The 70,000-nt window shown below is 46.3% G+C and overlaps 4 protein-coding genes across 7 annotated transcripts in view; all 4 read right to left on the reverse strand.

Moving 5' to 3' along the window:
• The window catches only part of prune (prune exopolyphosphatase), a 26,535-nt gene extending 11,854 nt beyond the window's left edge, over positions 1 to 14,681 (reverse strand). Inside the window, exon 1 of the mRNA XM_030072825.1 lies at positions 14,634 to 14,681. The gene's annotated coding sequence lies outside the window, so the exon portion shown is untranslated. The remainder of the gene's footprint in view (positions 1 to 14,633) is intronic.
• Positions 1 to 26,112, reverse strand: part of myo1eb (myosin IEb) — a 27,951-nt gene extending 1,839 nt beyond the window's left edge. For both annotated transcript variants that reach the window (XR_003929590.1, XM_030072815.1), the window contains exons 1-23: positions 25,818 to 26,112; positions 22,419 to 22,556; positions 21,758 to 21,847; positions 21,576 to 21,670; positions 21,187 to 21,274; positions 18,005 to 18,094; positions 17,423 to 17,554; positions 17,011 to 17,145; positions 15,902 to 16,034; positions 14,871 to 15,067; positions 14,091 to 14,171; positions 13,341 to 13,427; positions 12,972 to 13,058; positions 11,855 to 12,022; positions 11,685 to 11,770; positions 11,491 to 11,572; positions 10,927 to 11,132; positions 9,935 to 10,079; positions 9,602 to 9,716; positions 1,297 to 1,466; positions 908 to 1,053; positions 568 to 714; positions 16 to 173 (exon numbers count right to left, since the gene is read on the reverse strand). Coding sequence is in view for 1 of the 2 variants with exons in the window: in XM_030072815.1 (XP_029928675.1) it covers positions 16 to 173; positions 568 to 714; positions 908 to 1,053; positions 1,297 to 1,466; positions 9,602 to 9,716; positions 9,935 to 10,079; positions 10,927 to 11,132; positions 11,491 to 11,572; positions 11,685 to 11,770; positions 11,855 to 12,022; positions 12,972 to 13,058; positions 13,341 to 13,427; positions 14,091 to 14,171; positions 14,871 to 15,067; positions 15,902 to 16,034; positions 17,011 to 17,145; positions 17,423 to 17,554; positions 18,005 to 18,094; positions 21,187 to 21,274; positions 21,576 to 21,670; positions 21,758 to 21,847; positions 22,419 to 22,556; positions 25,818 to 25,820 (2,779 nt within the window). In the remaining variant the exon portion in view is untranslated. The remainder of the gene's footprint in view (positions 1 to 15; positions 174 to 567; positions 715 to 907; positions 1,054 to 1,296; positions 1,467 to 9,601; positions 9,717 to 9,934; positions 10,080 to 10,926; positions 11,133 to 11,490; positions 11,573 to 11,684; positions 11,771 to 11,854; positions 12,023 to 12,971; positions 13,059 to 13,340; positions 13,428 to 14,090; positions 14,172 to 14,870; positions 15,068 to 15,901; positions 16,035 to 17,010; positions 17,146 to 17,422; positions 17,555 to 18,004; positions 18,095 to 21,186; positions 21,275 to 21,575; positions 21,671 to 21,757; positions 21,848 to 22,418; positions 22,557 to 25,817) is intronic.
• Positions 26,113 to 27,551: 1,439 nt separating this feature from the next.
• Positions 27,552 to 41,503, reverse strand: pi4kb (phosphatidylinositol 4-kinase, catalytic, beta). 3 transcript variants are annotated; one of them, XM_030072819.1, is made up of 13 exons: positions 41,305 to 41,503; positions 38,132 to 38,862; positions 37,586 to 37,924; positions 36,659 to 36,703; positions 34,863 to 35,090; positions 33,849 to 34,076; positions 32,249 to 32,358; positions 31,953 to 32,057; positions 31,614 to 31,737; positions 31,203 to 31,468; positions 30,578 to 30,710; positions 29,937 to 30,057; positions 27,552 to 29,393 (listed from the first exon to the last, which is right to left on the reverse strand). In XM_030072819.1, exons 2-13 carry the CDS (start codon positions 38,849 to 38,851, stop codon positions 29,212 to 29,214), a joined length of 2,601 nt encoding a protein of 866 aa, XP_029928679.1. In that variant the 5' UTR covers positions 38,852 to 38,862; positions 41,305 to 41,503; the 3' UTR covers positions 27,552 to 29,211. The 3 variants fall into 3 exon arrangements, with proteins under 3 accessions (XP_029928679.1, XP_029928678.1, XP_029928677.1); XM_030072818.1 differs by lacking the exon at positions 36,659 to 36,703 and having other exon boundaries at positions 33,855 to 34,076; positions 41,305 to 41,502; XM_030072817.1 differs by lacking the exon at positions 36,659 to 36,703 and having other exon boundaries at positions 41,305 to 41,498.
• Positions 41,504 to 42,959: 1,456 nt separating this feature from the next.
• On the reverse strand, positions 42,960 to 55,730 carry selenbp1 (selenium binding protein 1). Its single transcript, XM_030072826.1, has 12 exons — positions 55,577 to 55,730; positions 50,859 to 50,912; positions 50,285 to 50,397; positions 49,255 to 49,440; positions 48,027 to 48,147; positions 46,753 to 46,935; positions 46,107 to 46,288; positions 45,816 to 45,894; positions 45,210 to 45,331; positions 44,841 to 44,933; positions 44,486 to 44,604; positions 42,960 to 43,462 (listed from the first exon to the last, which is right to left on the reverse strand). The coding sequence occupies exons 1-12, from the start codon at positions 55,578 to 55,580 to the stop codon at positions 43,300 to 43,302; spliced, it is 1,419 nt and encodes a 472-aa protein (XP_029928686.1). The 5' UTR covers positions 55,581 to 55,730; the 3' UTR covers positions 42,960 to 43,299.
• Positions 55,731 to 70,000: the final 14,270 nt, after the last annotated feature.

Here is a 70,000-nt window from a genome sequence, read left to right on the forward strand (position 1 = left end):
GATGGAGGCTCGTACGGGAGTTTTTGGGCAGGCCCGGTCCGATGCTGACCAGCAGGACTTTGCTGCTGGGCTTCAGGACGGCTTCGTCTCCCTGACCGGCCTGGAACTGGATCTGCCTGGAGCCGGCGGAGCTGAAGGGACCCCAGCCGCCCTTCTTCACCTTGAACTCCAGTCTGCACAGAGGGAAATTAGTATCTCACTATTCCTGGGTCAGGAGTAACAGTGTAAATACTGAGCGGTCCAACAGGAAAGTCACGGAAACTCCTCCTTATGATCCCAGAAGACTTTTGAATGAATGTTTTTTTTTTTTTTTTCATTTTACGTACTTCTAGTAAATCTGTAAACACTGATTTTACTGCCATGCATTCTGTATGAATTCCTATCAGCACAAACAGAACAGACATGATAATGATAAAGTCTTGGTGTTTCTGAGGAAAGAGACAGATGGTGACCGGATGAAGATGAGAGGATGATGAGAACAGGAATGATGCTGAGAGAAAACAGGTGAGGAGAAGATGCCGGACAGACAGAGAAAGAAAGCTGTCGATTCGGTGTTACGGTACTGACAGGTTGTTGAATTTCAGCGGCAGCTTCCTCTGAGTTTTCTCCTGGTAGCGTTTGACCAGCAGGCTGAGGAACTCTGTTTTGAACATGCTCTGCAGAACGCTGTCGTACTCTTCCTCGTGGATGATGAAGATGTCGTCCTGCAGAGTGCTGAGAGAGAGAGAAAGTAAAGATACAGATGAATTAATCTAAAACACAAAGTCAGTCTAATTTCTAAAGTGAAAATAACGCAAAGGTAGAGTGACAGCTCTCCAGGTGGGGGGCTACTCAAGCAAAACTGATGGGTCCTTTAGATAAAACCTGTCCAGCAGTTCAGGTTCAGGTTCAGGTTCAGGTTCGGTACCTCAGAGAAACAGACTGGATCTTGTCGAGCTCGATCTTCCTCTTCAGAACCTCCTGAATCTGACCTTTCTCTGGACCCTGCTTCACCTTCTCTCGACCAATCAGGTACAAGAACTTAGAGGTCAGGATGAGGTCACGCTTCACCGTCTGGTGGAGAGAGAGAGAGAGACAGAGAGAAAGACATAACCTCCATATTCACTCTGGACCTCACGCCTCTGGGGTCCTGGTACCTCCAGGGGGCCTCGAATAGACCCAAGTGGAAACCAAGCAAAGAAAGGATCCCAGGTCAAGAACCAATGCCATCTACCAATTTCCAGACAGACTTTCCCCACAGGGCGTGCAAATGGTTCTATAGGTCAACATACAGCTCAAGAAAATAAAATCACCCACCCTGAACCTGCGGTCAAATTTCACCACGACGTCGGCGAAGTCGATCCTCTCCCGGCGGCCGACGAACTGCCGGATCTCAGGATGGTTGTCTGTTCCGATGTAGTCGCCCACAAAGTTCCTGTTGAGGCTGTTCCTCCTGCGCTCCTTCTTGTTGAGCAGGATGTCCGAGGCTGGAGACACAAACAGAGCAGACGCAAGGTGCATTTGATCAGAGGATCCATCGTGTAAAGCCAGACTGTGTCCGCTGGATCCCACAAGGTCCCCCTGATCTTCGGACCGCCCAGATCTTTGGTTTTCTAACAGCCCCAAGGTCTCGGATGGTAACAGGGTGACGTATTGTTCCACCTGCACGTTTTGATTTGTTGACTCACTTTTGATTCAGACAGCTCTATTGTCGGTGGTCTGTTTTTCATCCAATATTTTTGTAAAAACTTGCTTGCTATTGGCTGGGTTGCACACTGAGCTTCTACATTGGCATATCAGTCAAAATATGAGGACCAGAGGAGAGCCTTTCAATACTTATTCTCTTCTTTAATAAAGTTGATTGTTGTACAGATGGTCGTGATGATGATTCAACAGCTACAAACAAATTAGAGCAATAATAAATCACCAACAATATAGGAATGAATCTATTGAAATACTTGTTTTTCAGCATATAAATAACCAGCATGAACTCACTCATATAATGCATCGAGATGAACAATCAACAGGAAATTTGCAGCTCCACAACCAGGCAGCATGCTTCAACAACAGTGGAAAGAGGCAGAGCAATGCCTGATTGAAGCTTTTAACACCTCAGGTGAGGTCTGTTTGGCTGATGTGTGTGGGTCCCGCCCACCAATACCTGGGCAGGTGGGAGGATTTTCTACAGCCGCCCCTCAAATATGGTGACATATTTGATAATTACCTTAGTCTTTACCAGACTGAGTGGGTTCAGGATCCGTTATTGGGGGGAGGGGTATTAATCTTGCAACAGGCCTAATGTACAGTTTCCCTTTGATGTTCACTTCCACAGTACGGATACGCCCGTCCTCACTGGGAATAAGGCGAGTTACCTTCCCAATAGGCCAGAGTCCTCTGGGCAGCTGTGGGTCTACCATCATTACTACATCCGACACCATTAGGCTGATCTTGTCCCTTTGCCATTTCTGGCGGGTTTGAAGGCTGGGTAAATAGTCTTTTATAAAGCGATTCCAGAAGTGGTCTGCGAGGACCTGGCTGTGTCTCCATCTTCTCCTACCAACAAGATCTGAGTCACCATACACTGCTTGGGGGAGGGAGGCATCCCGCCGCCCCATAAGGAGCAAATTTGGGATCACAGGGTCAGGATCAGCCAGGTCCGATGACACATACCCCAGAGGTTTCGAGTTGAGAATGCCTTCTATTTCTATCAGAACAGTGTTTAGTACCTCCTCTGTAACGGTTTGTGCCCCCAGTGTCACTCGTAATGCTGTTTTAATAGATCTCACCTCTCTCTCCCATGAGCCTCCAAAGTGGGGAGCATTTGGAGGGTTGAACCTGAAGTGGATCTTCCTTTTACCCAGCTGCTCCTTCAATACTGGATTCAATGCCTCAAAAGCATCACTGAGTTCCTTCGCTCCTCCTTTGAAGTTTGTCCCACAATCTGATAAAAGTTCGAAGGGCTGACCTCGGCGTGCTGTAAAACGTCGCAGGGCCATAAGAAAACTATCTGTGTCAAGGCTTGTTAAGATTTCTATATGGAGGCAGTGGGTTGTAAGACATTTGAACAGAAGCCCCCATCTTTTATCTGTTTTGCGACCCAGCTTTATGAGCAATGGACCAAAACAGTCCATCCCCGTAGACCAGAATGGAGGCTGGGTCAAACGGACCCGGGGAGGGGGCAGGTCTGCCATTTTGGGAATAATGGGTTTAGCTCGCCATTTCCTGCATTCTGTACAAGTCCATTGATGCTGCTTAATAGCTTGTCGGCCTCGAAGAATCCAATATGAACGTCTGATCTCTGCAAAAACTCTCTCGGGACCGGGATGGAGAAGGCGGATATCATAGTCCTTGATTATCAGACGGGTTATTGGATGTTTAGGATCCAGGACAATAGGGTACATTGTTCCTGGTTCAAGTTGTTCTGCCATTCGCAGTCTGCCTCCTACTTGGATAAGATTTAACTTGTGCACAAACTGTGGAGAGAGGGAAGAGAGGCGACTATTTACAGGAAGTTCTCTACCTGACTTTAGGGCATGGAAATCCTCTGGGAAGCTTTCTGATTGAGCTTTTGAAACAAGAAGTATTTCAACTTCAGCCTGGGTGTAAGAAGGGATTCCAGCAGGGCTGTGTTTGGCAGTATCCTGAAGGCTTTGGTGGGTTGCCTCAACAAGGTCTTGCCAAGTAGTGAACCGACTCGGGTCTGGTAGATCTGAGGGCGTGTTGATATGTGTGAGGCCACAAAACATGGACTTCCTTAGATCCGGTACTGGAACCTGAGTGTGTGGTGGAACAGGCCATTGATTAGGAGGTTTAACAAGGAATGCTGGGCCTCTGTTCCATCTGCATAGTTCTGTCAACTCCATTAGTCTCTTGCCTCTGGTGATATCGTCAGCAGGATTGTGACATGTGTCGACATAACGCCACTGGTCAGGGGAGGTTAGATCAAGGATTTCTGTGATGCGGTTAGCAACAAACACTTTATACCTACAAGACTCTGACTGTAGCCAAGTCAGGACTACAGTGGAATCTGACCAGAGCACAGTTTTGTCAATAGGGATTGTTAACTCACTCTTCAACAGCTGTGCCAGTTGTGCTCCTGTCAGGGCAGCCGACAGCTCAAGGCGAGGGATTGTTAGCTGTTTTTTGGGAGCTACCCGAGATCTAGCCATAACAAATGTAACATGAGTCCCCCCTTGCTCATCCTCCATTCTCAAATAGGCTACAGAGCCATATGCTCTTTCAGAGGCATCACAAAATATATGCAACTGTCTTTTCTTTACAGAACAAGGTACACTGGATTCATACCATCTGGGATACTGGATGCTGGCCAAGTGGGGGAGCTCATTTTCCCACTCCTTCCATGCTTGCTGAAGTTCACCTGGGGGTATGGGTTCATCCCACTCCCTTCTTTTCATCCAGAGCTGTTGGAGGAGGACTTTAGCTCTGGTGGTGTAAGGGATTATATATCCAATGGGATCATACTGAGTGGCAAGTACTTTGTATACATTCCTCATGGTTAAAACATTATACACTACTGGCCTATGCTTGTACCCCAGAGCATCAGATGGAAAGTGCCAACTTAACCCTAAAGTGCCCTCTGTTGGTTCGATCCTGTCATGGCTCAGCCAACGTTCTGTGCTGTCAGACTGGGCCTCAGAGGGTAAATGGTCTACAACAGACTGGATGTTACTGGCCCACTGCCTGATGTCGAAGCCCCCAGTGGATAACACATCCCTCAACTTGGTAACCAGTTCCTTTGCCTCGTGAGGGCATGGAAGGGAATGCAGACAGTTGTCAACATAGAAAGACTGGTTAACTATGGCTGTGACCTCGGGGTTGTGCTCTTGATATTCCTGTGCATGTCTTTGTACAGCATAAATCGCACAGCAGGGGCTACAGGTGGTGCCAAATGGCAGTACTTGCCACTCATACACATCAGGAGGGTCCTGCCTTTTTAGGTCACGCCACAGGAATCTTAGCAGTGGTCTGTCTTCTGGGAGGAGTCTTATTTGGTGAAACATGGATTTAATGTCCCCACTGATTGCCACTCGATGTTGTCGAAAGCGGAGCAACACACCTAGCAGTGATGGGCCTAATATTGGTCCTGGGAGGAGTTGACTATTCAAAACTTGGCCTTGGTAGGAGAATGAACAATTAAAAACAATGCGGGACTTCCCATTGTGTTGCACTAGGTGATGGGGAATGTACCAGGACTCTAATGATTTGGATATTTTCTCAGTAGTCAGTTTGGATACATAACCTGCCTGCACCAACTTGTCTATCTCTTTGGTGTAGGTTTGGCCTAGCTCTGGGTTTTTGACTAAGTGGCGTTCAGTCTGGCGCAGCAGGGGCATAACTGAATCCTTGGGAGCTTGGAGACTGGGGGCATTGTGTATACGAAGTAGTGGTGTTGCATAGCGTTCAGTACCATCCATTTCAATCCTAACTGTTTTGGCCTCCAACAGTTTCATAGCCTCCTTGTCTTGTTTGGATCTTGTGATTAACTTTTCATTTTTAAAGGGGAGAACGTCTATTTGCCATAATTTCTCCACATTACGGCTGAGGTCTGCATAAGTGGTGCCGGTTGAGGTGAAGAGAGTTTGGGTGGCATCTGATTGGTCATGCAGGAAGGTTGGACCCTGCAGTGTCCAACCAAGCTTGGTATGGAGAGCCGCTGGTGCCCCCGGGGGACCTGAGCAAACTTTCTTTGTTGGGGTTATGAGATGACAGTTATCTGCTCCTATCAAAAGAAGAGGCTGCACTTTGGAGAAGGACTGAAGGGGAAGGCCCTGTAGATGGCGGTAGTGCTTCTGGAGCTTATCCACTGGATAACTCTGGTCCACCAGTGACAGCTTATCAGACGTAAAAGCATCTTTAATCATGAATGTTTTCTGTGGGTTCAAAGCAGGGGAAATCTCAAAGCTGACTGCAGCACCATCCAAGCTTTCGGTTCTTTGTCTGATGGTGCGTACAACAAGATGTTCCCTGGGCCCTTCAAGCCCTAGTTGTTTACAGGCGGCTGGGAGGAGCATTGTACGCTGGGAGCCATCATCCAAGATGGCATAGGTGTCTAATGTGCGGTGTTTATTCCGTAGGATCACTTTAACCACCTTTAGAAGGACTTTAGGGGAGCCAGACTGAGGGTTCAGATATAGGACTTTGGAGTCTGTTTCTCTTTGGTTCACTCGGTGGAGAATGCCCAGGTGTTTCCTATTGCAAAGGGGACATGACTTTTTCAGATTACAATTCATCGCCATATGTGGGCCTGCGCACCTCCAACATCTCTTTTCCCGCTTAATCCAGGCTTTTATGTCCTCTGTCTTCTGGTCCTTCAGTTCTTTACATTTGATTATTGAGTGATCAGTCGTGTTGCAGTATTGGCATGTTAGTGTTCTCATTCCCGGTTCCATTAAAGGAGATCGGGGTTGGGGGTTGGTATTGGTGCCATGTAATATGGTGGCAGTTGTAGGAGCAGATCTTGGCATAGACCTCCTGATTTGCATGGAGCTCTCAGGGGTTAGATGTCTTACTTGGGCTGCTACAGACTGACACTCTGCTTCACCCTGGAGCCATGTAGCAAAATCTACTAAAGTATAGTGGGTGCCTGGCCGGACCGAACGGTTATAGCGGATGAAGTTGGCAACTGAATCAGCCGGCAGCTTACTGAGGAGGTGTTGCACATGCGACGAACAGGCTAACTCAGCTGCTCCCTCATTCTGCCCCATAGCTTGCAACATTCCGACCAGGGACTGGACTCTGACTGCAAAGTTATGAAATGCTTTAGCATCACCAGGTTGGACTTTGGGAAGATTTATTATTGTGGTTATTTCCTTCAGTGCTAAATGGTGGGGCTGCCCATACTGCTGGTCTAGAGCAGCTAAAGACTTAGTATAAGGCTGGGGATCATGGGCATAGGCCAATGCAATATGCCGGGCTGAGGGTAGCTTAAGGTGGTCTAGCAAGACATGATACTTATAAATTTCTGTCTCCCACGGAGGTAAGAGGTTTCTAAGGGCCATCTTAAGCATTGTATACTCATGAGGATCATCTTTATTAAAACTAGGAAAAGTAGGTCCCTCAACACGTGACTTGTACCCGGGTGGGGGGACTGAGTACAGTGGCATTGGGCCTGTGGGACATAATGAGTAGGGAGAGTTACTAGAGTATTGATATGCTTGGTTAATATGCTGGGGCTGCATATCAGGGGCTGGCCCACCTGAGGGAGCAAGAGGCACCTGAGAGAGGTGGGGTGCTATGGTGTCTTGAGATACTGGAAGCACCTGCTGAGCTGAAGGTGCTAGGGGCCATTGAAATGGGGGAAACGCAGTGGGCCACTGGAGATAAGGAGGCATAAAGGGCCACTGATGATGAGGAGGCATTTGCTGGGGGGGAGGTGCTAGAGGCACCTGGAATGGAGGAGGCACTTGCTGTGGGGGAGGTGCTGGAGGCACCTGGAATAGAGGAGGCACTTGCTGTGGGGGAGGTGCTGGAGGCACCTGGAATAGAGGAGGCACTTGCTGTGGGGGAGGTGCTGGGGGCACCTGGAGTAGAGGGGGCGCTTGCTGTGGGGGAGGTGCTGGGGGCACCTGGAATGGAGGAGGCGCTTGATGTGGGGGAGGTGCTGGGGGCACCTGGAGTGGAGGAGGCACTTGCTGGGGAGGAGGTGCTGGGGGCACCTGGAGTGGAGGAGGCACTTGCTGGGGGGGGGGTGCTGAGGGCACCTGGAGCGGAGGAGGCACTTGCTGGGGGGGGGGTGCTGAGGGCACCTGGAGTGGAGGAGGCACTTGCTGGGGAGGAGGTGCTGGGGGCACCTGGAATGGAGGAGGCACTTGCTGGAGGGGAGGTGCTGGGGGCACCTGGAGTGGAGGAGGCACTTGGTGGGGAGGAGGTGCTGGGGGCACCTGGAATGGAGGAGGCACTTGCTGGGGAGGAGGTGCTGGGGGCACCTGGAGTGGAGGAGGCACTTGCTGGGGGGGAGGTGCTGGGGGCACCTGGAGTGGAGGAGGCACTTGGTGGGGAGGAGGTGCTGGGGGCACCTGGAATGGAGGATGCACTTGCTGGGGGGGAGGTGCTGGGGGCACCTGGAGTGAAGGATGCACTTGCTGGGGGGGAGGTGCTGGGGGCACCTGGAATGAAGGATGCACTTGCTGGGGGGGAGGTGCTGGGGGCACCTGGAATGGTGGAGGCACTTGGAGTGCAGACTCTGAGCATGCTTTGGTAGGGAGATTGGGCATGTGATCATCATGTTGGTGTAACAGACATGCACTACGCGCACGTGGTTGAATGTGCTTACACTGTGGTGGGTTGGGCTCACATTCTTCACAGTCTGTCTCTGAATCTCCACCATCATAACGTGTGGAATAAGAATCATTCTGCCCCTCCATTGCATCCTGCCTACTGAGAAGCTGCATAACCATATCTCTTATTTGCTCAACTTGTTCATTTATAGGGGGTGGGCCAGACTGTCTCTCATTCGTAGGTTCAGCAACATGAGGATGTGCTTGGTTCGATGAGGGAGGGAGAGAAACTTGATAATGTTCATAATCTTGGAGATATGAAGGTGCTGTCCTCTGTCGCTCTCCTCTCCTAATTCTGTCCTCACCATGCTGCTCTCTCTGATCCATATCCAATGCCTAAGCAATCCGGCTCGAAGGACCATGTAAAAACTTGCTTGCTATTGGCTGGGTTGCACACTGAGCTTCTACATTGGCATATCAGTCAAAATATGAGGACCAGAGGAGAGCCTTTCAATACTTATTCTCTTCTTTAATAAAGTTGATTGTTGTACAGATGGTCGTGATGATGATTCAACAGCTACAAACAAATTAGAGCAATAATAAATCACCAACAATATAGGAATGAATCTATTGAAATACTTGTTTTTCAGCATATAAATAACCAGCATGAACTCACTCATATAATGCATCGAGATGAACAATCAACAGGAAATTTGCAGCTCCACAACCAGGCAGCATGCTTCAACAACAGTGAAAGAGGCAGAGCAATGCCTGATTGAAGCTTTTAACACCTCAGGTGAGGTCTGTTTGGCTGATGTGTGTGGGTCCCGCCCACCAATACCTGGGCAGGTGGGAGGATTTTCTACAATTTTATTACCTTTTAATTTTTAATTTTTCATTTTTTATACTGTAAATGTGTGCATATATAAATTGTCCTGTCGGTCTGTCAACAGTTACGTCCAGAGCAGAATATCTCCAAATCTGTTTGGTGGATCGCCATGAAATCCAGTCTAGAGGATGAACCCTGGAAATTTTGGTGACCCTAGAACCTTTCCTCTAGCGCCACCAGTAGGCCAAACTGTCCCATAATTAAAGAACCATAACAGCTGGAGACATGGAGCCAAGTCCTGTGGGGGGTTTCCAGCGGCGCTGAGTCGAGTTAAAGTGAAGTGAAATCAGTAAGACCTGGGCGAGTCCCTGAACCATAGTTTGGGCCCTGTGCTAAGTGCTACAACAGTTGTGTAGCCCAATGGTGAGAGCTAGAATAAATAATAAACATCTCCATATGGATGGTCTTTGGAGGTGCTGATTTGATTTGAAGTGGCAGGAATTCCCCAAAACAGTCGTTTGTAGTCTTTTTAGAGTGACGGTGAAGATGATCTTACCTTCCTCCCTCATCTTGACGTACTTGCGGACGGCGATGTGTTTCCTCCAGGCTTTCTGGATGACTCGAGCGTAGCCGTTATACTTCCTCTCCCTCATCTCCTCCAGCAGGAAGAGCTACAACCCGGACACAACACGGAGAAAACATGTAAGTAACATGCAGACAACAAGATAAAGTGGGGAAAAAAAACATGAAAATTGCACAGAAACATCAAGAAAACATGGAGGCAATTTAGAGAAAACAGGAACAACATGGTGACACGTCCTGTAAAGTTGTATGATATTGTTTTGTACTGTCCCTCTTGTGGTGTAAATAAAGTTGTGGGGTGTCGTACCGACTCCGGCGCCTTGACGAACACTTTGGTCCTTCCCAGCTGGAACTGATCCTGATCCATGTGGACGGAGTTCAGGAGGTGCAGGACTCCCTGACGCTCCTCGCCCCGCCACCGAGGCCACGTCTCCTTGGTCAGGATGGCATACCTGGACCACACACACACACACACACACACACACATCTTATCTTCCTTGTGAGCACCAAGTCACGGCCCATTCAGTTTGATGCAATATTAAACTCACAAACGCTAAATGAAATACCCCTATTTTCTTTCAAACATTTAAAAATTGTTGCTCTGGCCTATGAGGATGCAACTCTTGAATAAACAATGAACAGATACATTCAAATGCTGCATAAATTGAATCTTTTAATGCCTGATTTCGTAGAATAAAGTGGTGATTGTGCTGTCTTATATCATTTTACATTCATTCATTTTCAATTTTTTTGTACATTTAAAAATTTTGTAATTAAAAAAAATTCTTTTAAATTTATTATATTCCTTACTGAGACATTTCCTTACTATTGTACTTTTAAAAAGGTAAATAAATAGATTTGAGATTTTTGTGAAGAATTCTGTTATTTTGGTATTGGTTGCATGTTTTCCACGATTTGATTACTGGTTCACGATTTGGTAAACGCATTCTTTATATTTTTATGTAAATTACACACTATATCACACTCTGTAGGGGTTAAGATTGTAGATTGGGCGGAGGGATACGCTGCGCAGTAAAGTGACGCATCAGGTTGGTTGTTGGTGTTCTGGGGTCCTACGGTTTTGAAGGGACATTGAACACGTTCCATGGATAAAGCTGACCCTGTGCTGTTATTTATCCACAACCTGAAATAGACTGAATCAAGTGATGGTTAGCGTGAATCTGCTTCTAGCGTTACAGAACCGTTCCACCACAGAACCCAGCTAAGAACTCCAAGAACTTGAGCTTTCTTAGCTTCGGTTAGCACGGCTGAGACCTTGCCCGGCCTGTGACCTCTGACCTTTGCAGGAACTTGCTGAAGACCCGGCGGTAGGCGTAGCCGGCCCGGCGGACTCGGATGTTCTCTCGCAGGCCGAGGTACTCCACCTGGTGCCGGACCCGCTTCTCCTCCCAGTCCCGCGGGCGCTTGGTCTCGTTGGGCTTGATGCAGCGGATGTAGTGGGGGGTGCACTTCATCAGCGTCTGCACCAGGGTGTTCGCTTGTTTCTGAAGGGAGGGGGCAGATTTGAATCCTCAATCAATCAATCAATCAATCAATTAGGCTTTATCTGGCAAACAAATTCAACACCAAGAGCTTCACATGATGAAATGAAGAATAAAAATTAAAAGTAGAAGAGTGCTCTCAGTAGACTACAGGCCAGCCTACATGCTGACCACAGCCCAGGAGAGACTCGGCAGCCAAATTTACTGTTTTACTATCAAACGCTTTTCAAGTTACAAACTTTTTTTTTGTGGCTCGCTGCCAAATGGCACATGTCATTCTGAAGGGCAGGAAGAAAAATAAAAAAGTAAAACTCAAAATTAGTCCGACCTGTCAATCAAACTCAAACGCCGTCTCTCTCACCTTTATCTTGCTGCTGGCTGTGCTCGGACGCCCTCTCTTCTCCGCCTCCAGGTTCTCAGGGAACAGAGCTCTGATGAAGGAGCTGATACACACACACACACACACAGGGTTATACTGAAAGTCCTGTGATTACCACCTCTCTCACACACTCACACACTCACACACACACACACACACACACACACAGCACTTACAACTCGCTGCTCTGCATCAGCTCGATGATGTCGTTGAACAAAACGTCTCTGTTCCTCTCACAGAAACCGCTGACGTCATACGACACCTGGACACACAGGTAGAGGTCAGAGTTAACTGTCTGAGTGAGGCGAGTGTGTGTGTGTGTGTGTGTGTGTGTGTGTGTGTGCACCTTCCCAGCGTAGTGGTGGACGATGAAGCCTCGGTTCCAGCTGCTGAAGTGTTCGTGCGAGCTGATCTGACCCTGCAGCTTCTGCACCAGCGTCTGGTCCGCCCCCTCGCCTTTGGCGTGCATGGTGGCACATACGTCATCCAGGATGCTCATTATCCCAGGAGGATTCTGGGTAATCACCGGGGAGACAACAGAGAACAGAGAAATCAGCAGTTTCAACCAATCCACATCTGTCTATTATAACATTAACTGTAGGCTGTATGTCTGTCTTTTACCTCGTAAACCCACCTCTTTGCCCACAATATAAATTATTATTGCTATTTTTTTTATTTTTGCTCTGAGTCCAACCACATTTATAAGTGATAAATATCGTTGTTGATGATAATGTTAACACATGCTATGTCTTTCTACCACGCCTCGTTCTGGAGACCTTTGGGTGACCTTGACCTTTGACCTACATACTCCAAAATTCATTCAGCTCATCCTTCACTCATTACCAGTCCCTCTGTGAAGTTTCATCCAAATCCCTCCAGTCGTTTTTGAGTTATCTTGCTAACAAACAAACAAACAAAAAAATAAACAAACGGAGGTGAAAACATAAACTCCACCCACTTTTGGTGGCAGAGGTAAAAAAAAAAAATATATGACCAATAACAGTAATAGTAGGCCTTAAAGTTTGTGAAATAAACAACTTTCTGTGAGGACACAGATTATCACTGCGCCACCTGCTGTCTGGAAGGAGAACTGCACCAGACAGAATAATTATGGAATAACACAGCAGCAAAAAATAATGTTTAACAAGCGTATTTTTGTGGTTCTTACAACGCTAATGGATAAAGAAAAGTCCAGGAAAGTGGATGCTCTTGGCTTTTGGTAACAAAGAGCAAATATTTTCTGAATATTACCAAAAATGATGACTGTCGGTGCTTCTGGTGCCAAACCTCTGGAGGGCGACTGACACCAGGGGAAGCAGCAAACCTCAGTCCTGAACTCGTGTTTTGTCTTGTTTTTATTTTATTTTATTTATTTTTTCTAGCAATTTACGGGGAACTTTCGTGGTCATTTTCTTATAATTTCAGTTTAAATAAAAGGCCAGTTTGCAGAGTCGACCACTCACCAGTTTGGACTCGATGAGGTCACACACCACCTTGTTGTTGAAGTAATCGATTGGCGTCCACTTGATTCCTTCCTGAACGTACTCCTCCTGCAGGACAGAGCCGGCTGATCAGCTCACATGCCATTATTACTCAAACTTTATCAAACCCAGAGAGGAAACAGGGTCATCGCAGCAGCAGACAGCCAGATACAATACAGAATTACAGGGCAGAAAATACAGAAAATCATAGAAATACATAATAATGATGTAACTTATTCCAATAATCAAACTTATTGAAAAAGAAATACAGCAAACAGACAGAATAAATTGAGACAGTGTGTCTTGAGGGTTGACAGCAGAAGCTCCTGGCTAACAGTCTGAACACGTCACCTGCTCGGCCTTCAGCGTCAGCTCGATGAAAATCTGCTGCAGCTTCTCGTTCACAAAGTTGATGCAGAACTGCTCAAACCCATTTTGCTAACAGGAAGAAACGCAAGTTACTAACACTCAAGTGCAATCAATCAATCAACCAATCAATCAATAAATCAATCAGTCAGTCAGTCAGTCAGTCAGTCAGTCATTTGGCTGATCCCACTGTTAAATCTGGTCGATCTGTGATGTTGCACTTTACCTATTTTTTTTTTTTATTATTTTTTATTTTTTACACCTTGCATCATCCACCTCTTCTTTAATTACAGCTTTCCTACATTTCCCAGAATGTCTTTCAACATCCTCTAGGGGTAAAAAATGACCTTAAATGACAGACTTTAACAGTGTTAAATATTTAAGGTGGACTGTCCCTTTAAGACGGGCAGCAGGTAGCATGTTTCTGAATATGGTGAGCAGACACCAGAGTTTTTAACTCTTTGCATATTCCACTATTTTTTTATTTCATGTAGTTTATGAAGAGTTCAGTCAAGTCACTTCTACACAGTTTATTATCAAAGCCACCGGAGTTATTATAAAATACACAAATAAAATATGGAATTCAGGTGGCTTCATGCATCTAAATCTGCACGGCCCAAACTATTTCCTCTTCCTGTAACACACACACACTCTCTCTTGGTGTGTGTGCGTGTGTGTGCGTGTGTGTGCGTGTGTGTGCGTGTGTGTGCGTGTGTGTGTGTGTGTGTGTCTCACCTGGAAGATCTCGAAGCCGTAGATGTCCAACACTCCAATGTTCAGCTCCTCCTGCTCCTTCTGCATGGCTTTGTTAATACACTGACAGAGAGAGAGAGAGAGAGAGAGAGAGAGAGAGAGAGAGAGAGAGAGAGAGAGAGAGAGAGAGAGAGAGAGAGACTTAAAAACAAATTAAAACAAATTTCTAAACTTTGGATTTATGACTTTTCTTCTTTAGTGATGCAGAGGGACAGCGGTTCGACTGATGATCTTGTGGATGAGAGTCTAAATTATGGAAAAAGGGTATAATTCTTGTAACTCTGTCCTGCTTTAATCATGTTGTCTTTTGAAAAATGTACCGTTGTGGGATATCATCACAGGTTTTGTAATACGATTTACCTTCCAAAATTGTTGAAATACTTTGAAAAAATGAAAACTGTGATGTCTGGTCATGTGACCTGTATGTATTTATTACACCTGTGATGCCTCAGTTTTGCTGAGCGAACCCGAGGAGGCAACGGGCGAAACGCTGGTGTTGTTCGCTCCAAACGCAGTTACAATAAAAGTGTGTGTGTGTGTGTGTGTGTGTGTGTGTGTGTGTGTGTGTGTGTGTGTGTGCACGCGCACCGGTTTACTTTTGTCTTCAAATTCTTAAACTTATTTTACAAAGATTTAAAATGAGCGCAAACAAACATACATGCATAAATAAATAAATGAAATGGTAAAATGAGTGGGTGTGAGACGTGGCGTGGCGTGGCGTGGCGTGGCGTGGCGTGGCGTGGCGTGGCGGCCTGGACTCACGTCGACCAGGTAGTCGAAGAGGCGGGCGTACAGGGCTTTGGACAGGGCGTCCCGGGAGAAGCAGGCCTGCTCCGTGTTCAGGGTGACGGAGATGGACTCGGTCTTCCCGCCCCACTTGCTGTCCATAATCCGGCTGGTCAGTTTGCTGCACAGGCCGTCCTGAGCGATCCCCAGCAGGTAGGCCGGAAACGCAAGGACTGATGGGAAACAGACAGAGGCACGGGGTCAGGTCGGCGGCTTCGGTAAACCATGGAGACGGGAACAGATGCACTCACATGGTCCAGCAGGGGCCCATTTCTGTCCCCCAAACTACAATCTACACAAATGTCACCCCTTGCTATAATGTAGTAGTAGTAGTTTTATTTGGTCATTTAAGAGTAAATTAATACATTACAATTTTATTTCACTTTCATAGAGAGAACAGACCAAGCCAAAGCTTATTGTGCCTACCCTTTAGACCCCTAAATATCTTCTTATTAGAAAATACAACAACACAATCAGAACAAGAACAGAAAACAAACAGTAAACAGAGACTAACACAAAACAGACAACAAACAAACAAACAAAACACAAAAAACAACTAAAAGGAAATGAAACAATAAATCACTTGAATTCACAAAACAAAAGAGAAATACAGAAAAGTACTAGAAACTAACCTTTACGTTATTTATATCACACTATTGCTCTATATCTCGCTATTATATTTGATCGGTACATCTTTTTAAATTTATTTATTGAACTACAATTTTTTAATTCTTTATCTAATCCATTCCATATTTTTACCCCTATAACTGATACACATCTATTTCTGTTGTTTATTCTTGCATTAGTTTGTTTGAAGATGGCAGTTCCCCTTCAGTAGTACCGACTCTCTCTATGCATTGTTACCTTATGTTATGTACTGCGAGAGGTTTAAATTTCTCAACTAAACTGCTAACTGTGTGTGTGTGTGTGTCTGTTTGTGTGTGTGTGTGTGTGTGTGTGTGTGTGTGTGTGTGTGTGTGTGTGTGTGTGTGTGTGTGTGTGCTCACAGTCCTGGCTCTCCACCACAGCGTAGTTGTTCTCCTCTCTGAAGCCGATGTTTCCCAGATGCAGGATTCCTGCCACCAGCTGCAGCACCGAGTCCTGATCCTCCACCGACAGACCGACCACCGACATGGCCTCCTGCAGCGCGCACACACACACACACACACACACACACACACACACACAATACAAAATACACGTCTTATATTGGAAAACTAGTTATGACAGACATTCTCACCACCACACTTGCTGATCCTCCTGTGCTCATTTACTTTTTTTGTTACAAACAGAAACACAAAAAGTTACATCTGTCCTCACTGGAAACCCTGTCAGGGGCTGGGAGTCAGTGACAGCCTCACATCACATTCAACACAAATACTGCTACTTTCATTTCTGACTGACTTTTCTAACTGAAATCACAGAAAACAAGGATGGTGACAGACAGACAGACAGACAGGTGACAGACAGACAGGTGACAGACAGGCAGGTGACAGACAGACAGACAGGTGACAGACAGACAGACAGACAGGTGACAGACAGACAGACAGGTGACAGACAGACAGACAGATGACAGACAGACAGACAGGTGACAGACAGACAGACAGACAGACAGACAGGCAGACAGGTGACAGACAGACAGGTGACAGACAGACAGACAGATGACAGACAGACAGACAGGTGACAGACAGACAGGTGACAGACAGACAGACAGATGACAGACAGGCAGACAGGTGACAGACAGACAGACAGGTGACAGACAGACAGACAGACAGATGACAGACAGGCAGACAGGTGACAGACAGACAGACAGGTGACAGACAGACAGGTGACAGACAGACAGACAGATGACAGACAGGCAGACAGGTGACAGACAGACAGGTGACAGACAGACAGGTGACAGGCAGGTGACAGGCAGACAGGTGACAGACAGACAGGTGACAGACAGACAGACAGATGACAGACAGACAGGTGACAGACAGACAGACAGATGACAGACAGACAGACAGGTGACAGACAGGCAGGTGACAGACAGGCAGGTGACAGGCAGACAGGTGACAGACAGACAGGCAGGTGACAGACAGACAGGTGACAGATAGGCAGGTGACAGACAGACCATGGTATCAGAGAAATCCTTCTTGTCGTTGACATCATCCACGGTGTAGGTTCCTGATTGGTTGAGGTAGAAGTAGTAGTCGGGGGTCGTGACCCCCAGGTTCTCCCTCTGCTCCTTGCTCGCTCCCTCCAGCAGCTGGGGACGAGAGGTCAAAGGTCACACACACACACACACACACACAAAACGACATTCAGAAATGTGAGTAAGGGTTTCCATGGCAACAGTGATCTGGCGTCTCCAGCAGAAATCTACCTGTGCTAACCAGCTTTCTCTGAATCCCTTTAACCTGCCTTTCTGTTTCCATGGTAACTCGAGGATAAGAGAGTAATCTGATTACTGGCGTGGCCTGGAGACACAGTGACAGTTACAGGTTGTACTTGGTCTCAGGTGCTGTGGTAGTTTTACAGTCTACCTGGTAGTAGATGTGGAAGTTCCTCTCGCCCTGGTTCTGCGACACCACTCGGCTCTTCTCCAGCAGGAAGTTGGAGATCTTCCCTCCGTCCGGTTCTCCTCCTCGACTGAACTGGATCTCAAAGTATTTCCCCTGGAAACAGAGAGGAGAGAGCATGAGTGACAGTGCAGGGCTGCAGTGAAGATGGTAATCCTCCCAGCAGGAGGTCTCATTGAGGCCCAAAGCTGGTGTAAGAAGACAAAATTAAAAAGAAAGCGCAACAAGAAATTCAACATACGACAACAGATATTACACAAAGCAGCCATGATCACAGAAAATATGAAGCATCATTTCTGACAAATTATTGCAGGGGGCGAGAAATTCTGATTTCAAGAAAATTATTTCATTTATAAAGATGCATATTAGCAAAACTACAAGCTACCCAAACCAGTCCAGTCCAGTCCACTATATGTCTGTCTGTCTGTCTGTCTGTCTGCCCACCTGTCTGTCTGTCTGTCTGTCTGTCTGTCTGCCTGCCCTCCTGTCTGTCTGTCTGTCTGTCTATCTGTCTGCCCACCTGTCTGTCTGTGTGGCTGTACTCACAAAGCGACTGGAGTTGTTGTTGCGGACGGTCTTGGCGTTGCCGAAGGCCTCCAGCAGGGGGTTGGACTGCAGGATGATGTCTTTAACGTGCTGGACGACACAGAGCACAGCAGCATCACCATCATGCCTCTTCCTATTAGCAGCAGCAGTGGTAGTAGAAGTAGCAGTACTTAGCAGCACTAGCAGTAGTAGTGCAGTAGTAGCAGTACTAGTTGCAGTAGTAGTAGTAGTAGTAGTAGTAGTAATTGTAGTAGTAATAGAAGCAGTACTAGTGCAGTAGTAGAATTAGTATCAGGAGTAGTATCAGTATTAGAAGTAGCAGTAGTAGCAGTATCAGTAGTAGTAGCAGTATCAGTAGTATCAGCAGTATCAGCAGTAGCAGTAGTAGAAGTATCAGTAGTATCAGCAGTAGTATCAGCAGTATCAGCAGTACTAGTATCAGTTGTATCAGCAGTAGTATCAGTAATATCAGCAGTAGTATCAGTAGAATCAGTATCAGTAGTATCAGCAGTAGTATCAGTAGTATCAGTAGTATCAGCAGTAGTAGTAGTATCAGCAGTAGTATCAGTAGTATCAGCAGTAGTATCAGTAGTATCAGCAGTAGAATCAGAAGTAGTAGTATCAGTGGTAGTATCAGCAGTAGTATCAGCAGTATGAGCAGTAGTATGAGCAGTAGTGTGAGTGGTATCAGCAGTAGTATCAGTAGTATAAGTAGTATCAGCAGTAGTACTATCAGTAGTAGTAGCAGTAACATCAGTAGTAGCAGCAGTAGTATCAGCAGTAGCAGTAGTAGTAGCAGTAGTATCAGCAGTAGTAGTATCAGTAGTATCAGTAGTAGCAGCAGTAGCAGCAGTATCAGCAGTAGCAGTAGTAGTATCAGTAGTATCAGTAGTCGTAGTAGCAGTAGTATCAGTAGTAGCAGCAGTAGCAGCAATAGTAGTATTATCAGTAGTATCAGCAGTAGTAGTATCAGTAGTATCAGTAGTATTATCAGTAGTATCAGCAGTAGTATCAGTAGTAGTAGTATCAGCAGTAGCAGTAGTAGTATCAGCAGTATCAGCAGTACTAGTATCAGTAGTATCAGTAATAGTATCAGCAGTATCACTAATAGTATCGGCAGCAGTAGTATCAGTAGTAATATCAGTAGTATCAGCAGTATCAGCAGTAGTATCAGCAGTAGTAGTAGCAGTAGTATCAGCAGTAGTACCAGTAGTAGTAGTATCAGCAGTAGTATCAGTAGTATCAATAGTAGTAGTATCAGCAGTAGTATCAGTAGTATCAGTAGTAGTACTAGTATCACTACTAGTAGTATCAGTAGTATCAGTAGTATCAGCAGTAGTATCAGTAGTAGTAGTATCAGTAGTAGTAGTAGTAGTATCAGTAGTAGTAGTAGTAGTAGTATCAGCAGTAGTAGTAGTAGTATCAGTAGTATCAGTAGTACTAGTATCAGTAGTATCAGTAGTAGTAGTATCAGTAGTAGTATCAGTAGTAGTATCAGTAGTAGTAGTATCAGCAGTAGTAGTAGTAGTATCAGTAGTAGTAGTAGTAGTAGTATCAGTAGTAGTAGTAGTATCAGTAGTAGTAGTATAAGCAGTAGTAGTAGTAGTATCAGTAGTAGTAGTAGTAGTAGTATCAGTAGTAGTAGTAGTATCAGTAGTAGTAGTAGCATCAGTAGTAGTAGTATCAGTAGTAGTAGTAGTATCAGTAGTAGCAGCAGTAGCAGTAATAGTAGTAGTATCAGTAGTATCAGCAGTAGTAGTATCAGTAGTATCAGTAGTATCAGCAGTAGTATCAGTAGTAGTAGTATCAACAGTAGCAGTAGTAGTATCAGCAGTATCAGCAGTACTAGTATCAGTAGTATCAGTAATAGTATCAGCAGTATCACTAGTAGTATCGGCAGCAGTAGTATCAGTAGTAATATCAGTAGTATCAGCAGTATCAGCAGTAGTATCAGCAGTAGTAGTAGCAGTAGTATCAGCAGTAGTACCAGTAGTAGTAGTATCAGTAGTAGTATCAGTAGTAGTAGTATCAGCAGTAGTAGTAGTAGTATCAGTAGTAGTATCAGTAGTAGTAGTAGTAGTATCAGTAGTAGTAGTAGTATCAGTAGTAGTAGTATCAGCAGTAGTAGTAGTAGTATCAGTAGTAGTAGTAGTAGTATCAGTAGTAGTAGTAGTATCAGTAGTAGTAGTAGCATCAGTAGTAGTAGTATCAGTAGTAGTAGTAGTATCAGTAGTAGCAGCAGTAGCAGTAATAGTAGTAGTATCAGTAGTATCAGCAGTAGTAGTATCAGTAGTATCAGTAGTATCAGCAGTAGTATCAGTAGTAGTAGTATCAACAGTAGCAGTAGTAGTATCAGCAGTATCAGCAGTACTAGTATCAGTAGTATCAGTAATAGTATCAGCAGTATCACTAGTAGTATCGGCAGCAGTAGTATCAGTAGTAGTATCAGTAGTAATATCAGTAGTATCAGCAGTATCAGCAGTAGTATCAGCAGTAGTAGTAGCAGTAGTATCAGCAGTATCAGTAGTAGTAGTATCAGCAGTAGTATCAGTAGTATCAGTAGTAGTACTAGTATCAGTACTAGTAGTATCAGTAGTATCAGTAGTATCAGCAGTAGTATCAGTAGTAGTAGTATCAGTAGTAGTAGTAGTAGTATCAGTAGTAGTAGTAGTAGTATCAGCAGTAGTAGTACTAGTATCAGTAGTATCAGTAGTATCAGTAGTAGTAGTATCAGTAGTATCAGTAGTAGTAGTATCAGTAGTAGTATCAGCAGTAGTAGTAGTAGTATCAGTAGTAGTAGTATCAGCAGTAGTAGTATCAGTAGTAGTAGTAGTAGTATCAGTAGTAGTAGTAGTATCAGTAGTAGTAGTATCAGCAGTAGTAGTAGTAGTATCAGTAGTAGTAGTAGTAGTATCAGTAGTAGTATCAGTAGTAGTAGTAGTATCAGTAGTAGTAGTAGTAGTAGTAGTATCAGTAGTGAGTGTGGTGCAGAGGTAGTATCAGTAGTAGTAGTAGTAGTAGTAGTAGTAGTAGTATCAGTAGTGAGTGTGGTGCAGAGATAGTATCAGTAGTAGTAGTAGTATCAGTAGTATCAGTAGTGAGTGTGGTGCAGAGGTAGTATCAGTAGTAGTAGTAGTATCAGTAGTATCAGTATTGAGTGTGGTGCAGAGGTGTGCTCTCACCTGGACCTTGTCTCCTCCTCCGGACACCTTGGACACGTAGCTCATGATGTATTTGGCAGCCACAGTTTTCCCAGCTCCACTCTCTCCACTGCACAACAGGAGACAGGAAACCGGGTTCTGTGTTTCTGCTTAGAACGTGTCGTTAGAACATGACGCAGAACCTGCTGAGGAAGGTCTGGCAGAACCACGTCAGCAGGGATCAACGCATACTGATTCTTCTCAGGCCCGATACTGATTATTATGAATCAAGGACTCTGATAACTGATATTGAGGGCCCTTTTTTTTTTTTAAAGTAAATTTGAAAATATACTTTAGAAACGTTAACACAAATCTTGTTTAAATGCTTGTGAAAGGTGTGTTTCCCACCAGCTGGCTCAAGCCCCGCCTACCTGATGATGACACACTGATTCTCGCTGTCAATCATCATGTTCCTGTACATGTTGTCAGCCAGCGCGTAGATGTGGGGCGGGTTCTCGTACTGAGCCTGCAGGAGGAAGTGATGTCACACAAAGAGAAAATCAGTTATATGTAATGTGTGTGTGTGTGTGTGTGTGTGTGTGTGTCCACTCACAGCTCCCTGGTACAGCTCCACCTCTCGCTCAGTGAAGTACGGAAGCTGTTTGAACGGGTTGACGGAGATCAGAACCGGACCGATGTAGGTCTGAAAGAACCATGTCAAGGACCAGAACAGGAACCAGAACCGGAACCAGAACCAGGACCAGGACCAGGACCAGGACCAGGACCAGGACCAGGACCAGGACCAAAACCGGAACCGGAACCGGAACCGGAACCGGAACCGGAACCAGAACCAGAACCGGAACCAGAACCAGGACCAGCACTGTCTATTTATTCTTCAACATTTCCTCTCCTTCAGTCTGTCTATCGTTTGCCCTTCACACCCCTCTGATCGGACCAACCCCCCTCCAGAGGTTCTCCTGATGTTCTGTCAGGCTTCAGGAACCGCTGGATTCCAGAAACTTCCTGTCTTCATTCTGAAGTTGAGACGGGAAGAGTCGGAGACGGGACTTTTCCCGGTTTGGGATTCCAAAAATAAATCCTGACTGACTTTAGGAACCCTGTCTCATGTCAGGTTAGGGAGTCCTAAATGCTCAGTCCAGCGTCCCTTATCAACTTTTATGTCTGTTACCTAGCAACCAGCCCTACTTTCCTTATCTTCTCACACACACACACACACACACACACACACACACTGCAGGGTGAGTGAAGGATACGAAGATGTAGTCGTCCATGTACCTCTTCTTCAGGTTTTCGGTGATGGCGTCCTCGTTCACCTTGGACAGCAGCACCATGTCGTCGACCCCGCTCACCTTCACATTCTGGGTCTGCCAGTGGTAACGCTCCTTACTCCCCTGTGTGTGTGTGTGTGTGTGTGTGTGTGTGTGTGTGTGTGTGTGTGAGGAGGGACACAGAAACAGTTTGTAAGTGAAGCTCAGCCCCTGCACACGGTGCTCTGACCTGTGAAGGACGCCACCTAGAGGCTGATTTGTGCTCCATGTTGCGTTCAGGGTGCTCACGGCAGGTTACTCATGGTTTTTGTGGTTGAAATGAGAAGAAACGACACTAGTCATCATCTGTTTATACAACACGGCCTCCACGACTGCACTGCTATATTCTGACCACCGTTTGGCGCCGTTCAGGCCGTGGGCACCGTGGACGCCGCAGCCTCAAGAGGGCGTCGTCTGCTGAAGGCCACCCAGCTAACAGCCGCTAACTGGGATGATCTGAGGATTCCCCTGGTGTAGCCTCTAGAGGTGGGGAAAAGGCTGATTCACTGAAGTATTATGAGTCTTCTTTTTCAAATGGTTTTAATTAACTAACTAGCTCGTTGATGAGGCTTTAAATGACCTTCATCCTCCACACGTCAGAGATCTTCTTCATCTCATGTTCTGGCCAGATCACTGAGGTTCTCCACAGTTTATCTTCTAAATGTTCCTCGTGCGTCTAAACGTTCCTCGTGCGTCTAAACGTTCCTCGGGTGTCTAAACGTTCCTCGTGTCTAAACGTTCCTCATGTCTAAACGTTCCTCGTGCGCCTAAACGTTCCTCGTGCGCCTAAACGTTCCTCATGCACCTAAAGGTTCCTAATGTCTAAACGTTCCTCGTGCGCCTAAACGTTCCTCGTGCGCCTAAACGTTCCTCGTGTCTAAACGTTCCTCGTGCGCCTAATCGTTCCTCGTGTCTAAACGTTCCTCGTGCGCCTAAACGTTCCTCGTGTCTAAACGCTCCTCGTGTCTAAACGTTCCTCGTTTATCTAAACGTTCCTCGTGTCTAAACGTTCCTCGTGAGTCTAAACGTTCCTCGTGCGTCTAAACGTTCCTCATGTCTAAACGTTCCTCGTGCGCCTAAACGTTCCTCGTGCGCCTAAACGATCCTCGTGCGTCTAAACGTTCCTCGTGTCTAAACGTTCCTCGTGCGCCTAAACGTTCCTCGTGTCTAAACGTTCCTCGTGAGTCTAAACGTTCCTCGTGCGTCTAAACGTTCCTCATGTCTAAACGTTCCTCGTGTCTAAACGTTCCTCGTTTGTCTAAACGTTCCTCGTTTGTCTAAACGTTCCTCGTGTCTAAACGTTCCTCGTTTGTCTAAACGTTCCTCGTGTGTCTAAACGTTCCTCGTGTCTAAACGTTCCTCGTGCGTCTAAACGTTCCTCGCGTCTAAACGTTCCTTGTTTGTCTAAACGTTCCTCGTGTCTAAACGTTCCTCGTGCGTCTAAACGTTCCTCGCGTCTAAACGTTCCTTGTTTGTCTAAACGTTCCTCGTGTCTAAACGTTCCTCGTGCGTCTAAACGTTCCTCGTGCGTCTAAACGTTCCTCATGTCTAAACGTTCCTTGTGTCTAAACGTTCCTCGTGTCTAAACGTTCCTCGTGCGTCTAAACGTTCCTCATGTCTAAACGTTCCTCGTGCGTCTAAACGTTCCTCATGTCTAAACGTTCCTTGTGTCTAAACGTTCCTCGTGTCTAAACGTTCCTCGTGCGTCTAAACGTTCCTCATGTCTAAACGTTCCTTGTGCGTCTAAACGTTCCTCGTGTGTCCCGTGAGGCCGTCTTTGTTCCCTGAACAGTGGAACAAACTGTCCCGGGACATCAGAGCGAGCTCGCTCTGTGAGTTTGAAAGGAAACTACAGATCAATCTGTTCAGTCTGGCTTTTATTTTGGAGTAATGCTACAGCCTGAGTTTTTCAGTTTAATAATTGGTTTTCATATTTATATTCATCCTCTTGTTTATTTTATTTTCAGTTTTATTTTATTCCATCGAAGTTTATTTATTTTTTGTTAATGTTTTATAGTTTTTATTATTCCAGTTTTTTGTCTAGCGTAACTTTTACTGTTATCTACTGATTTTTTTTTTGTCTGAGTTCATTTAATCTTGCAATGTGAAGCACTTTGAGCTGCATGTTTGTTTGAAAGGTGCTAAATAAATAAAGTTGAGTTGAGGCAAACAGAAATTTTTAATTTTCTTGTCTCTTTAAAAATCACTTTATATTTCTATTTTGGTGTTAATTTTCTTGTCATTTTTTGCCTTGCAATTTTTTTTTTTTTTTTAGTATTTTTCACTCATGTTCCCAGCATATTTTTGCTAATTTGCTCACCAGCTTTTGTGAACTGTCTCAGGTTTCAGAATGCTCCCGACATAAATGTAGGCCGGATTATTTGAACATGATGTTTTAATCTCGGCACTTAGAACTGATGTGACAGAAGTGAGGACAGATCGGGCCCCAGGGCCTCAGGGGGTCAACGTCAGGGTCCAAGACATGAAGAAGGTTGAAACCCCTGAAACCATCGGCTAAAAAACTTACAACAATACAAGAACAATAATAATCATTTAAAAAAAAAAAAAAAAAAACACACACACAGAACTGTGGTATGTGGTCTGGGTGAACCCTGACAGCCTGTGGTGTTTCAACAAGGAGAAGAAGAAGAAGCCTGCAGCTGGCAGGGTCCAGTGTGTTGCTCCAGGGCACTGTGGCAGCAGAAGCAGTTTTGTGGGTTTGAACCCGCAGCCGCTCTGGGATCCGTGTCCTCAGGCCAGCACATCTTCCTGCTGGATTCCCAACATTCCTGCTGGCGGTGGGATCAGTGCGGGCGGGGCGGCGCTGCCCGGACACGCTCGCCCCGGCACGCAGGGACACGCCGCGGGACGCTCCCCTCCCTCTGTGTGTGTGTGTGTGTGTGTGTGTGTGTGTGTGGCACTAAAACTACAACCCCAATAACATGCAGAGGCATTTTTTAATATGAAAATTCTTCTATCAAAACCCTCTGAGCAGACGCTGATTCAGCCCAGCGGAGCCGCTCGGTGGGATTTTGGTTAGCTGTGTTTTGACCTTTGACCCCGCGGCTCTGTGACTTAGCGCGAGAGCCGATGGGACGGGGACTGAGCTCAGGTGACACACCTGTAAGGTGCGCCAGGTGAAGGAAACACAGGCGAGACTGAAACGTCACGCGAGGGAAAACTGCTCCCTGCAGGTTCGATCAGCTCTCAGAGGGAAAACAGCAGAAAGGAGCTCAACAGGCAGGAAATCTGATTTTTCCTCTAAAGTTTTAAATGTTGCAGATCAGAGACAAAAACACAGATCAGTTTGCGTCTGTAGGAGAGATTTGAGGAGAGAAAACTCACCATTCCTCCTGTCTGTCACTTCCTGCTTCCAAGACAAATATTGAGAAATCGGCTCTCAGTCAGTCCAGAGTCTCAGCAGCTAAATCCGGGGAGTGTCAGGTGAGTCGGCCGCCAGGTGAGCAGCTTTCAGGTGAGTTAGAGAGCGAAGCGGCACCACATGACCGCCGCCTGCAGCCTCCGAGCCTCCGAGCCTCCGCAGCGTCGCCGTCCGGCTCCACTTTGCTGTTTTCTCACTTTTTTCCTCCAGGCTGCCGAGCCTCTGGACGGGAGTGCTGAGCTGCGGCAGGTGTGGGCAGGTGAGGCCACGCCTCCACCGCCCTGTGGGATTGTGGGTAAGGTAGTCACAAATCACAGCTGGAGCGCTGATGCCATTCAGTGTCCAAAGCCAAGAACTGCAGCTTTTATTTCACACCCTCTCCACCCTCATATTACTTTACACTGTTTCACTTTATTTATTCATTTATTTGCAGTTTAGGTATTTTTTCCCCTTTTTAATTTTTTAAGGGGAGTTTTGTCCTGTGATTTAATTTTAATTATAGATTAATAACAGGACTCAGGTTTGTCATAAATCTTGCAAATTAGTGATTTCTGATAAGAATCTACACAGAGAAAAATAAAGGTGCTAACTGGAACCAAAAGTGGTTCTTCAGATTGATGCAATAGAGGAACCATTTTTGTTTCCACAAAGAATCTTCTAAGAAGGTTCTTTAAAGAACAATATGCAGATTTTTTTTAAAGAACCCCCGATGGTGCCTCAATGAACCACCAACAAAATGGTTCCTTTGGGAACCATAAATGGTTCTTAAATAATCTTTTGCAAAAAAATTGTTCTTTAAAGAACCACGTTTAGCAAAGTTCTTTGTGGAGCCAGCTGCTTCAGTAAAGAACCCTTTTAAATGGTTCTTCAGTGATTTTTCAGAATAAAAGCTTCTCTGAATGTTTTAAATCAGATGACTGTGTGCAGGTTGAAAACCAGCATGAACGTGTTGCTGGCCGGTTCTCCATGTTCCTTGTTCCTTCACTGGGTTCCAGACGAGCTATTAAAAATGTTTTCTGATGGTTTATAGAGCGAGACATTAATCCATTCACTGAGGAAATAATCTGCACATTAATCCACAAGGAAAAGAATTGTTAGCTGCTGCCGCCACCAAATAACTCCAATAAACATGAAGAACCTTCAGCACTTTAAAGAACCACAGAGAGTGTGTGGAGAACCAGACCCTAAATAAAGAGGTTCTTCAGTTGCTGATGGTTCTCTGGAGAACCACAGAGCGTTTTGAAGAACCATTTCAGAACCAGTGTTTTTCTGAGAGTAAAGTCAGTAAACCTTCCACTGGCGGCTCTGCTGGATCAGACAAATGCGATATAGAATAATAATATTGCAATATATAAAATAGTTGCAGATTAAGCAGAGTGAAGATTAATTAACATGTACTTTAGGATCAATGCACATATGTATATATTATGCATAAACTTTTTATAGTTTCTAATGCACATATTTTATATTTCATATTTCTTTTTCATATAATTTCACTTAAGTTTATATTAATTTCACAAGAATCTGAGCAGCTGCACTGATCCAGTTTCCTGTCGGTGGTCAATAAAATATTTCTGATTCTGAAGTAAAGACTTGAATGATAAGACAAGTTCATCGTTTTCACTGTGTGTGTGTGTGTGTGTGTGTGTGTGTGTGTGTGTGTGTGTGTGTGTGTGAGTGCAGACACTGAGGAGAGACAGAGACAAAAACTTTTTCATTTATTACAAAGGAACATTCAGGTTCAAAGGATGAACAGCTGGTCCGATAAATAACAAGCAGACATTTCCTCATATTCTGATTGGCTGAGAGACGGTCACATGACCAAAAGCCCCTCCCACGCGCTGTGCTGCATTCACTGTCCTCTGCAGCAGCACAGCAGCTCTGTCTGCTCCCTGAGGGGAAACCTCCTCTGCTCACTGCTGCAAAATAAAAAGCCATTCAAGTCTTTAGTTTGTTCTCCAAAACTTTCTTTTTGGACATTTTCACAGATGATTTGGTTTTTCTGAGCTAATTCATCAGAGCTGAACCAAACCCACACAACCACTGGCCGAAAAACACAGTGCAGTTCAGTGTCTTGACCACCGGGGGCAGCACTGAGCCCCTGCTAAACAGAGCAGAATCTGTGTGGGTCAGTGGGGCTAAAAGCTCTAAACTGATCAGTCCATTTGATCCAGATATTGATCAGTAACTGGACTGTTCCTGTCAATATTTCTGCTGCAGACAGGATTATAAACTGAAATTATAATCCATGGCTGTGAAATGATGTGAGTTTGAGCAGATTTGCACTCGCATTGAGGCTCTGTGCTGCTGACTGGGAGAAATATGGATTTTCTGAACCAGCGGCGGCTCGTTTTCACCGACACACAGGAGAAAAAAAAATTAATTTAGAGCTGATGTGTGTGAAAGTCCCACTGACCGCTGTTTATTTGACTCTGTTTAGCCCAGTTTTGGCCTCAGCAGCGCCCCCTGGAGGTGGAAACACGTGTTCTTGACTGAGTGTTTCCTGGTGAAAACACTGGAAAATAAAACGAGTTTAGCAGAAATGATTTCAGCAGTTTGAGGAAACCTTTTTTTTTTTTTTTGTATCTGAGAAGACAGCTGACGAACAGAGTTTGAACTTCCTGTTTCCTGTGACACCGTCAAAATAAAGTTTGTTGTCATGGAGACCAGTCGTCCCGCAGCGGCCGGTTCATGAGCTCCTCCTGCGGCTCCACGCCTCGTCGGCCATGTTGATGATCCGCCTCGTATCTCCTCCGTTATCAGTTTGTGACATCATCCATCAACAGCCAATCACACACTAGTGTTGCTACGTGTCCCGCCTACCGCTGCTACTCTACTGGCGCTGCAGCCGTCAATCAGCCGGAAAAAAACTAAAGCTCACAGGTCAGTTCTGTGGTTTTGTCCTGGTTTCACTTCAGGAAAAGAAAAGCTGCTCGCTGATTGGCTAAGAGCCAAGCCACCTGAGCAGCCAATGAGGAACTTCTGCCCAAAAAAAATAAGGAAGAGGAGAATTCAAAACTGACGACAACACAAGACAGACGACAGAAAACAGAGTACTCAAGGAAAATGGGACAAAACACAACACAGGTTTCAATGTACAGACAGAAGAGAAAAGAGAAGAGAAACAAAAGAAGAAGAGAGAAGTGGAATCACAAATGAAGGAGAAGAAGAAGAAAAGAGGACACACAAACATGGCGGCTGAGGCTCCTCCAGCCTGTAGTCCAGACTGAAAATAAAATCCAGGAGGAAGACGAAGAAGAGGAAGTCTCCGCTCCTGCAGAGTCTGTCACCAGTCTTTGTTCCTGGCTGTACACACACACACACGCACACACACGCACACACACGCACACACACGGGTCACATGATGCCGTTGGTGAGGTACTGGAAGCCGTCGTACAGCTTGGTGGTGAGCGAGCGCATGGACCCGTCCACCAGCTGGTCGACCAGCAGCTGCAGCTGCTCCTCGGTCAGGCTCATGTGGAAGCGCTCCTTCAGGCCGCGCATGGTGCTGGAGCCGTGGAAGCAGGGCAGCTGGGAGCCTGGGGGGGGCGGGGGGGGGGGTTTGATTAATCAATACTGTGACATGAGACCAGATATCAGTTAGGATTTCAAATACTGGAATATCATCATATGGCATAGGTGATGTGTTTTCTTGGTTTTAAAGGCTGCAGTACAGTAAAAAAACAAAACAAAACAATATTCAGACCTCGTTCGACTTCCTGCTTGATGTCATATCCACATTACTGATCTGACTTATCATTACTAGTTATGTTTATTTATTGTTTAGCAAAAATCTTGTGTTGAAATTTCTTATAAAAGAATCAATCAGTCATCCTGACAATATCATCACAATATCAATATCGAGGTATTTGGCCCAAGATATGATTTGATGACCAGAGCAAAAACCCACGTTGGTATAAAGGGTCGGCCCGGCTCCCTCAGCGTGGGAAACAACAACCATGTGGATGTTTTGTTAATGAACCCTGTTACTGATCACTGCTGGGATCATGTGTCGGGCCCCTGGGGGGGTCGGGCCCCTGGGGGGGTCGGGCCCCTGGGGGGGTCGGGCCGGGGGCCGTTACCTTGCTGCATGATCTCCACGATCTGGACCACCTTGTCCATGTGCTTCCTGGCCGCGATCAGACCCTGAAGCATCAACATCTTGTAGTAGTTAAACATGTCGCCATCGGGGCCGCCCATCACCTGACACACACACACACACACACACACACACACACACACACACACACACGTTATTTTCCATCTTATGTCATGTGCTGGATCCCATCAGGCATCACTGATCTGATGTTTAAATATGTAAATAATTCTAATTGATTTAATTTTTCATTCATTTTAATAACCACAGTCTCTTTGAAATGTTTGGGTAATTTTCTTATTTTAAATTCTTCATTAATGTTCTAGGATTTTTTTTTTTTTTTTGCTATTTTTTCCCAGCAAATTCACTTCATTTCTTTCAAAAACATGAGAAAAAGTAAGTAAGTAAATTAGCAAGACATGAAATAAAATGATATGTAAAGGTCAGATTTCTTGTGTTGAGATGCTTGTGAGAAGGTGCTGGAACACACTCGTTTGTCACAAGCATTCAGACTGGGCGTCAAACTCATTTCTGTCCGCCCAGTGCGACCACCTCTGTGTGACTGGCCGACCCCTGGGCGGTTAGCCCCGCCCTCCCGGCAGCGGCAGGAAGACAAACTGAACTCACGTCCACAAACTCGGCGGTGAGCTTGAAGGCGGACGTCTCGAAGCCGAGGTTCTTGGGAGAACTGGACAGGATGAAGCCGAAGTCGATGTGGATGATGTGGCCCTCAGCGTCCAATAGGATGTTCCCGTTGTGCCTGCAGGAGGCGGGGCAAACGGTCAGGCCACATGTATTTAAGGAGCTCTCTCACACCACCTCGTACCAGTCATCTAATCCTACTGGGAACTAAAGAGCTACTGGTTGAAGCAGCTGCCTTATAAAGTCCTCAACACTCAGAAACCACACAGCTGATGATCGGCTGTGGAAAGCAAAACGTTTCCCCGCTTAGGGACTATTTTTCCTGATGGAGGAGGAGGAGGAGGAGGAGGAGGAGGGAGCGTTTCAGTGTGAAAAAGTCCTGAAAAGCCAACAGTGCTGCTGCTTTGAGGAAAACTCATGTGGAGGACTTTATTGGGCTGCTGGAAAACTGGAGTGAAGAAAGTGTGAAGGCTCTGAAAGTTCATGTTCATATCGTAGTGGAATGAATGGAGGAAAGGGAGGAGGAGTGATGTGGCAGCTCGCTCTGGGAGGAGAGCAGAGGAAGGTGAAGGAGAGGAGGCCCTGGGCGTCGGGGCCGGCCGGGGCTCACCTGTCTTTGACCTGCAGCAGGTAGCAGATGAGGCTGTAGCCGGCGCAGCTCTGGACGAAGTTCCTCTGGGCGGACAGGAAGGCCTCGGTGGTGGGGCTGCCGTGCTCCTGCAGGAAGTAGTCCAGCAGAGAGAGCTGGCTGTGCTTCTTCACCTGGTGCAGCGACACGGCGTTCACCACCGGCTCGATCATGCCGCTGTCCGACGACAGGACCAGGATCTTGTAGGGTTTGATCCACAGCGGGACGCGCTCCTGCTCCCAGATGGACTGCAGGGAGAGAGCGCCACCATCAGGCTCAGCACACACTCAAACACACACTCCCACCAGAGTGTGTTCTCAGTGTGTGTGTGTGTGTGTGTGTGTGTGTGTGTGTGTGTGTGTGTGTGTGTGTGTGTGTGTGTGTGTGTGTTACCTGCAGCTGCTGCAGCACCTGGAAGGCGAGCAGCTCCTGCCTCAGGTCGTCTCCACACTTGACGATGACGGAGAGCAGCCTCCAGTTGGGCAGGTGACCGTACGGAGAACCTTCCCTGATCCGCCTGCAGGAAACACACAACACAGAACACGAACACACACACACACACACACACACACACACCACAACACACACACACCAGCAAGATCAGCAGGACAGGAAACGGCTTCAAGCTTCTATCTGAACGAGACGAGTTGTTTGTGGAGCTGCAGTCCACACGCAGGGGTGTGTGTGTATGTGTGTGTGTGTGTGTGTGTGCATGTGTGTGCGTTCACCGACCTGACTTTCTCCTCCCAGGGTTCCTTGAGGGCAACGGCTGACGGGTCCTCAGGGTCTCTCTTAAAGGTGGTGGGCGTCTGAGCGAGCTGCTCTGAGAGACGCCGCCTGGCAACACACACACACACACACACACACACACACACACACACACACACACACACACAGCATGAGTTGTGGCTGAGACTGGCCGTGTTAAAGTGGAATAAGGCAGAGAACATGGAGCTGCAGTGTGCTGAGGCGCTGTGTACCACTGAGTGAGTGTGTGTGTGTGTGTGTGTATGTGTGTGTGTGTGTACCTGATGTCTCCAGCAGCGATGAACACAGGCTCTTTGCTCTCCAGGCTGGTGATGCTGTCCACTGAGAACTGACTGATGTTGTCACAGCTGTTGGTGTGAATCTCTGGGAGCTGCACACACACACACACACACACACACACACACACACACACACACACACACACACACACACACACACACACACACACACACACACACACACACACAGAGATCAGTGTCTTTGCCTCTCATGATATTTAGACCCGTGCATCATTATTGTAAGTTTCAGAAATGTTTCCAGCTCTGTAATGTGGATCAAACACAGTCCTGCTGTGTTTCTGATATTGTGCTGATTTCCCACTGAGCTCTGAGCTCTGAGGTCTGAGCTCTGAGGTCTCGGCCCGGGACCAGGGTTTCCGCTACATGTAATTCATCGTGGCGCACTGCCACGGCAAAATAAAAGCCGCCACACCTTCGGAATGACGATTTTTTTTTCTTCCAGATGTTAAAACTATTTTAAATGGATATATACACACATATATAGGCTATGTAGCCTTTATTTGCGCAAATATACTTACTATAATCAGTTTGAAATGATAATTTAAATATCATGTAATGTTACATTACACTGCAATTAACTTTAGTCATCACTCGCCTGTTTGATTATTACTGCTGTGCGCTCGCAGAGGGAGAGAAAAGGGCAAGAGAAAGGTACCTGGGCAAGATTCAATTTAATCCAATTTTTTGTTCAAGCCTGTGAAAACAACCCTGTTATCGTTAATGTTAACATTGTAGGGTCTTTAATTTCCGCGATCATGAAATTAGCCAAATAAAACGCAATCTATTTTTTAACGCGGAATATCACCGAATTTGACATAATTTGAATGAAATGCTGTTGTTGTGTGGAATATGGACGTATGTCTGGAGAAAATCACACGGAGGGAAGCAAATCTGGGAGGCACAACCCTTCCAGTGGTTTCACCTGCACCACCAAGAAAAACCATTCCAACACCTGCACTGGCACCGTATGAGTCCAACAGGCAGAGAAACTCTCCAGCTACAGCAGCGCACAGACATAGATTGTGTAACAAAGCGAGTTCCCACTCCGCGCTGTTTTCACTGGCTAACAGCAGCACACTGGCTTAGCTTGTCTATTCAGAGAAGAGGTATCACTTCGGCTTTTTCAATCTATGTTATCACATGCATACTACTGCTCATTCATTGGTCGCTGAATTGTTAGGTCTGTTTGATAAGTAATTTACACACACACACAAAAAATAATAATTTAACATATTGTTAAGTGTGTGTGTGTGTGTGTGTGTGTGTGTGTGTCCTAGAGGAAACCCTGCGGGACGATAAGTTTGATGAGGCTGTGATTCTCCTGGAGGTCACTACAGACGTCTGGAGGTCAGAGGTCAAGGGACCCTGCTAAACAAAATTTAGCTGAACTTTGCAGCGACATTGAGCCGCCCTGCTGACAGCCACCGGCCTCCTGAGGTCGACTCGCTCCAGATGAGACCAACATCTTTACTTTAAATAGATTAAATAACACAAAAAGATTTAAAAATGGGAAAAAATGAAAACTGATACTGAAGTGAATCAGCCCCCCCCCTCGTCCCACCTCCACCTGCAGCTCTCCGATGTCGTCGACGGACCACGCCTCGTCGTCGTTGTCGTAGTTTGGGACGGTGGAGAAGCTGCCGGCTCGCTGCTCCGCCGTCATGCCGCAGTCCGGGAGGTTCTCCACGGAGCGCGTGCTGCGGATCCGGTTCTCGGGGATCCGGACCGGGACGCTGGACGTCTCGAAGTTCTCACACTCCAGAATCTCCACGTAGATCAGATAGGGCGCCTGCAGAGAGAGAGAGGGCGAGGGAAGACGAGGCGTGAAACACAGAAAACAGAGACGGAGGGAAAATCACCTCCAGGTTCCTGACAGAGGAGCTGGGCCTGTCGCCGTGTGCAGGGCAGCCGCCCAGTTCAGACAACAACAACAAGCCAAGACACAAAGGGAGGGGTAGGAAGTGTCGACTGTTCAGGACTGTTAGTCTGCTGATGTTTAATATTTATCTAAATATTGTTTACAAAGACTTGATCATCCATTTTATTCGTTCTTTTGGTTGTGTGTAGTTTTTTAGTGTATTTTTCTTAATAGAGAAAAAGACTATTTTTTATATTGTTTTGGGTTTTTATTCAAATACAATTTTTGATAAGAGACTGAGTCCATTTCAACGTTTTTGGTTTTTTTTTTTTTTTTTTCTTATCAGGGACAGTTGGTCAAATTTTTTGTATTCATAAGGTTTTTATTTATTTATTTTGGTATTTTTACGTGTTATTTTTAGACAATTTTCACTTGTTTCAAGTGAAAATTAGCTTGAAACAAGAAAGAAATTTTGCCAATGGAACAAGCAAATTTTTACTTGTGACACAATTTTCACTTGTTTCAAGTAAATTTTCACTTGAAACAAGTCAAAATTGTCTAAAGACAAGTAATTTCTGAGGTGATCATGTCTTATTTTAAGTGTAATGAGATATTTTGACTAGAAATAAAACATTTTGACTTGAAAAAGAGAAATAATCTTGGTAAGATTTTGACTTTTTGCAGTGTGTGTGTGTGTGTGTGTGTGTGTGTGCGCACCTTGTCCTTGGAGTTGAGCACCACGGCCTGTGTGTGTGGGATGCGTGCGATGTGGTGCTGGCTGGCGGCCGTGGGCAGCCACACGCGCGCCGGCAGTTTGTGGTTGAGCAGCGACAGCTCTGAGATCAGCCGCTGCGTCTTCTGCTCCTTGGTGGGGAGAGTCGCCAGCCGCTTCCCGATGCCCATCAGGGACTTGATGAACTCCCTCTGAGGGGTCAGCCGCACGGGCTGCACACACACACACACACACACACACACACACACACACACACACACAGGAAAGAGGAGGATAGAGGCTCTTAGAAAGGGACTGGTGGTTGTGGGTTCAAATCCCCGCCGAGTGCAGAGAGGAAGCTCCTGCTGGAACGACTGATCGATCAGCCAAGCAGGCAGCACCGATCAGAAACTCATCAATCAGAATCCTGATAACAGATCAATGGTTCAGTCCGTCTCCCTGCCCTCTGTTCATGTCTTCATCTAATCACTTCATCTGATCACTTCACACTCAAGGATTCATCCAGTCATCAAAAGTGCAACTGACAGACGATGAAAATACACTACTCACAAAAAGTTAGGGATATTTGGCTTTTGGGTGAAATTTATGGAAAATGTAAAATGTTCACACTACAGTGATATTATATCATGAAAGTAGGGCATTTAAGTAGAAGCATACACTGGTGATTTCCTCATCTCAAACAATTTCTTGAAACAAAAGCCAACAACAGTGGTGGGTATACCACAACAAAAAATGTCAGTGTCAATAACTTGTCATGTGCCCTTGAGCATCAATTACAGCTTGACAGCGACGTCTCATGCTGTTCACAAGTCGACTTATTGTCTGCTGAGGCATGGCATCCCACTCTTCTTGAAGGGCGGCCCTCAGGACATTGAGGTTCTGGGGTACAGAGCTCCGAGCCTCTACACGGCGACTCAGCTGATCCCATAGGTTTTCTATGGGATTCAGGTCTGAGAAAGTGCAGGCCACTCCATCTGAGGTACCCCAGTCTCCAGCAGCCGTTCCCTAATGATACGACCTCGATGAGCTGGAGCATCAAACACCTGATGTGAATTTTGCCGTTAAACTCCTTGTTAGAGAACAGCAACTTGTGCAAAAAGTACTGAAACATTGAACAGTTGGACATGTGCATTCAAAAGTTTACAGAAGGTCACATTAAGTTCACCTGGAAAGGTTAGAATGCATTTTAGGTTCATCCTGAAATTTCACCCGAAAGCCGAATATCCCTAACTTTCTGTGAGTAGTGTAATGATCAGCTGCAGAGTAAACACACACACACACACACACACACACACACACACACACACAGGGAGATGTCAGCTGGTGTCAAAATGATCCAAATCCTCAGAGACTCGGACTGAGAGGCAGCAGGAAGATCAGAGTGGATTAAACTGAGGAAGAGGAAGAGGAAGAGGAAGAGGAAGAGGAAGAGGAAGAGGAAGAGGAAGAGGACGATGTTATGTTGAGGACAGACTTTGATGCAAATCAGTCGGAAAACATTTCTGAGTCCTGATTTCCCACCCGGAGCCTGACGCTCCTGATTTGGATCCGACAGAAAAAAACACAAAAACCCAAAACCGGAGCAGGAAGTGAACGAGGTGAAGTCCGCAGCCACCGGCCCGTCTCACACGTTTCGTTTTGACGTTGTTTTGTTTTGTTTTGCCGCCGCGTGACTCGGACTTCACGTCGGAACGCGACCCACGGCCCACAGCTTCCAACAGACTTCACATCCCAGAATGCACCAGGGGAGAGCGTCAGAACAGGAAGCTGCTGAACTTACGGGACCGACGTCAAACTCCACGCTGTCAGAGCCGGAGCTGCCGTCCTGCGGGGGCGGGGTCAAAGGTCAGGGGTCAGAGGAGGTCACACACACGCTTTAAAAACGAATCGGACTGTGCTGCAGACTACGGGAGCCCGCAGCAGACACTTTTACACACCTGGGCTGAACTACAGAGGACTGAGGAGCAGCTTTACTGTCACGGCTCTTCTTCTCTGAGCTGATCCAGGATCAGACTACATGCTGGAGCTCTGTGCCTCCAAACAGAGAAAAGGAGCCCACGCTGCTCTGGAATCTGTTCAAACTGTGTTTTCTCTGTCACCAGCCACAGGAGACATGTCGTGTTTGATTTTTCATTAGTTTATATTTTTATTTCATTTTTTATTTTGTTTTCAATTCAGTTTAGTTTCAGTTTTGTGGCTTTGCTGGTCTCAAATCAGCTGGTTTATTCTAATCTGCCCGCTGTTTGTCAGATTAGCTCTTCACTTTGTGGAGGCAGAGACTCTCAGTCATGTCCACGTTACAGTTTTTACTTTCATTTTAGTGTGTGTGTGTGTGTGTGTGTGTGTGTGTGTTCTGCTGACAGAGGGACCCAGAAACTGTTCGCTCATCTTCACCGGCATCTCTGCACGTTTAGATTCAGAACAGCTTCATGTTCCCAGAGCTGTGTGAACGCAGCGAGCCGATTGGCTGGGAGCTGTGTGAACGCAGCGAGCCGATTGGCTGGGAGCTGTGTGAACGCAGCAAGCCGATTGGCTGGGGCTGTGTGAACGCAGCGAGCCAATTGGCTGGGAGCTGTGTGAACGCAGCGAGCCGATTGGCTGGGAGCTGTGTGAACGCAGCGAGCCGATTGGCTGGGAGCTGTGTGAACGCAGCGAGCTGATTGGCTGGGGCTGTGTGAACGCAGCGAGCCGATTGGCTGGGGCGTACCTCGTCCTGGCTGCTCTCCACCTTGGGGTTGCTGGCCGTCCTCTTCAGGTTGCTGCTCAGGCTGATGCTGACGGTGGCGTCTGACTTGGAGCGTTGGTGGGTGCGTTTGGTGGGCGACAGGGTGTGCTCTGTGGGCGGGGCGGGGCAGAAGGGCGTCAGGGCGGGGGGGTCGCGGCGGGCGCGGGGGCCGGAGGGCTTCAGCTCGTCAGACAGGATGAGCTTCCGGAGCTTGGTGCCTCTGGAGTGGCGCTGTGTGGAGATGTGCATGTCGGAGGAGTACGCCCCCAACAGCCACGCACACTGCAGGGAGAAGGAGATACTCTGCCTGCAGCGGTGCACCTGCAACACACACACACACACACACACACACACACACACACACACACACACACACACACACACACAGAAAGAAAGAAGGGTTCAATTGTTGCTGAGCTGTTTTGTTTTCGTTTCACTTGCAATTTTTTACATGAATACAATAATGTTTTACACACACACACACACACACAGACACACACACACACACACACACACACACACACTGACCACGTAGGGCTTGATGGCGTCGCCCACGTCCTCGTCCATGTGGATGTACATGTTGAGCAGCTGCGGCAGGTAGAAGTCGACGTCGTCGTGGCGGAAGCTGAACAGGCGGTTTCCGATGTACGCCTGCACGCCGGGCTCCTTGGAGTTGTGCAGGTAGGAGATCGCCATGGAAACGTCAAACAGCTTGGACTCGAACAGCCGCAGCAGCCACGACTGTTTGGAGGGGTTGTGGCGCTGCCGCCGCCGCGCGCTCTTCACCGAGCCGGCCGCCGGCCCCTCGGGGTCGTCGTCCTCCTCGCGGATCTTAAGCGGTTTGACGGCGCCGGCGGCGGTGGAGGGGGGCGGGGCGGGGGCGGGGGCGGGGGCGGGGGCAGTGGACTCGTTGGCGACAGGCTCCGGGCCAGTGGCTTCGTCGTCAACCTGCTGCAGCTTCACCTTCTGCAAGACTTCCTGACACGCCCGCTGGGCCACCTCAGCGTCGATCAGCGGGCCCAGCTCGCCCAAACCCTCGCTGATGACGCCCAGAGGGGGGGCGGAGCCCGGCGGGGTGTCGGCCGGGCCAGGGGCGGGGCTGGCGGAGTGGTGGGGGCCAGATGATGGGGTGGAGGGGAGGGAGAGGGACGGGGAGGAGCTGATGGACAGGGAGGGGGAGGGGGAGGAGGAGGGGCTCTGCTGCCCGGAGCAGGGCGGAGACACATCCGGCTCACTGTCCTCCATCATGGCCGCCGCCACTGTGAAACAGAGACAGGAAGTCAGAGTGGAAAGTCAAATAAAGTGATAATAATAATTTGGGTACAGATTAAATGTGTTTCTCTCGCCCAGGAGCCATGACACTTCCTGTGAGACGCAGCAGCTTCATCTGGATTCTGTTCACAGCTCTCTGCTGAAAATACTGCTCATGTTTTTACTGCTGTAGTTAATGCACACTGTCCTGTGTTTTGTGCATTAAAAATGTGTGAAAATGCATAAAATCTGAACCCCAAAAACATTATAAAGGAGAAACAGAATCGGAGTGAAAACCTGCAGAATCATCAGATCCTGCAGGTTCAACATCGACTGAGTCACGGCCCAGTCAGACGTCAGGCCTGAGCAGGGGCGCTGTGTGTGTGTGTGTGTGTGTGTGTGTGTGTGTGTGTGTGTGTGTGTGTGTCTGAATGGTTTGGCAGCAATCTGATGCTGGATAGACAGCACACACACACACACACACACACTCTGTGACACAGAGTCAGACAGACTGTTAATCCCTCTGAGCAGATTACAGCGACTCTGACCGTGATGGCTGTAAAGTGGGACAAGTGTGTGTGTGTGTGTGTGTGTGTGTGTGTGTGTGTGTGTGTGTGTGTGTGTGTGCATGCGCTGGCTGCCTGAGGTGGGGAGCACCACACTGACCTCAGTGTAGGGTGCCATCATGGTAAAACCTAACAAACCCTGTTGCCACCCTAACGCCAACTAACCAAAATGTAATGTTACAATTAAAAATATACATACAATATATAGATACATATATATATATATATATATATATATATATATATATATATGTTCCTGAGGTGGAACCATGAGAACGCCGCACTGCAGCTGGACCGCGGGCGCTGTTCACCATGCAGCTGCAGACCCTGACGTGAGCACCTGATGTGCCAGCCATCTCTAACCCTAACAGTCAAAATGAAGTGATGACTGATGATTTTTCATGACTTTGTACTTTGCCATGTGCCGCCCAATCAAACTCACTCGCCCCTCTTTGGCTCTCTGGGCAGCCCGTTCACAGCCTTCTGCTGGTGGACACCGACTGGTAGGGGTTCATCTTTTTTTATTTTTTATTCCTGAATCAATTTAAAGTAAATATGCTGGTGTGATATGAAACAAGCAATCTGCTGGTACCAAGCACGCTATGCTGGGTTGTCAGAAAGGCGACTATCACTACAAAGCTAAAACTGTCCATTTCCAGCAGGGTCCCTTGACCTCTGACCTCCAGCTGTGTGAATGAAAATGGGTTCTCTCCCCTTTGCAGACTCGCCCACCTTCTGCTAATCCCATGCAGTTTGGGCCCCAAAGCCTGCAGTCCACATGTGTTCCTGTGGCCTGTTGTAAAATGGTGTGTGTGTGCAGACTGGGGCCTAAACAGTCTTGGAGCTGCATCAGTTGGCTTTGACTGGAAAGCTGAGACTCTTGTGGATTCAATGAGCCACATTTGATTCCTGTGTGATGATGTTGGCCCCCATAGCAGCCATTTCACTGCAGGCAGAGACTTTTGTCCAACTGGACATCGCTGGAGAAAATGACCTCTAGTGACCTCTAGGAGAATCACAGCCTCATCAAACTTTACAGACACAAACTAAAGGAGGATACCAAAAACTAAAATCACAATAAAAAGTAATATCAAATCACAATACATGTAGAATCACAATACTTGAAAATCGTGATACATAGGGACCCAGCACCTCAGTATAGTTATGGTATCGAATCGGGAGATAAACACCGCCCAGCTGCACTGACTGGACACTGAACCTCACATCCTCAATCCATATTCAGTACCATAATTATGTGCAATAACCTGTGCAATAATCCATATTCAGTACCATAATTATGTGCAATAACCTATAGTGCAATAACTCCTGTCCATGTTTGCACTTGTACATATATTTTTTTTTCTTTTTATTCTATATATATTTATATTTATATTTATATTCCTTTCTTTATTTTTCTTGACTATTTGCTCTTTTTACTTTACACTTTGAGTGGGAGTTGTTATTGTAACGAAAAGTAATTTCCCCCTGGGGATCAATAAAGGATTCTGATTCTGATTCTGATTCTGATTCATCCTGTTAGCATCCAGCTAGCAAGCGGCTGCTGAACTTTAGAGCTAACGGCGTGAGGCTCAGTTTGAACACACACACACACACACACACACACACACACACACACACACACACACACACACACACACTGCTGTGAAGTTATGTCGCCTCACAGCTAACTTCCCCACCTTTGTCTTCTTATCCTCTGACACTAAACGCGCTAGCTGCTAGCCGTTAGCCACCAGGCCAACTGTTGCTAGCGCAGCTCAGGCTAAGCTAACGTTAGCATCAGCGGTCCGGGTCAGAGCCGGCTCGGGTTTCCCCCGCAGGAGCGACAGTTTCTGCCTCCTGACGGCCGTCGACAGCCGCTCCTACCTTGTTTAGTGTCCAGTGGATCTGAAACTGTGTCTTAAGTCCAGTTTGTTTCCTCCATTGATGAAAAGCTTCTCATCTCATCTGAGTTCACTGAGCAGCTCGGACATGGCTGCCCCGCTCACTGCCTGACTGCATTTCACGGCCAAAGCCCCCGCGTCTGTTCCACACACCGCACAGAAACACGCAAACATTACGACTTGTTTCCTTCCCAATATTACCGGTGAGAAATGTTTTAAAATAAGAGATGACATTCAGTTTATTATGTGACTAGTTTAGTGTTTAATACACAGGCGAGCGATCGGGCAGCCTGCAGAGGCAGCTGGCGCTACAGCCTCAGGGGTTTTTAAAGGGAGTCCGGAGGAGCCCGGCTGCTCGGCAGGCTGCAGCCCGACGCTGGGACCCGGCGCTCGGACCCGATGCCGTGACCCGGCGCTGGGACCCGGCGCTGGGACCCGGCGGTGGGACCCGGCGCTCGGACCCGATGCCGTGACCCGGCGCTGGGACCCGGCGCTGGGACCCGGCGGTGGGACCCGGCGCTCGGACCCGATGCCGTGACCCGGCGCTGGGACCCGGCGCTGGGACCCGGCGGTGGGACCCGGCGCTCGGACCCGATGCCGTGACCCGGCGCTGGGACCCGGCGGTGGGACCCGCTACCGTGACCCGATGCCGGGACGCGTTGCTGTGACCCGCCCCTGGGACCCGCCGGTGGGACTGTCTGCCGCTCCGCTCCTGTCTGTCGACTCTTTATGGGGTTTTTATTCTCAAAACCCATAAAACACTTTGTCTCAATAAAATGTCAATTCTCAGTCTCGACTGACGCGCATCGAAGACTGGCGACATGAGAACAAACAGGCACAACTACCTGTCTGACTGTCTGACTGCCCGACAGCCTGTCTGACTGCCCGACAGCCTGTCTGACTGTCTGACTGCCCGACAGCCTGTCTCAGATAGATAGATAGATAGATAGATAGATAGATAGATAGATAGATAGATAGATAGATAGATGCACAATAATAAAGTGACCATTTTTAATTAATGAAAGCACCGTACTGACAGCAGTATTAACCAGGCCAGGGTGTGAGTGTGTCTCCTCAGGACGTCCTGCTGAGAAATGTTTGTTTTGAATATCAGAGTCATACGTTACTGATCCTGATATGAGGCGAAACCGACTCAGTGACAGGTGCTCAGATTCTCAAGAGAATGTGCATATAAGCAAAAGTGAAATTATAAGAAAACAGAAAAGAAGTAAGAAATATAAAAAAAAGAAATAAAAAAAATGTGCACTAGAAATTTGAAAAAGTATGTGCATTTTGTATAAATATGTGCCTTCATCCTACAAAATATTACCAAAATTAATAGACAGAGAAATTGGGCATATGTAAAAAGTCTACAGGGATATTTAACGTGCCAATTCTCCCTCTGGAGAGTGGAAACTTGGTTGAATTTTTATATATATTTTTTTATTTTTATTTTTTCAAATAAAGTCACAGCACTGAGAAATTTGAAATCTACATCAAAATTTGAGAAACACAATTGTGCAGTAGGTTCAAGTTTATTTAGAAACCAATATCAGTATTAACAGTGGGTGGCGCTGTAGAGCAGTTTACGTGACAAATAAATCCTCTGAATGTGATTATGTATCCGGACAGGGACAATCAGGTTAACACACCAAACAGATGGCATTTTGACACTTTTAATTCATGTTTTTTTTGTTTTTGTTTTTTTTTTTTTTACAGTGACATTGCTTATAAAACATTGGTGTAGTGAAATGAATCTGTATTATAACGTATTGCACTAACATTTGTTCTATTTTTCGACGTGCTGTGTTAGCAGTATTAATCACTTTCAAACAGAGGAAGTCTGACTGACACAGATTTCACAGTAAGTGTAAAGGTCATTGGACAGAGCCAGGCGGAGAATTTGGTCCATAAGGGAGCTAAGAGTCAGTGTTCCCTCTTACAGCCTGCGGGGGGCGTTGGCGGGGCGGCGGCGGGGTCACAGCCAGATGTCGGAGGTGCAGTCTCCTCCGGGGTAGCGCAGCTCGTGGGCGAGCGCCGGGCCGTCCGGCTCCTTCCCAAAATCAACCAGGAAGCTCTCGTTGAGGGAGAGGCCGCCGCTCAGCGTGTCCACATCCACCTGCATCATCACTGAGCCCTCCCTGAGAGACAGACAGGTGTCTCACTCACATCACCTGTCGCACAGCCTGGCAACCTGTCTAACTGCCTGACAGTCTGTCTAATCAGTTCATACTGAACAGGCATGCGTAGTACTAAGAGTAGCAGTAGTATCAGCAGTAGTAGTAATTCTTCTACAGTAGAAGTAATTCTACTTTAGTATTAGTAATTCTACTGTGAGCAGTAGTGAGCAGTAGTATCAGCAGTATCAGCAGTAGCAGTAATAGTATCAGCAGTAGTAGTATCAACAGTAGTAGTAGTAGTATCAGCAGTAGTAGTAGTAGTAGTATCAGCAGTAGTAGTAGTAGTATCAGCAGTAGTAGTAGCAGTCGTATCAGCAGTAGTAGTAGCAGTCGTATCAGCAGTAGTAGTAGTAGTATCAGCAGTAGTAGTGGCAGTATCAGCATATTTTTTTTTAAATTCCTTGTTTATAGTGTTTATATTGCTTACTGCTATTTATCATCTGTGTATACTGTATATTTCTTCTAAATTTGCACATTGACCTACCTCTATGCACATTTTATGCACCTATGCACACGGTTTTTTGCACATTGCTTTTTGCACACTGTTGTACCTAGATCTCTAGTGTGCTGTACTTAGATCTTATTCTTTATTTTTTATTTATTTAATCTGTAATCTGTGGATACTGCTGAAAAACTGCGAATTTCCTTCGGGATGAATAAAGTATCTATCTATCTCTATCTAGTAGTAGTAGTACCAGCAGTAGTAGCAGTAGTATCAGCAGTAGTAGTGGCAGTATCAGCAGTAGTATCAGCAGTAGTAGTAGTAGTATCAGCAGTAGTAGTAGTAGTATCAGCAGTAGTAGTAGTAGTACCAGCAGTAGTAGTAGTAGTACCAGCAGTCGTATCAGCAGTAGTAGTAGTAGTATCAGCAGTAGTAGTAGTATCAGCAGTAGTAGTAGTAGAATCAGCAGTAGTAGTAGTACCAGCAGTAGTATCAGCAGTAGTAGTAGTAGTAGTATCAGCAGTATTTCTGGCAGTACTCACTGGATCATGTCAGGGTAGAACTGCTTGTCCCAGCCGCTGTACAGAGACGTGGTGACATAAAGTCTCCGACCGTCCAGACTCAGCTGCAACATCTGAGGACTGCCACGGATACGCTTCCCCTGAGAGACAGACAGGCAGAGAGACAGACAGGCAGGGAGAGGCAGACAGGCAGGGAGAGACAGACAGGCAGAGAGAGACAGACAGGCAGGGAGAGGCAGACAGGCAGGGAGAGACAGACAGGCAGAGAGAGACAGACAGTCAGAGAGAGACAAAGAGAGGCAGACAGGCTGATTTCTGGTGAAAACACAGGGGAGGAGCTTCATGTTGCCGTGGATACTGGAACGTGGTTCGGCACCTTGATGACGCGCGGCGGCGGCTGCGGCTGGTTCTCCGGGTCTTCCAGCACTCTGACCGGACCGTCGCTGACGAGGCTTCCTCCCAGAAACACCTGGGGCAAAACCAGAGCCTCAGTGTTTAACACCACCTGACTGACAGACACGCCTACCAGCTGAGTTTGGCCCCGCCCCCTGATGGCGAGCCCGGCTGTGGTTAAGTTCTACTTAAGTTAAGTTAAGTTCGACAAGTGCAGTCAAAAACAAGGCAGTAAATATTTTGTAACAAGCAGAGGCATTTTTAGTTGCTTTGGGCCACAACTGGAACCAATCAGGAATCAACATGAATGAATGTGATTGGACAGGAATGTCAACTGTTGCTCGGAGCAGACCTGGCCGACCAATCGCGGGTTCCTCCTGTCTGTGATGTCATACTGTCTGATGTCACCGTGCAGCCAGTTGCTGAAGTAGAGGAAGCGATCATCCAGGGAGATCAGGATGTCTGTGATCAGGCCTGGACAGACAGACAGACAGACAGACAGACAGACAGACAGTAAACTGAATCTATAAATCAATCAATAGGTCATTCATCAGTTACGTGCAGTGTGTAAGCTATGGAAAGCCAAGTGGGACAAAAACATGTAAAAGTGTCGCGTTGTCAACATGTTTGCATGTAAACAACACTTTGTTTGCACGTTGTCCAAATGTTTACATGTTTAGTGTGTGTGTGTTTTCATTTCCTTGTATCAGGTGCAGTTGTGTTACTGTGTGTGTGTGTGTGTGTGTGTGTGTGTGTGTGTGACAGAAACCCAGAGGGAGAACTGAGGAGAACATGTGATTTATCAAACTTACAGTTACAGTTTTTATTGAACCTATTATTATAGCAGGCAGTACTCGAACATACCACTAGGGGGATGCACATCCCCCATTTGAGATTCACTGCTATAGACATTGTGTGTGTGAGTGTGTGTGTGTGTGTGTGTGTGTGTGTGCCTCACTGGGCATGTCAGGCAGCATCCAGCCCTCCACCTTCTTGCTGGGAACCTTGATGACTCTCTCGGCGGCCCAGTCGCCTTTCTGCGGGAGGAAACACAGCGACATGTTGTTACCACGGCAACCAGATGACAGACATCATGATCCGTCCTGAACCCTCTGACGAGGACCGGAGGAATTAACATTAAGTTTGAAAACCCACCACCCGGGCTCATTCACACTCAACAGCCAGTACCTGACTCACACACACACACACACACACACACACAGTCAGTGTTTTGCAGTGGAGTACTGACGGGTGTTTTGTAGAAGCGGAAGACGGTGCCCTGCAGCGCACAGCCCACGTAGCCCTCGGTGGCGTCGGGGTCGTGCAGGAAGCGGATCTCCAGGGGAATGGCGCCCTCTTCGCCCAGCTCCAGCGTCTGCAGCCGCCTGTGGCTCGTCCAGTCCCACACGTGGAGGGCGCTGCCGTACTGCCCTGCACACGGAGAACAGAGAATAAAAAACATGCAATACCACGAGTGATCTCAACTCAGCTTTATCTGTACAGCACCTTCAGCTTAAATCAACACAGACAGAAGGAAAACAGGCATCAACAAGACATTAGATGCTGCTAGCAGTGTGACTGAATACGACGGCGTATTCAGGCCACTGGAGCCTGGGAGTAATATTATGAGGGGGAAAAAATCAGATTTCAGAAAAAATCAATTACATGAAATAATACAAAAAATAAGATTAAAGATACAATCAAATAAAATGAACACCATGGAAGAAAGCAACATGAAAGCCACTGATTAAAACTGAAAAACTATGGCTAGAACATCAGTCCAGTTTAAAAGTCAGAGTCAGTCTTTAATTTTTGTTTAAAAATAGGAGCCACTCTATCGTCTACAGGCCGTACTCCCATCAGCCCTCTGTCCTGCCTCCGTCTCCCTGCCTCACCCTGTTTGACGTGGGCGGGGTTGAAGCCGTCTGCCAGAGCCCTGGGCGCCCCCCACTCGGTGCTGATCATCACGTTGTGACGCGGCTGGTACCAGAAGTCGTAGCCGAAAGGCGCCGCCTCGCCCGGGTGCTCCCAGTTCCCGACCACCTCAAACGTCTCGCCGTCCAGCAGGACAAAACCACCTGAGAGCAAAAAGAGGAGGACATCAGTGGCCGGGTTTCCACTGTTTTCCCTGCCGGATCTACTTTCCAATTCAAACAGGAAAATAACAAGAAAAGAGACGTTTAGTTTCCTCCAAAAAAAAAAAGAAAAAGAAAAGAAAAGTGGGTACCGAGACTTGTTGTTTTATATCGTGTCATAATCCTGTGTGTTGGTTTCTGTGCTAAAAGTGTTATTTTGCTATGGAAGTAAATACAAATCCAGTCTTGTGGATTAACAGTATATTAGCATGTTAATATGGATTGAATTTAACAGCTAAGGTTGACGTGTAATATTGTGTTACCTACTGAACAACCTTTGAACAAAAATGTGTGACTGGATGCTGTCGCTCACTGGTTGGTGAGTGCAGGCCACGCATCATCCAGATGTCTTTTGAAGTTTTATTTTTATCTCTGTCTCGTCAGCCGACACCCATGAAGACTCCGAGACAGAAGAAGACAAAGGGTTTCTACATTCACCTCTCTGTCATGTTAAAGTCTCTCCAGCCGGTGTGAACGGGCCTAAACATGTCAGCACCGCAAAAATTAGGTGAAATCAAATCAAATTACTGAAACCACTGAACTCATTGTTCATGTAAAGGTGCATTAACAAACATTATAAACAATTACAAAACAAATGAAAGACATTTACCATGTCCTCCATCTTGGACCACGTGCAGAGTGAGGTTACTTTAGGGCTAAATGTCTTTCCTCTGCATCCACGTTGGCTCTGTCCCCTTACCTTAACTCTGATCATGTGACCCATTACACTTCAAATTAAGACAACTGTGCATGATGGTCACCTAATTTTTTCCAGTAAGCATTATTTTACCGTGGTATATGTTAGGTACATCTTTAATCAATGTTACCTTTTAACCTCTTATTTATACCACATTTTTAATGGCTGGATGAACTGAAATAACCATGAATTTCTGACAGAAATAAATTATATTAAATAAACATCTCAGTGAAACATGCCTCTGAGACAGTTGGAGTGAAGTGAGCATTCAGCAGTTCTGAGCGGCTGACACTAGGGGGCGTGTTCTGCCTGTGGTGTGTGTGGCGAACAGGCTCACCCTTGCCGTTGCCGTTGGGGTCGCCCATGCAGCTGATCATGATCTGGCCGCTGCCCAGGCAGTGTGTGGTGTGCGGGTTGGCCAGTCCACACTTCCAGTACAGCTCGGTGGGCTCCACCATCTGAAACACACCGTACAGTTACCGTCGCTCACTCCTGTGTGTGTGTGTGTGTGTGTGTGTGTGTGTGTGTGTGTGTGTGTGTGTGGATCCAGTAACTTGGAGTATGTGACCATTTATGTAGTGTTTGAATGCGTCTACATTTTAGAAAAGAGTCAGCACCTTCCTGCAAAAGAACACCACCACCAAAAGGAGAAACCAGTCGGCTGCTGGAGCTCAGCTTGGCTCACAGAGCAGAGTGCTGCTGCCGGAGGATTCAAACCAGCAGCTTTTCTTCACTGAAGGCTCTGAGGCCGACGGAGGGATGGCTGACGCATCAACAAAAATACGCTGAATCATTCCACGACAGACTCACAGATTCCAGTGAGATCGGCCAACACAAACATCTGTCAGTGTGTTTATGCATCTGAACCCTCAACTAAACTTCTGGGTTCCTCCCTCGGTGTTCTCTCATGTTCTCCCATCTGTCCGTCCATTCTCCTCCTCCCACCCAGGACCAGGCTCAGGAGGCCCGGCTCCTCCTGGGGGGTCCTGATGTGCGTCCAGGGTCTCACGTGGTCAGACGAGCCGGAGGCGTCCAGACTGACCATCTGCAACATTCCTGTTAACTCCCGCCGCCCCTCAGCCCAGACACTGTAAAGACAGATGCTGCTGCAGATGTTCCCGTTTTACTGCCTTAACCCTTTGATAGCCTGAGGCGGCCTTTCACATTTAAGGACTTAAACACAAGACATCTGACAATTACTGTATTATATTATATTATAAATATAGTTTTATAAGTATCGTTTTTTTTTTTTTTTTTTCTTTTTTGGGCTAATCTTCTTGTTATTTTCTTTGACTTTTTTTTTTTTTTTTTTAAAGAAGATTAATGTTTGTTTGATAATGTTCCAGTAATTTTATAATGTTTTTGAAAAAAAAAAAAAAAAGGACTGAACGATTTAAGGCTATAAGCATCTTTTAAGTGTCTTTTTTTCATATTAGAGTCCCTTGAACAAAATTACCTCAAACAGGGGTCAGATGGTTAATGGAAGTCATGAAAAACTCCTGGTTTAGAGCTTCAGACACTTCAGAAACTTTGCCTTGTGTGTAAAAGATTCGGCTCCGTCTCACCTTGTGGAGTCGCGGCTGGCGGGGGTCGGTGCCGACGTCGACCACGTAGACGCGGGACGAGATGAGGCTGGGCAGGATGAGGCGGTTGCGCTTCTTGGTGGCGTCTCCGAAGCAGCTGCTGCAGGCGTTCCAGCCCGAGTGATGCAGCTCGTCACGCAGGTTCGGCATCGGCAGCCGGTGGATGACCTGAGAGGGCAGAGGTCACAGGGGTGCCACAAGGGTCAGCTTTAGGCCCCCTTAGTTTTTCTAGACTTAAGCAATATCACATACAATACCACTGAATATCACTGCAGCTGTGATTATTATTATTAACAGGTGAATCAAGCAGAACAGAAGTTGTAAGTATGGATATGGGTAAAGTTTTATTTATATTGCACCTTTCTGAAAGTTTATAATTAGAAAGAAAGAAATTAGAAGCATCGGTCATTTTACTGGCCCGTGTTCACAAGATCAGTCACTCCCAGGCTTCCCATTCACTGTCTATGTAAGCAGCTGTGCAATGCATTCTGGTAGTCTTGCGTTGTGTTTCAAGAGACGGGACATCACATCAGCATCATCTCATTTGCATAAAGTTGACATTGAGGCTACTTTATGCTAATTAGGGGCATCTGGCACGACTTGCCGCTTCTGGAAACTCCCGCCAAACTTTTAAACAAACTATTATGGATCTGAAATGAAGACAGATCAGCAGCTGCAGGGTTTATTTCTGCCTCACAAACACATTTCAGCGAACTGGTTTCCTCATAGCAACGAAGATTTCCCAAAGAGACGCCGTGCTGGTCCAGTTTGAAATCTGGGAGAGGACGGCCCACTAGCAAAGTGCTCGTCCAATCAGGTGCGGCCAGGAAGACTCGTAGCGTCAAACACACTCCTGTGGACATTTACCGTAACACATGGCAAGCTGCATTCCAAAGAAAATGTCACAGAGAAACAGTGTGCAGGTCGACAGAGGACGACATCAAACCCCCGAGGAAGAAACACACAGATCAGAGGTCAGAGGTCAGGGTTTGGCAGACAGGTGAGGCTGTACCTGGCAGTAAGTAGGGGAGCTGGGGTCCACGTCGACGGTGGCCAGGTAGTCGGGCTTCAGCACGTCGGTGTTGCGGTAGATGCAAGGCAGGTAGACGATCTGCTCCCGAGGGCCTGCAACACACACACACACGCAAACTGACCTGTTAACATCACACACACACACACACACACACACACTGCAGGAAACTCAAGTCATTCAGTTTCATCTTCAGGGTTCACCCTCCACTTGTTTCTAACGCTGATGAACTTGTTTCCAGAGTTTTTCTTAAATCAAGCGTCATTTTTCTTCGTCCCAGTGGGCTGATGCCAGCGTGACGATTTACTGAACACGCTACTTACATCAAAAGACCAAAATTAAAGCAATAAACTCGGAATATTATTAGTTTAAGTTAGTTTTGTTGTACAGCTTTATGTTTTCAGTGGTTTTAGTTTTCACGTTTCAAGTTATCGTTATCGAAAATGACACAGCGGGGCTCGTCTTTCCTAATCAGGGAAATAAATCATATTTGTGTATAACATGTGGTTGTGAGGATTCATCTGTGATGCAGCGGTGAATCATGGGAGTTCCTCACCCTTCATGGCGTCCAGGGGGCTGCGGTAGCCCGGTCCACATCCTGAGCACGAAGCTGAAACGGAAACATCACAATGTCAAATATGTGAACTCCAAACCCTGAAAATACACATAAACACAGGACTTCCATTTGCCCTCTCACTCCTAACAAATGATGAGATGAGAGAGGAGAGGAGGTCAGACGGTTTCACAGCAGCAAAATGACCAAAGAAGAAGAAGAAAGCAACATCGAGTCACATGAAAACAACAAAACCAACAAGCGACTGAAGGTTCGGAGCCGCAAAACAGCAGCTGAAGAAATGACTGAAAAAATACATTTAACATAAATAATAAATAAAAGTAGATGCAATATGCAGTGTCGGAGAAAGAGAACATGAGGAAATGCATTATGTGCACAGACACATGATGTGCAAAAAAACAGGCTGCAAATATTCATTCCTACATTTAAAAAGCTTTCAGAGACTGAAACCATGCTGATCACAAACGATCGATCGATCATCAGTCCTGGCTGATTATCGGGGGGCCGATACTCAGAATTCTTCAATAATCTGAACAGTAATTTTGACAAAAGCAGAACAAAAGCGAGTGGGTGGGGCAACATTTCTGATTAATACAGTTACAATTTTCATTTCCCTTTTCAATGGCTTTGTATTTAATTTGATTTAAATGCTTGCAACAGGCGCCTGAACGCAGCATTTAAACTCCAGAAACCCAGAAACCGGACATCCATCCAGGATTCAAAGGGTTAAAACAGACGGAGGGACGAGGTTTGCACATGACAACTGAAGTATACTTCTATTCTATTCTATTCTGTTCTATTCTGTTCTGTTCTGCTCTGTTCTGCTGTGTTCTGCTGTGTTGTGCTGTGTTGCGTGCTCGGGGTGAAGCTCAGTGTGATCTGTGTCTCTGAGGTCAAACTGTCCACTCATCTGACTTTTGCTCTCATTTGAGGAGGAGGCTGTTTCCTTCCTGCCGCCGAGGTGAACGGCCTGCTGGGAAATCTGTCTCCCCCAGCGTTACGTAAGCTGCTCCGACACGCCGGCTGCACTTTAACAAGGCGCTGCGGCTGAGGTCAAAGGTCACGGCGGAGGCTGGACGGCAGCGCTCACACACCATGACGCGACTCTGTGGCTGCAGATTAACTTTCACACAGAGGAAAGTCGCACATCTTGTTTTTCATCAAACAAGATAAAAAAAAAAAAAAAAAAACAACTTGGCATCCGGCAAATCAAACAGCAGCAGAGTCCAGACCAAACACAGGTCAGCTCCACAGGACCAGGGACTCAGGCCGACCGATGGCACATTTTTAAAGACCAATATGAGAGCAATTGGAGCAGGAAAAAGCTGACAGCCAATTAATCAGCTGATATAACGACAGAAATGAACCGTCTTTGACTTTATGAGCCTCTGGATAAACTGTTGAACTGAACAGCAAAGTCAAAGCAATAAATACATAAATATATCGCCTACAGGAATCTGCATCAGTGAACATCAAACTCAGACTTACTGATGAATAAATCTGGAACTGAAGTCCAAACCCGCTGCGCTCAGTGGTGGAAGCTGTGTTTTTTTGTTTTTGCAGCAGTTTTCTCCAGGTGAGAAACATGATATTATAATGGAAGAAACAGAATTTGTCTGCAATGTTGAGCTTTACAGTCAAAAAAATGTCTCTATATTACTTTGGACTTCAGCAGAATTAAGTTAATTACTGTACTGCATTTGTAATTGTCATTTACAGCACTTAAACTATTATTTTTCTCATATGTTTATTCATATGTGAAGCATTTAAGTGATTTATTCATGTCCCTTTTGCCTGAGGACAAAGTCATTTTTGTGTTGGGTTATGGATAATAATTTTAATTCCTGCCAGTCAGTCGTCGGCTGCAATCAGAGCCCAGTCGCACCGATACCAAGAGTTTGTAAAATGTCCCACCAGCATTGATTAATTGGTTAAACCGATTAATCGATCATCCTCTAGTCAGTGCTGTCCTCAGCGAGCTAGCTGCTCATATAGGAGGCTAATGTTAACAATTGTATTATTATTAAAAATAGTAATAACAATAACAATAATGATGATAGCTGTTGATACTGTGGGCAGAACTCTCACTTTACATGAACACAATGAGATCAAATGTTCTGTGGTGCATCGTTATTATGGCCAACTAAACCTTCACTAACTCAGCTGTTCAACCGCCCGTCCCACCTGCAGCTCACCTGCAGCTCACCTGCAGCTCAGGTGATCACACAGCAACCAGACAGAGCCGGACCGCACCAACACACAGGTGGAAATAAACCAATCAGAGAGCCGGACCGCACCAACACACAGGTGGAAATAAACCAATCAGAGAGCCGGACCGCACCAACACACAGGTGGAAATAAACCAATCAGAGAGCCGGACCGCACCAACACACAGGTGGAAATAAACCAATCAGAGAGCCTGACCGCACCAACACACAGGTGGAAATAAACCAATCAGAGAGCCTGACCGCACCAACACACAGGTGAAAATAAACCAATCAGAGAGCCGGACCGCACCAACACACAGGTGGAAATAAACCAATCAGAGAGCCGGACCGCACCAACACACAGGTGGAAATAAACCAATCAGAGAGCCGGACCGCACCAACACACAGGTGAAAATAAACCAATCAGAGAGCCTGATAAGAGAGAATTCCATGTAAGTCAAAGGTAACTCAAAACATTTGACTCTCACTGACTCTCATTCTCTCTTATCTGCACTTCACTTTTACAAGTAAAAGGTTAAAGAGATCTGCAGTCACATTTTTTATGAGCAGAAACTCTAATTTCAGATATCAGGCCTTTTATTTTGAAGGAAAAACTGCAGGTCCTCATTTCTATAAGTGAATTATGACTGCTAAAATAGTCATTTCAATTACTTATGACTAGTTGTTAACAAAACAAACAAACACTGAGGATACGTGCAGTTTGACATCTCTGTTGTTTTATGATGTTTCAGACGATGCAAATGGATTTTATTATTATTTTTTTAATCCACAGGATGTAAATGAGTGTCTGACTTGGGATATTTCTTTACAGCAGCCCTTCAGTGATCGTGCTCTGCAGAGAGATCAGTTGGATTTATTGCTTGTTTCCCACAATCACATTTGACTTTTTTCTTTTTTGGACATTTTGAAATTTCCAGTTAAAAACATCTAGTCTGAACCTTTTTTTTTTTTTAAACTGTGTTGTAAGCAGACAGCCCCAGTGTGTTTTCAGTCAATCAAAATTCCCTTCAATGTTCTTCTGTTGTTATTTAAATTGCACTCACAGGTATACCTAACTGGCACTTAATTGCGCAAAATGAGAAAATGAATAAAATATTGTGCTTCCCTCCTGTTTAGCTGCGTTGCCTCATCCTTACAGTTAGCCTATACCCTAAGGGGGACTGGCATTCCAACAGTATAACTCATAAATCCAACTGATCTTATCACAGGGGAGATTTGATCAACTGAAAACACACTGAAAAAAAAAAGGGGGGGGGGGGGGGGCATGTTTAGCCATGTTGGTCATACCAATCGATTGACAATCCTTACAACTTATTTCTCATTGAAAAGGGGACCAATCAGGCTTTCTAACGGTAGGCCTATAAAGGACAACACCAATCGGCATTGTTAAATGGGAGAAATGATCAACTGAAAAAAATATTGGAGGGGACTTTGTCAAAAAAAAAAAAAAAAACGTCGCTTCCCACACAATTACCGGTGTCACTCATTCCAGAAATGCAAATTGTATCTCATTGGAAAGAGGATGAATCAGGCTTTATAACGGTATAAGATACAACACTATTGGGTATAAATAAAGGGGAGAAATTATAGACTGAAAAAGCGGTGCAGAACTTTTTTTTTGCCTAGTATATATAGATTGTCACTAAAGAACAAATATATAATCGAGTCCAAGACGACAGAGCACATCACACTGTGGTATGATCAAGCGGAATTTCAGCGGGGCCTTTATTTTGGAAAGAAAAAAGTCCGGACTTTATCCGAATATATTGTTTTATTCAGTGTGGTTTGACACGGAGAGGCGTCACATGATCCGTGAGTGGCACCTCGTCTGTTACAAACCTGAAAGATGCTAAATAAACCCGACACTGTGTCACACGTGTGTTTTAGACATCAGTGAGATGAACGGGCCAGTGCGCCTTTGATTTTTAACTGATAATGACGCCAAGCTGATATTGTATTATTTTGGTCACAAAGAAATTGGGTTACAAATGATTAACAGATGTTTTAAAGCTGCCTCAGCCCTCTGCACCATCTCAAGCTGTTTGTTTTTTTTATTAACCATGCAACAGGTTAGGCCGGTTTCTCCTCATAATCAGTTTGATTTAAACAACAATGTGAAGCCAATCAGCTCCCGGTGTGAGATCAGGTGTGCTGCTCTCACACACACACACACACACACACACACACACACGTATAAGTACATACACACATAGGCCTACATATATACACACATCCTAACTAAACAAACCGCTGCTGGAAAACCTCCTCCACTTTAACACTAGTTTCCAGGTGTTTTCCAGCACTATCTGCTCATCCGGGACTCCCACTGCTGAGGCACTGGTGCACCCCCACTGGTTTCAGATGCACCCCCAGTTCCCCACGCAGTGAGGTGCAGGATGAGAGCAGAACAAGCCGGAGCCTCACAAAGAGCAGAGCCTGCAGGAACGTGTAGGACAGACAGAAGCTCCTCACCCATGTTTCAGGTCCTGGTCCTGGTTCTGGTCCCGGTCCGGCTGCTGCAGGTTCCCAGAGTCCGGGCACGTCTGCACGCCTCGCAACGAGGCAGGCTGGGACAGGGCGCGGTGGGCGGGGCTTAGCGCTGTCACTCACATCCACGGCCAATGGGGAGTACAGAAAACTTTAACTCCCGCTAACGGAGCGGAGGGAGCAGCTTACATAACCGGGCAGATCTGATCCAGAGCCAGCAGGGCGCCCGACCCAGCCTTAAAAAACAGCCGTAAACCTGATAAAAACACAAGGTCAGGAGGCCCGGGAGGGGAAGCTGCTGCTCCGCCTCCTGCAGCTCCTCACTCCTCACTCTGCAGGAGCAGCTCTGGCCTGCAGAACACCACATTTCACCCTGGATCAAAAACCGCCTCAAACTGTGTAGAAAACTCATTTTTGTCCCAATAATATATAACAGAACATCAAATTTTCTGCTGAATTACAACAGTGATTAATAAAGACTACTGCTGGCAACTCCTTGAAACCATGGAGCCGATCATAGCCTTACACACACACACACACACACACACACACACACACACACACACACACACACACACACACACACACACACACACGTAGCCTATAAGTACATATACACATAAATAGAAGATAAAAATATATAAATACAATAATATAAATTAGATAGCCTAAATTTTCTTGTAATTTTGAATATTTCGGCATAAAACGCAGGAACACATTTTTCTTGCACTTTTCAAAATTTAATTTCTTGCTGATTTTCTGGTCATTTAGGTCTTTCTGTTTTACCTTTCTCTTGTCATTTTTGTGTTATTTTCTTGTAGTTTAATTTTAATAGCAGCCTGCTTCGGACAGAAATCACGTGGACGTTTGGTGGGTTTTAGCTCGGCCTGTCGGAGTGAGAAACCTCAGGCTGTTTGAGCGGATCTACAGCCACTCACAGCGGCTGCAGCCTCTTCTCACATCATCATATTGGAGCTTGCATTATAAAGCACCGCACTGCACCGTTCAACTGGTTTGTTGTTATAAAACCTCCTTCGCGCACTTTGACCCCGCAGGAACCGCATTTCGTTTCACAGCAACCAGTCCGTGCTTATAGGCCTATGTGTGTGTGTGTGTGTGTGTGTGTGTGTGACAAGAAGTTGAGCCTGGACACACAACCTGCAGCTTTTTAGGGCCGCGTGCAGAAACAATGCGTACGCAGGAGCACCACGCAGAAAAGCAGAGTGCGCGCGCCTCACGCACGCTCAGTGCACCGTCCTGGTTTTGCGGGGCGACCTGAGGGTGAAGCGCTGAGGAGAAATCCAGCCTGAGGTGAGAGACGGAACCTTCTAGTTAAACAGTTTGTTTAAGTTGATAAGCAGCTGATTGTGTTATAATTATTACTTTTGTGTTTACACATTAATGTGCACGTGCCAGTCAAAGGCATATTTATTCAGGTAACGCTGAATAAACACTAATTATTGTTTAATCATTCTTTTAATTAATAAGTCAGGCAACATTTTATTTAGCTTTTTAGCACACACCTTGTCATGTGGCTTTAGATGTGAGCAGCAAACTGATCTCTGATTACATTTCTGAGATGTCACTTTACAGATTCATGTGAGGAACTAATTACCGAGGCCGCGCAGCCGCATGTAAAGACGGCTGATCTGTGGTACGCAGCTGCAGGTTGGTTAGAAAATGCAGCTAAAAGAGGAGAAGCAGTATTTCGTTTTTTTTTTTTTTAGTATTTAGCGGGTTGGTAGACCGTCAGAAAAAATAAAAACATTTTGCCACAGTGTCCGATTTTCCAAATGTACGTCGGCCTATTAGTGCCACTGTAGGGGAAAACATCATGGAATCGGAGGAGTGGGGCACTAATCTGAAAAAAAAATAAATAATAATAATAATAATAATTTCCAAGATTAAAGATGTAAAATTACAAGAAAAAACTGGGGAAACTAGTTTTTTATTTTGTCGTTGGTGTCACATGTGCTGCCCCCTGCTGGCCGTGTGTCAGGCCTGCAGCTGATCCCCTCAGCAGATTCTACTCTGACATGGGATTCAGGAACAAGGAGATCCTGCTGATTTGAGCCCAGAATCAGAATCGGCCCAAGTCACAGCAACGTCTCTTCAGAGTCCAGATGCTGAGGAGGAGATTGGGGTTCTGGACTCAGACCAGCAGGATTTCCTTCTGACTGAAGATCAAATAGTTTTCATGTTTTTTTTTTTTTTTTTTTCTCACGTAAATTTGTGACTTTTTGCTCATAAATTTACCACTTTTACATCAGAAATTCTGAATTTTTTTCTTGTAAATGTGACTTTATAATCACAAGTTTATCATTAATTTCTGAGATTTTTTCTCATATAACTTTAATCTCATGAGAAATAATTCTTGTAAGAATTTAATCATAAGACTTTAATCTGGGAAAGTTCTGGTAAATCTGGGAAAGTCTTTTCTCTGTCAGACTTTGTACCTCATCATCAAAAAAGTTCAGATGATTAAAAACCCACAAGAAGCTTCAAGGCTTTTGGATGTAGGACTCAGGAGTGTACATGAGCTTGTTGGGTCATTTGAAAACTTTAGAAGTTCCTCCCATAAATCCGATTACTTTTGGACTACACCCGACAATGAAAAACAGCTGAGTCATCCCTCCAAAGACACTCATCATGAGTTTGTCATTTTTCCCCCACGCATGTTACCACAACACTCGACTCTCCACACCCACTCCTCCTGAGCTTCTAAATGACTAAAGCAGATCATTATTTTAAAGTGTGGAGCTGTTTTTAATTCCTGCCACAGGTTCAATCCCCACAGAGGTAAATGTTTGTTGGAACAGGTCACAGCACCCTCTGGTGTGACCATTTTGAACATTTTTTACACCTTGAAGAAAATTAAAATATGTCTAAAATAAGGACAAAGGTTAATTTCAGGGTCAGCATGAAGGTAAACAAATCATTAAAAAATAAAATAATTGACTGACAAATTCATAACCTATCAATTACCACATTAAAGCAATCGTTCACCCAGTTTGAAAAAATTATTTCCACTGACCCCTTATCTATGGATAGATGTATATACATACATACATACATACATACGTGTGCGTGTGTGTGTTTGTGTGCAATATCAAAATATTTTTTAATGATGGGTAAACTATCCCTTTTTTTCAAAATGGTTCAACTATCCCTTTAAGAAGATGGGAATTTAGAGTCAAATGGTGGCCACTGCCCTGCCCGGGCCCTCCCTGGCCACGCCCCTGCATAACAGCAAGTTTCCCAAAAAACTTTTTATGACAAAAAGTTAGTGTGTTTCTTTAATGCAAATGACAAAATCTCAAAAATCCAAACCATAGTGGCATTTTATTTCTGTAGAACAGCATCTCAAGTCCTTTGTACATCAGCACCAAGACAACAAGTGTATATGCGAGTCGTGAGGCCTCTCAGTCAGATGTTGAAACAGTCAGCTCAGCCTCCTGCAGCTCCTACGGTTTCTGTCCGCTACAACAAAACCTGCCCGGACAGACAGATAAAGACTTCTCGGGAAGCACAAACTGAACCCAAACCTGTACAAAACAGTAAAAGAAAATGTCCCGACACCTAGTTTACAAAGGATGACAGGCAGAGGAAGATAGAGGAAGACTGTAGTTCCCTTATTCACCTCATCTTCATAAACTGTTCATTCATCCTTTACACCCTCAATCATCTGGTCACAGGCAGCGCTGACATGAGTGGCAGAGAACGCTAAAGAAAAAATATCTATGGATTCAGAGAGGACATGGACGGACAAAGCGTATCACGACCCTGTCTATCTGAAAAGTTGAAGCTGGTTGCGTTTTTGACAGCGTGACAAATGCCAAATGTCCCATGTGAACGCCGCCTTTGTCTAGTTTATCCATAAGTTCTCTCCTCTCTCTTCCCTCTCTTCATCCCATTCAGCTCTCGTCAGTCTCCATCCTGTCCTCCTCCTCTTCAGCAGCTTCTAGACTTTCCATTCTGCTCTCACCTGTCATCTTCCACTCATCACCGACCTCCTCTCCTGTTTGTATTCTGATCTCGCGTCTCCCCTTCCGCTCCTCCTCTCCGTCCTCCTCTGTCTCCTTGCCCTCCTCCTCTGTCTCCTCGTCTGTTTCCTCGTCTGTCTCCTCCCCGTCCCCCTCCTTCTGCTTTCTGTCCTTTCCTCTTTGCTCCTCTGCCTCCTTGCCCTCCTCCTCCTTATCTTCCTGTTCTTGGGCTGTGGCCTCCTCTCTCCCCTGCACCTCCTCGCCTTCATCTTGCTCCTCCTCCATTTCATCTACATCTTCCAGCTCCTGCTGGTCAGGAGCAGTTGGCTCCAGAGCTTCAGCCCCCAGCAGGGCCTCTGCCAGGCTGCTGAGGAGGTGGGACTGGGCCTCCACAGGACTTCGAGTATCCTCCTCCTTCCCTCGCCCAGGGAGAAGGCCTGTTAGCTGGAATGATTTTTTCAGAAACTGGGGGTGTTTGGCCAGCTGAATCAGGGCCTCCACCAGCCAGTCGATCAGCAGCTGGGTGATGTTGGCCTGCAGCGTGCCTGGTGAAGTCTCCTGCTGTTCTCCGGCAGTGAATGTCGCCCAGCGGGAGAGCATGACGCGCTGCAGCACAGGCTTCACGCAAACGTCCAGTGGCTGCAGCCGGAAGGTGCAGCCAGCGGGGATCACCGCTGGCAGGGTGCCCGAACCGCTGACAGCAGCCAGGAACGGATCCGACAGGTGGTCCCGGTGTCGGTCCAGGACCAGCATGCCTTTCCTGGGCTGGTTCGGAGCAGACATGTGTGGTAGCCAAATCCTGTTTGTCCAGAGCTCCAGCGCCTCCTCCATTGAGAAGCCGTCTGCACCGGCCTCCAGCAGGACGAGCTCTGGTAGAACTTTGTCCGCTGGCTGCCCCTTCACCAGCACCAGGGATGGCAGCAAAGTCCCATCAGCCAGCGCCGCCAGGAACACAGTGAGCAGAGCTGAGGAGGAACCACACAGCTTAAGAGCATCAGCTGCGTTAGACTTGTTCTGCATTAAGCTGAAGTCCACAAACAGGCACAGCTCATCCATGGCAGCTATCGCGCCCTCGGGGAGTTGGTGTATCTGGACAAGTTTGTGGGTAAATTCGGCGAAGCACTGCACCTTGTCCTCCAGGGAGTGCGGCAGGACACGGCCTAGCGTGGCCACCCTGCCAGCGCTCTGCACGCCCAGGTGGTGCCGCAGCATGAAGCTCACCGCCCAGTCGTAGGAGATGCGGAAAGAGTCGCTGAACCCTCCTTTCTTCTTGAACGTGGAGGCTTTGTGGAAGAGGCTGGTCTCGGTGATGGGAAGCTGCTGCTCTCGCATGGCTAGCACCCACTCCACCATGCGCTCCCCTCCCTCAGCATGGACACCCTGGCCCAGTTTGGCCTTTTTCAACCACTTCCTGGCCTCCTTCAGCCAGGCCTTGATGAGCTTTGGTTCGGTTGAGAAGTCCCGTGAGGCCTGGCGTATCCCATCACACAGAGCGAACAGAGCAATCCTCAGCTGGCGGGCGGTCAGGAAATCCTCACGCTCTTTAATTGCCGGAGAAACAGTCGCAGTCTGGGCTTGGCTGTTTGTTGATGCCGACTGAGACGTTACGTGTTTATCTTCTTTGTCATACTCTTGTTGATCTTCATTTTCTTCAACATCCAGCATCTCATCAATGTCCTCCACTTTTTCATCTTCAGAAAAGTCAATGTCCTCCAACGGGGCCATCGCATCATCCATGTGGTCATCTGCATTGTCCACCTCGATGGTTCCACTGCAGCACAGGGAAAAGGAGATTTAAAAAAAAAAACTAGCTACCAGTAACATCAATAACAAATTACATTTACAACAGGAGAAAAAAAGAGTACTTCAACTGGAAGGAAGATGTTTAGAATGTTAAGAATTTAACTTCACATGGTAGATGCCAAAACCATCACTGGTTGCATGTTTGTTCAAGATAGCAGCCGAACAATCTCTTTGTCAAGAGCACTTATGCCTAAACATGCTGAGCAGGCATGTTCCAAAAACACAGCAAGTTAAGTAAATAACAGGAGGAAAAATAAACACATGGCAGTGAAACATTGGGATTACCTTATTCTGTCCTTGACAAATCCAATTTTTGTTGACCCTGTTAAAAACGTAAAAGTATTAGATATTAAAAAATATTATTTTTGATGGAAAGAATAAGCAGTGTGTTCAGAAAAATCTCTCCTGGTGTATACTGAGTAATAGGCCAACTTCATTCAGTTGACGTGGGAAAATGAACAAATGGAACTGATTTGACCATTGTGAAATACAGCATATTAAATAAAAACTGACCTTTGTTGATAGGTGAAAGGCCGTGATATTCCCAAAAGCAGGCGGGCTGTTTACACAGGTTGATTTTACAGATGATACAGCCATACACGCTCTCATGGCGAATGTTCTTCATGTTGCAGTTCCTGCACCTCTTGGAAATGGTGCTGATCTTTGCCATCCTATGTCTTTGTTTGACAGGCTCATCCACCACCTCGCCCCTCATCCCACGTGAGCTGGCGATCTCCATGGTCTCAAAGTACTTCTGGGCACATTTAGCCAGCTGGTTGCCCAGCCGCTTGCGAAAGTTGACCTGGGAGAAAAGGCCGTCTTGCACCCAGGCAGGCGGATTGTCTTTGCGGCTCTCCCGCAGCACAATGAAGGCGTTGACAATGCTCAGATTCACCAGGAACCAGAAAAGGCTGCGCCAGTGCCTGTCCTGGAGAATTCCTCCCAGTGGATTGCAGGCAAGCAGCTGCTTGCAGATGTCAACTCCTCGCATGTTCTCCTGCAGGAGGCAGAATGCCATGGGTCGCTGGATGGGGTCCAGCTCACCAGCCTTAGTCTGAGACCTCCTCCAGACGGTGTCTGGTTGCCCAGGAGAAGCGTTGGTCGACAGGCAGCCCATCTCCTTGGTGTCCTTCCAGCGGGTGGCTAACAGAGGGCCAAACTGCCTCTGTAGGAAGTCCCCTGCTTTCTCCAGCTGGCCCTCCTCCCACAGCTCCCGTGGCAGGATGGGGCTTGGCGGAGGGAAGGAGCTGGAAGCATAAATGCCCTGATCCAGAAGCTTCTGCATCAGAGGGACAGAAGTGAGTGAGCTAGCCAGGTAGATCTGGTGGTTTTTGTCCTCGAGTTCCTCCACCAGCTCTGGCACCACGCTGAAGCCTGTCTCCTGGCGATTCTTCGCCCCCATCTGGATTAAGAACCTGTGGCAATAACCGGACTTGGAGTCACATAGGAGCCACACCTGAGGCTGGGTCTTCGGGTTCCCCTTGCTGTGGCGGTCCTCCTCCTCCAGGCCAGGCAGCAGGGCCCGGTCGATGGTCAGGCAAGCGTTAGGTTGATAGGCGTCCCACATGGCTCTGCTCAGGATATCCAGCATGGGCCTGAAGATGTGCAGTGAGTCGTTGGGGTTGCTGGTACCACGATACTCGTCCGTAGTGAAACTGCCCATGCGGATGTTGGCGGCGATCTGCTTGAAGCGTTTGAAGCTCATTGCTCGGTAGAAGGTGTAGCTGTTGTCATGGTGACTCCAGGACCAGTAATGTGACGGGTCAGGGAGGGTCTGGATCCCCATCAGGATGACCAGACCGATGAAACCTTTGACCTCATGAACAGTGACTGGCATCCAGTCTGGGGAGCCGGTGCCCAGGTACTGGCAGGTCTTGGCATGGGCGTTGGTCTCGTTGGTGATCAGCTCCATGAGCGCCGAGGGGAACAGCAGGTTGAAAAAGTCAACGGCGTCACTGTTCTTGGGCAGGTGGTGGGACGGCCCGCTGTTCTGTATGAACTTGGTGAGAATGCACTTTTCATCATCTTCATCATCCTCCATCGGAGGGTTCCAGTTATCTGCTGAAGTCCAAGAAGGTTCCGGCAAGTCGTCATTCTGGCTCGGGTCATCCTCTCCTGGAGGACCAAGTTCTTCATCCGGACAGAACTCGATGTCAGGCTCGATGTAGGAGAGAACTGAAAAGGAGAGAATTGAAGTTTAAGTCTTGTAAGGAACATCTTTTTTTATCTTTCACAACCAAGCCAATTTCTAACATCATCACCGTGACATTAATTCATTCTAGAAAAAAAAATGAAAGACAGCAAAATTAAATTAAATCCCGCCCCACCTGCCCAGGCAGACATCTTTTCATGTTGCTCCCCTGTCCTTATTTTTGTTAGTTTCAACTGTGATAAATACATCTTTGTTGGACAGCACATCCTTTTTTGGGCACTACAACACTGCCGTTACTTGTACTGTAGTTGTCATTTTTGCACATTCATATAATCTATATTTTACAGATTTTGTTTTTTATTTAGTTATTGCTGTTGTTATACTGTTTGAATGCAACCTGTCCTTTTCTGTTGTGTGGGGTTGTCTAGTTCCACATGGTGGTGAAATCTCCTCATTAGCTGCTCCATGCTCCCCACATCACTGGATTTGTAGCTCTCCATTCGCTTCCAAAGCAAAACAGCTCCCAAAATAATGCTTTTAGCACAGCACACATTTTCTGAGGAAATTAAAAGTCTCTTTGCTAGTTATTTTCTTGATTGAATTGGAAAGTAGATGCGGCAGGTAGCGTCTGCAGGTAACTTCCATATAGTAACCTTGCACCTGCAAGAAATGACCCAATACTCACAAATAATTGTCTTTACACAGGGGAAAAAGTACCAGGACTTATTTTATATTTTCATAATCCTCTTTGTTGGTGAAGTTTATGAAAGTGTTATATGATTAATGGAGGGATGCAAATCCAGTGTTTAGGATTGGCGGCCCGGGGAGCACGGTGCAGCTGAGGAGGAGATTTCATCACCACATGGACTTGTGGACTTGTTATCTTGTGTGGCGGTCAGTGGAGATGGGAAGGCAAAGTGAGAATTTCATTGTGCACTGCACCTGTGTACTCTCTGTATAAACTACATGACAATAAAGTTAATATTAAATCTCGAGACAGCCATAATATTGTTGAGTGTAGTTGCAAAGTGAGATCTCCGTCATATGATGTGACAAAATGACTTGATGGGAGAAAAAAATAAATAAAAGACATGATGAAACTTTAAAGTCACATGAGGCTGGATCTTGTAGACTTTCTGAGATGGTGAATAATAAACTTTACGTGAAGAACCAGTTTTGAAATTTGCTTTGTGGCATGTTGCGACACCTCTTGGATGTGTAAGTGTGTTGCTCAGATAGAAACCCTCTGCCTCTGCTGTTTACCACAAGAACAAGCAGAGACTTTCAGCCTCAAGTCAGGTCAGTTTTATTTACTTTGGCTGCCGCTGAAGCCAGGAGCCGGCCGGTATCTGGGCTAAAGAACAACAGGCAGGAAACCGGATCTGTTGCAACCTCCGAGCCCCCCCAGGGAGCGTGATTTAAGAGGCAAGCCGGCCAAATGAAGAAGTCACTAAGAGCAGCTGGGATTACACGAATGAATACGTGACCAGAAGAAACATGCAGCGGTGGGCTTGTCTATTACATAAACTGCACCAAACCAGTCAACATTAAGGAAAACAGGCTTTTGTTGGCACCGGCTGAAGCTACAGATGTTGTGTTGTAGGATGAACAAGTCCATATAAAAAAGATAGAAAATCATATAAAGAGGATCCTTAAATGCAATCAGGATGGGTATGATAGAAGGTAGAAAGTCTGAAATCTTAAATCTGTGTAGGACATAACTTTTCTAATGACAGAGTCTCCTAACTCAGTTTAGGATTTAATCCTTCCCTGTGTTCACTTTTAAACATTTTTATAATCACATTTTAAATTTAAGACCCACTTTTTTTTCTCTTGCTTTTAGTTCAGTCTGTGGTTGAGGTTTTTTTTTGTCAAGTCCATTCTTAATCTATCTGTAAAGTCCTCTAATAAATCTGTTGATGATTTTATTCAAAATTTTCTGGTTTTATTCATTTCCTCTGCACTTGTTGATTTCTTATTTTAATACTTGATTTGACCTTTTTTCCCTTTTTAATGTATTTTCCATTTTAGTCTTGGATTTTATGTATTACTCCTTTAATTTTGTACATTTGTATTATAAACCTCTCAGCATTTTGGGTCAACTCCCGTTCTTTTTTTTTTTTTTTTTAAATGTGCTATATGAACAAGAGTGCCTTGACTTGACTCAGCATCTGAATTTTACAGAATTTTCCACCCGGGAGGATGAAGACTGCAATTTAACGGTAATAAGATTCATAAAGCTTCTGAATGATGTTATTGTTTGGGTTTTTTTCTGGACGGTGTGTTGATCTGTCAAGTCACCGCCTCTTCATGTTTTCTGCCGTGTCACTTCACCCGCTTTCATATCTGATTTAACGACTGACAGTGAGATAACTGGCATGTTATGACACCCTAACACCATAAAGGTTACGTCTTTAAATTGGTCTTCCACTGAAAAAACTGGCATCTACTCCAACTAAATAACAACAGTAAATGAAATTATAATATTTTAGGGAAATGAAGAGGCCGGCTGACCAAACGAGACGCTGTAATCAGACTGGAGGCTTTTCATCTGTGGTTCTCAACTGGTGTTGCCACCTGGTCCACATGAACATCTCTATCTAGGACTATATCTACACCTGGGATCAAACCTGAGAGATAATCGTGTCATAATCTGTAGCCACGTTTCTGCTGGAGAAACCCCGTCACTGTCCCCGTGCAACGCTCTGGAGAAGAAAAACGTTCCTGTCCGTTCTGAATGTTTATTGAAGGATGATTAATTTTATATCGATATGATGAACCTCACCTGTCACACAGTTCTGTAGAGAGCTAGAAAAAACACTTTCCACTTTTAATTCACTACATTTTAATGGAAGATACAACATGTTGAAGTGCAATACACGTTCTTAAGTGCAATGTCCAATATTTTCATGGTATTTATTTTAGTTTCATATTTATTGGATGTGTGCTTGTTTTCTGTCTTACTTGTCTCATTAACTGCACTGATCAGAGGTAGTGCTCCTAATTTTGTAGTACAACAACAAAAAAGGCTTTATATTCTATTCTCTCAGTCTGTCAAGCTGGTGTTGCACACGCTGCAGTGTACTGGATATTACTCTTCAAAATATGCATTTTTTGTCCCACTCAGAACTGAGCTGCGGTCCATTTTTGGACCATGACCCACCAGTTGAGAAGCACTGCTCTTTGCTCTACATTGTAAACTTATTCCTTCTGTTTCAAACACCTGTCCACATGAAAACTCTGCTTTTGTTCACAGAAAACTCAACTTAGGGGAAACTGTCTCAGAGTGGAGTGTTTTCTTCTTCTGTGGTGTGGACGGAGAAAAGGAAGCAGTTTTGATAAAAGTGGCTGTGTTGGGAATCGCCTGCCAAGGTCCTCCTCCTCCTCCTCAGTGAGCGGTCAGATTGAGCTTGGAGAGCGTTCAGCTGCATAGTTTGTGGATTTTGTGCAAGTAAGAAACGCCCGGATGTAAACTAGATTTACAAGATTTTTTTTGCGTGTGCAACGTGAGTTTACTGGTTATACGCAGCTTCCCAGAATGCATTGCATCACTTCAGACTGTGATGGCGTTTGGCTCTGACGCCGACCAGCGGCAGCACCTGTACAAATGTGAGCAATTAAACTTGGAATATGGCTTGATTGCAGTCCTGTCTTGTCTTCAAAACAAAAGCACCACTCTTGGTTATAATGTTTTTGACGAGTTATTTGTGAATAAGGCTTTTATTTTGTAAACAACAGGAAGTGTGCGCATATTTCGTACTGTGGCTAGCTTGAGAGTTGTTTGGCGTCTCTGAAAACATCGGAGAAAATTTCCAGACAGGCGTTATCTGGATAAACCGATCACCTGTTGATAATCTACATGGCTGCTGTGTCGCTAGAATGTTTGTTAAAACCTAAAAAAAAAAGACATATTTACAGAACTAAACTAAAGTGAAGCAGCTGCTGGAGCCTGGTTTAAAGTCCCAGTTTCACACCGGTCAATGAGAAATGCATTCTGGGATAGTAAGTAATATACAGTCTGCTGGTAATAACAGACTAATGGCTGGTTGAGTAAGCAGGATGTAGTACACACTGCTGGAGTGTACAGTAAGCAGGATGCAGTACACACTGCTGAGTGTACAGTAAGCAAGATGTAGTACACACTGCAGAGTGTACAGTAAGCAGGATGTAGTACACACTGCAGAGTGTACAGTAAGCAGGATGTAGTACACACTGCTGGAGTGTACAGTAAGCAGGATGCAGTACACACTGCTGAGTGTACAGTAAGCAGGATGTAGTACACACTGCAGGAGTGTACAGTAAGCAGGATGTAGTACACACTGCAGAGTGTACAGTAAGCAGGATGTAGTACACACTGCAGGAGTGTACATTAAGCAGGATGTAGTACACACTGCAGAGTGTACAGTAAGCAGGATGTAGTACACACTGCAGAGTGTACAGTAAGCAGGATGTAGTACACACTGCAGAGTGTACAGTAAGCAGGATGTAGTACACACTGCAGAGTGTACAGTAAGCAGGATGTAGTACACACTGCAGGAGTGTACAGTAAGCAGGATGTAGTACACACTGCAGAGTGTACAGTAGGCAGGACGTCAGCAGGTGATTCTGAGCACAGCCTCGGACGTCGGCGGCGTCGCCCTGCGGCTCGGCTTCCTGCTCCCGGCAGGACGCTGACCTCACAGCCGCCACTCTGATCCTGCACGTCTTTTCAACAACGTGTGTTCATTTGTGACTTTTAGGCCTCGGGACACTCACTCCGGGGCTTGCAGGTGCAGGATTCGTGCTCGGGGTTGTGCAGCAGGTGGCTGGCCATCTTGTCTGCGCTGTGATGGCTGAAGCCGCAGAGCGAGCACTGCAGGAGGAAGGAGCTGCGGAGCAGAGAGGAGGCACAGGTTACTGCGGAGAACAGGAGGCTCAACCTGCGCGCTCACAGGCCGCCGAGGTGGGCGGAGCCTCCGCACGTAGAGATTCTAATAAGGAGCGCCTGTCTTCATAATCAGCTTCAACACGGCCGACTGCTCTCACACGTCAGAGCAGCTTCACTCGTCCCACCAACACAGACAGAGAGAGAGAAAACAGGAGCTCTTACCAGGGCGGGGGCTGGCGGTGCAGCGGCACAGGTCTGTCTCTGGGATGGGGAACGTGGTTACTGAAACAGAGAACAACGAGAACCTGTCTGCTCCGTCACAACACACACAACACCTGGAAACTTCCTGTTTGTGACAGGAAGTCACCTGGAAACACTGCCACTGTGCTGAGGTGCTGGTAAGGCTCATTCATGCTCAGTGTTCCAGATACAGACGGAGCCTCTGTCCCAACTCTGGGTTCTTTTCTTCAGGAAGCTAACAGACACCGACCAATCACCTGTGGCAGCAGCACAGCTGAAGAAGAAATTTTAAAAAGTGATAATATTAAGAAAAGAGTAGTGCGTCCTCCTGCGGTGATGTGTTTAATGACCTCACAGACCACCGTCCTCCTGCGGTGATGTGTTTAATGACCTCACAGACCGCCGTCCTCCTGCGGTGATGTGTTTAATGACCTCACAGACTGTCTACAGCGCCGCCTCCTCTTCTGCTTCTTTGCAGCAGGTCCATTAGTACGACCTCCTCAACTACCGCCATGTTTGCTGTTGTCAAAAACTCTGTGCTGCCCTCTAGTGGATTTATTGCTGAACATCCATGCCGACGTAAATGAAGCATGGAAGCTCGTGGGTAGTGAGGGATACATCGTTTGGAAATGGATGGATTTATTTTTAAAGGAGCATGAATGAGCCTTCAGTCTGTAGCAGGAGTCTCACTGTATCATGCAGCTGCTGTGTGTAGTACTGTGTGTAGTACTGGATGTAGTACTGTGTGTCGCAGTGGTGCAGTACTCACTGTATCATGTGTGCAGCGTAGGCCCTGGAGCAGCAGCTGCTGTAGGAGCACAGCAGGCAGTGCACGTGGGTGGGGTAGTGGCTGGAGAAGTCGGAGGCGTCCGTCCCACACTCCAAACACAGCAGCCGCTCCCAGCCGTCCCAGCTGCACAGAGAAAATAAGACCAGTTACCTACTGCACACACACCTGGACACACTCTGCACACACACACCACGCACACACCTGTACCCACTCTGCACACACACCACGCATACACCTGTACACACTCTGCACACACACACTGTGCAGGTCTGAGAGCAGTGGCACGGTTCCCTCACACTTTGTCTTTCAAAATTTCAGACTTTTCCAGACATTTTGGAGGATTTTTTTAATCAAACTGTTTTCAGCTCCTCCTGCGTGTCGGCAGGCCACGTGCTGCCTCCTGCATCTACTGCATCAGCTGCTCAGTTCATTCAGCACTGAGGGGGAGCCCTTCATCGCTCCTCCTCCTCCTCCTCCTCCTCCTGCTGTCGGAGGCTTGAGCAGCTGATGGTGCGTTCACAGGATCACCGTGATTTCTCTCCTCCATCATGGGCGCTGATGCTGCCTCGCTCAT

Source organism: Myripristis murdjan, chromosome 16 (genome assembly GCF_902150065.1).
Source record: "Myripristis murdjan chromosome 16, fMyrMur1.1, whole genome shotgun sequence".
In the NCBI taxonomy this organism is placed as follows: domain Eukaryota; kingdom Metazoa; phylum Chordata; class Actinopteri; order Holocentriformes; family Holocentridae; genus Myripristis; species Myripristis murdjan.

Coding starts and splice junctions, on each gene's coding strand:
- selenbp1 (XM_030072826.1), bottom strand. Junction 49,441..50,284: donor GCTCCCCTACTTACTGCCAG/GTACAGCCTCAC, acceptor CTGCCCTCTCAG/GTCATCCACCGGCTGCCGAT. Junction 43,463..44,485: donor TTCTACCCTGACATGATCCA/GTGAGTACTGCC, acceptor TCTGTCTCTCAG/GGAGGGCTCAGTGATGATGC.
- pi4kb (XM_030072819.1), bottom strand. CDS start 38,851: ATGATGGAGGACAGTGAGCCGGATGTGTCTCCGCCCTGCTCCGGGCAG. Junction 32,058..32,248: donor ATCGCTGCTGGAGACATCAG/GTACACACACAC, acceptor GTGTGTTGCCAG/GCGGCGTCTCTCAGAGCAGC. Junction 30,058..30,577: donor TCACCGCCGAGTTTGTGGAC/GTGAGTTCAGTT, acceptor TGTGTGTGTCAG/GTGATGGGCGGCCCCGATGG.